This window comes from Musca vetustissima, unplaced genomic scaffold (genome assembly GCF_032173495.1).
Source record: "Musca vetustissima isolate MV318-11 ecotype Yass unplaced genomic scaffold, APGP_CSIRO_Mvet_v1 utg112367, whole genome shotgun sequence".
NCBI lineage: Eukaryota > Metazoa > Arthropoda > Insecta > Diptera > Muscidae > Musca > Musca vetustissima.
In genome coordinates, this window is record NW_026876534.1 from 16,355 (window position 1) to 80,162 (window position 63,808).

The 63,808-nt window shown below is 35.1% G+C and overlaps 5 protein-coding genes across 5 annotated transcripts; 1 reads left to right on the top strand and 4 right to left on the bottom strand.

Annotated features, from left to right (window-relative positions):
• The first annotated feature begins 10,846 nt into the window (after positions 1-10,846).
• Positions 10,847-24,239, top strand: LOC133321099 (uncharacterized). Its single transcript, XM_061530198.1, has 6 exons — positions 10,847-11,010; positions 12,072-12,563; positions 12,619-12,740; positions 12,800-13,082; positions 19,626-20,344; positions 23,832-24,239. The coding sequence occupies exons 1-6, from the start codon at positions 10,893-10,895 to the stop codon at positions 24,237-24,239; spliced, it is 2,142 nt and encodes a 713-aa protein (XP_061386182.1). The 5' UTR covers positions 10,847-10,892.
• A 6,958-nt stretch (positions 24,240-31,197) lies between these two features.
• On the bottom strand, positions 31,198-33,309 carry LOC133321100 (ubiquitin-conjugating enzyme E2-24 kDa). The gene is made up of 4 exons (XM_061530199.1): positions 32,972-33,309; positions 32,537-32,932; positions 32,378-32,462; positions 31,198-31,329 (listed from the first exon to the last, which is right to left on the bottom strand). Exons 1-4 carry the CDS (start codon positions 33,246-33,248, stop codon positions 31,317-31,319), a joined length of 771 nt encoding a protein of 256 aa, XP_061386183.1. The 5' UTR covers positions 33,249-33,309; the 3' UTR covers positions 31,198-31,316.
• An 11,206-nt stretch (positions 33,310-44,515) lies between these two features.
• On the bottom strand, positions 44,516-45,664 carry LOC133321101 (splicing factor C9orf78). Its single transcript, XM_061530200.1, has 3 exons — positions 45,453-45,664; positions 44,771-45,393; positions 44,516-44,710 (listed from the first exon to the last, which is right to left on the bottom strand). The coding sequence occupies exons 1-3, from the start codon at positions 45,662-45,664 to the stop codon at positions 44,544-44,546; spliced, it is 1,002 nt and encodes a 333-aa protein (XP_061386184.1). The 3' UTR covers positions 44,516-44,543.
• A 1,648-nt stretch (positions 45,665-47,312) lies between these two features.
• On the bottom strand, positions 47,313-49,847 carry LOC133321103 (ribosome biogenesis protein WDR12 homolog). The gene is made up of 5 exons (XM_061530202.1): positions 49,689-49,847; positions 48,942-49,623; positions 47,734-47,980; positions 47,535-47,667; positions 47,313-47,469 (listed from the first exon to the last, which is right to left on the bottom strand). The coding sequence occupies exons 1-5, from the start codon at positions 49,745-49,747 to the stop codon at positions 47,313-47,315; spliced, it is 1,278 nt and encodes a 425-aa protein (XP_061386186.1). The 5' UTR covers positions 49,748-49,847.
• A 7,977-nt stretch (positions 49,848-57,824) lies between these two features.
• LOC133321104 (uncharacterized) lies at positions 57,825-58,121 on the bottom strand. Its single transcript, XM_061530203.1, has one exon. The coding sequence runs from the start codon at positions 58,119-58,121 to the stop codon at positions 57,825-57,827; it is 297 nt and encodes a 98-aa protein (XP_061386187.1).
• Between the last annotated feature and the right edge of the window lie 5,687 nt (positions 58,122-63,808).

The following is a 63,808-nucleotide window of genomic DNA, read 5'->3' on the forward strand; positions in this document are numbered from 1 at the left end:
CGCCTATTTATAGGCCTTGAAAAAATATTCTTTAAAAATCCACGCCTATTTATAGGCCTTGAAAAAATATTCTTTAAAAATCCACGCCTATTTATAGGCCTTGAAAAAATATTCTTTAAAAATCCACGCCTATTTATAGGCCTTGAAAAAATATTCTTTAAAAATCCACGCCTATTTATAGGCCTTTAACAAATATTCTTTAAAAATCCACGCCTATTTATAGGCCTTGAAAAAATATTCTTTAAAAATCCGCGCCTCTTTTTTGGGACCTTGAAAAAATATTCTCTAAAAATCCACGCTTTTGGTGGGACCTTGAAAAAATACTCTTTAAAAATGCACGCCTTTGGTGGGACCTTGAAAAAATATTCTTTAAAAATCCACGCCTTTGGTAGGAACTTTTATCCTTCCATTTAATCCCCCAAATTCCTCATCCTTTTTTTGGAATTTACAAAAAGCCAATTTAATTTTTTGTGAAAGAAAATGAAAAGCTTTTCACGTTTCCCATGTATGGGGAAAAGTTATTAAAGCACGTGCAGATTGTCGTATTAAATAATTTAAGAGGTAACGTCTTTTAAGGGCACATTCAACCTTTTGAAACCTAGCAAATGGAAGAAATAGCAAATGTTACATAAAAAACCTAAAATACCACACACTCACCCTTCAATTGCCATACAACCACCACCCATACCTCCTAGAATAAAAAAAAACAATCCCCAACAGTTTGTTAGCTGACTTTGGACCCATTACAACACTTCGAATACTTCAAGAAAACATCTAAAGATGGTAGCTGCTAAGTGTTGATGCGAACAGCAACAACAAATAACAGCACTGTGACGACGACAACAACACCAACAAGTGAGCTATAAAAAGGACAAAGAAGCAAAGGATATGGCTGCATATCCTGATACTTAAATTTCTTTTTTGAAATAGAAATTCAAGTCGCCTTGGGGGCAAAGAAAGTTCACAAAAAAGGGAGTTCAGAAGGCAAAACAAAAAACTTTAATTTGTCTTTAAGGATTTACTGCTAACCGGGAGATACTGCATTGTTTAGTCCTTAACGTATCTATCTATAAAAATTGAGCAATGAAAAACAAAAATATATACATAGCTATTTTTTGAGATATGTACATAGAAAACGGAGAACTTAGCGCCCCGAGGGACACAACGTTGTCTGACACATCATTATTCAAGGATAGCTGAGTTCGTTTTTCAAGTGCAAGGGAGCCTGTTTGTTGTTTTGGAAAAAACGACAACAATAACAGCATCTCTGTCTCGTAATAATTGGTGTAGAGAAAATAGGGTTGCCAATATATTTTCAGGTTTGGATTTATAAAGAAAAAATTTGCAAGGGCTATCTGAAGGCGTAGATATCTAAAGAAATATTTTTTCAAGGGCTATCCGCAGGCGTAGATTTCTTAAGAATATTTTTTCAAGGACTATCCGCAGGCGTAGATTTCTTAAGAATATTTTTTCAAGGCGTAGATTTTTTAGAAATATTTTTTCAAGGCCTATCCGAAGGCGTAGATTTTTTAGAAATATTTTTCAAGGCCTATCCGAAGGCGTAGAATTTTTATGTTAGGCCTTTGAAAAAATATTTTTAAAAAATCCACGCCTTGGTTAGTCCTTTTGAAAAAATATTTTTAAAAAATCCACGCCTTGGTTAGTCCTTTTGAAAAAATATTTTTAAAAAATCCACGCCTTGGTTAGTCCTTTTGAAAAAATATTTTAAACAATCCACGCCTTGGTTAGTTCTTTTGAAAAAATATTTTAAACAATCCACGCCTTGGTTAGTTCTTTTGAAAAAATATTTTAAACAATCCACGCCTTGGTTAGTCCTTTTGAAAAAATATTTTAAAAAATCCACGCCTTGGTTAGTCCTTTTGAAAAAATATTTTAAACAATCCACGCCTTGGTTAGTCCTTTTGAAAAAATATTTTAAACAATCCACGCCTTGGTTAGTCCTTTTGAAAAAATATTTTAAACAATCCACGCCTTGGTTAGTCCTTTTGAAAAAATATTTTAAAACATCCACGCCTTGGTTAGTCCTTTTGAAAAAATATTTTAAAAATCCACTCCTTGGTTAGGCTTTAAAAAAAAATTAAAAATCCACGCCTTGATTAGGCCTTTGAAAATATTTTTAAAAAATCCACAACTCTGTGGGATTTAAAAAAGTTTTAAAACTCTTTCAAAATTTGGTAACAATGGTTATTACAACATTACATCCATCTTATACACACAGAATTTTTACCGCATACATACACACATATTTTGTGCATATACCACATCACAATATGTATCTATGTGCTGTGGTATATACATAGAAATTCTATTTACATATACACAGTCATACGATAATATTTTTGAATACATACAAACAACAACCTTTAACATTGAACACTTGAAGTTTTTCAACAACAACAAAGGACATCAACAATAGCAGTCGTTGTTGCCTTAACACAGCATCATTAATGCCAACAACAACAACAGCAGCACTGCTGACAACCCCTCTCAAACTTGCTCTCTTACCAAGCTACCCTCCCCAACCGGTGAACACATACACACAAACATCGAAATAAACTTGACTTTCTCTGCGTGTGTAAATATTCACGAGATTTTTTTAACCTGCACATGCCATCGACAAGGACCAACACCCTACAGTGATGAAGTATTTTTTATACCATTCGATGTGGGAAGGATGGGGGCCATGGGGATGTTCTCGTATTCCACTTGATAATCATGTCTCGTGCAAAATTTACATATTTAACGAAAAGGAGATGGCTTTGAGAGTAAATATGTACATGTGTATTTGTGTGTGCATATTTACACTAACTTTTGCATGTAAGGTGGGGTGGGGGGAGACCCGGTTTTGCCGCATGCCAACTTGCATGCAACCACCCGGCTCCCCTTGGGTTTTATGTGTTTATTTTAGTTTCAGTTTTCTTCATGACAGATAGACACTAAGACTGTAAATGAGTGGAACAAGTATTGCATGATTGCCAAAGTTAGTTCATTTCTGTTTTACAACTTCTTTGGTTCGGCATTCTTGTCTTTGTTGCTAATGTTGCTTGTGACACGGGACAGCAAGGAGATTCAATTCCCAAGAGTAAAATTGCAGTGATGAAAAGCTATGACATGACTTCTTTCAATACCAGGTCGATTTTTTCAACCATGGATAATTTATGTTTTCAAGGGTCTAACCAATAATATTTTTTCAAGGGTCCTACCAAAGGCGTGGATTTTTAAAGAATATTTTTTTAAGGGTCCTACCAAAGGCGTGGATTTTTAAAGAATATTTTTCAAGGGCCTAACCAAGACGTGGATTTTTAAAGAAAATTTTTTCAAGGGTCCTACCAAAGGCGTGGATTTTTAAAGAATATTTTTTCAAGGGTCCTACCAAAGGCGTGGATTTTTAAAGAATATTTTTTCAAGGGTCCTACCAAAGGCGTGGATTTTTAAAGAATATTTTTTCAAGGGTCCTACCAAAGGCGTGGATTTTTAAAGAATATTTTTTCAAGGGTCCTACCAAAGGCGTGGATTTTTTAAAGAATATTTTTTCAAGGGTCCTACCAAAGGCGTGGATTTTTTAAATAATATTTTTTCAAGGGTCCTACCAAAGGCGTGGATTTTTAAAGAATATTTTTTCAAGGGTCCTACCAAAGGCGTGGATTTTTAAAGAATATTTTTTCAAGGGTCCTACCAAAGGCGTGGATTTTTAAAGAATATTTTTCAAGGGTCCTACCAAAGGCGTGGATTTTTAAAGAATATTTTTTAAGGTCCTACCAAAAGCGTGGATTTTTAAAGAATATTTTTTAAGGATCCTAAGGCGTGGATTTTTTAAAGAATATTTTTTCAAGGGTCCTACCAAAGGCGTGGATTTTTAAAGAATATTTTTTCAAGGGTCCTACCAAAGGCGTGGATTTTTAAAGAATATTTTTTCAAGGGTCCTACCAAAGGCGTGGATTTTTAAAGAATATTTTTTCAAGGGTCCTACCAAAGGCGTGGATTTTTAAAGAATATTTTTTCAAGGGTCCTACCAAAGGCGTGGATTTTTAAAGAATATTTTTTCAAGGGTCCTACCAAAGGCGTGGATTTTTAAAGAATATTTTTTCAAGGGTCCTACCAAAGGCGTGGATTTTTAAAGAATATTTTTTCAAGGGTCCTACCAAAGGCGTGGATTTTTAAAGAATATTTTTTCAAGGGTCCTACCAAAGGCGTGGATTTTTAAAGAATATTTTTTCTAATTAGCATAAAATCAGGTTCATATGACTTCCTAGAAATTCATGTTCTATCCTAGCATTTTGTTTTTATCGCTCATTGTTTATGCTGTCGGATACTTTGTCATTTTTATGGCATTGCCATCGTAGTTGGCGTCGTTTGTGTTTTACCAATGTTTTACAAATTGTTTTGGTACTTTTGAAAGTGCACCCTGCACACAGAGGCACACACACACACTTCTACATTTCCTAAACGCCTTCTCACATAAATTTTGTGCTAATGCCACTAAGGTCTCTTTAAAAGTTTAAAATATGCACGAGTTAAATTTTTGTGCAATATCCTTTGAGAAAGCGAATGCAACACGAGCATGAGATGCGTGCTACGTATTTAAATGTTAGAGTCTATACAAATATGTGTGCATGTATCAATGCAATTGTATGCAATTTAAATACTAAAAGGGGAGGTATATTATCCTCTTTGTTGCGAACAATTTTTACTCATTTAAGCTGCTCTCCCTCTCGCGGTTTAAGTTTGAAGAGGTAACTAAATGAACACAGAAACTAATGATGGAAATTTAGTGCTTCCGTTATTTGTCTCCTTCATGGTTGATAGTCGTGAGTGGGGTTGTACAGAGCGGGGGTTTAAAACGTGTGCATCTTGTGGACTTGTTTATGGCTGTCACGAGCATCAGATGTAGAGGAAACTGTTCATTAACATTTTGTCTGAAATTTGTTGGATTTCGCCATTGTTGGGACCTGCGTACTTGAACTTAATCTATATGGGAGAAAGGGAAAGGTCGTAGTAGAATAGCGTTAGTGTTGTAGAGAATTTAGAGAGTGTTTATTTGTGCTGTAAGTTCAATGGTCCTTTATGAACATACTGTTATTTACAGAGACGGTGGGGATTATGTTATGGAGGTTAATGTCGGGAGCAATTCTTTATTGTGATGTCGGAGGCTGTGTGTTACAAATGCAATAATCTAAAGCAGATGAAGTATTTTCAGCGGATAAAGTGTTCGTAACCCGATGATGATAATAAACTATTAAAAACGTGGTTATGATATGGGGACATTCCTAAAATTTGTTTTCGATTGCAAAAAAATTGTAATGATATTTTTCAAAGTCCTAACAATCCTGGATTTTTTAAGAATATTTCTAATTACGTAATAAAGAAGCTTTGTTTGAAAAGGTGGAAGGTTCCCAAAAGACGCGAATTTTTTAAGAATAGTTTTTCAAGGTCTACAATGTACCCAAACCCAATCGGATTTTTTAACAATATTTTTACAAGGTCCGTGGGTATTTTTTAAAAATGTTTAGGTCTCTAAGAAGTCATAGAATTTTTAACCCCTTGACGTATCAGTTAGCGCAAAGGAATTCGTGTCCAACTGTTCACACACAATTTGCACAAAACAAACGAGTTTCGATGTTTACAAAACGAAAGAAATGTGAATGCGTGTAATCAAACTATTTATTTTTGATGTTGTTATATGTTATTATTATTAGAATCGAAAAAATAATAAAAATTAAATTTTTGTTATTTGAATTTTTGTGATCATTTGAAAAGTGATTTTAAGTGATTATACTCTTTCGAGTCGAGCTTGATGATCTAAATTTTGCAATGAAAAGGAAAGCCAGGAGAAGAACCTACGTACCCACCATTATGCGACGCGTTTCGCCGTTGGTTAAGCGGCTCATCAGGCATATTGGGCTATGTGGCTTTACAAAGCCCAACGGCGAAACGCGTCGCATAATGGTGGGTACGTAGGTTCTTCTCCTGGCTTTCCTTTCCATTGCAAAATTTAGATCATCAAGCTCGACTCGAAAGAGTATAATCACTTAAAAAAAAAAAATTAAAAAATTTAAATGTCCAATTTAATTTTTCTAAATAAAAAAACTGACCACGAGTCTGACTCGTGTTAATCATGTTTGGCACAAAAATTGTACCTCGAGTCAGACTCGTGGAAATACGTCAAGGGGTTAAGATGCAAGAAAAATCTCAAAAATTTTTAAAAAATAGTTTTCAACATTCCATACTTTGCGTGAATTTGTTGATTTTTTTTTAATTTTTTACGTCCTCATGGGCGTGGATTTCTTAAGCATATTTTTCAAGGCCCAATATTAGACATGATTTTTTTTTATCCTACACAACTATGTTGTCAGGGTATTATAGCTTTGTGTAGCCCCAAGAGTTTGTAATGTCGCAAAATATTGGTCCTAGACCCACCGATCGTCATATTTCGACTAGCTGAGTCGATGTAGACATGTGTGTTTGTAAACAAGATACAGGCCACAGTTATATACCAATCTTCACGAAGTTTTGCATGTAGGATGGGTTCGGCCTAATGAAGACATCTATTGTTTTTGGTAAATATCGGATAATATTAAGGATATAAAATGGGCCAAATACTTAATGTTTATAGTTTTTTCTGGTCGCTCCAGAGGCCGCAATTATGGCCCAAACATCTCGACTTTTTACATGGAGAAGGGGATTGGGACAACGCCTATAATTTTCGGTGATGATCAGATAATAATATTGGGATGAATTGGATCGAAAACATAATTTTTTGTTGTTTTTTTCTAGCCACAGTTGAAAGCCGAACATCACAACACAACCCACGATGAAGGGAATATAGACAAGTAATTAGAAGTACTGTACTGAATATTAGTAATATTTGTTGATCTGTAGTGGATCAAGAGAGTGCAAATATGTGTAGGGTATCATATGGTCGGTCCCGTCCGACTCCGCTCATTGGTTTAAAAATGTGTTTTCAATAACCTACATAAGGAGTGGATTTTTGAAAAATATTTTTTTTTTTTCGATGAACTCATGGTGCGAATTTTTCTTAAATAATATTTTTTCAAGGACCTACATAAGGCATAGTTTTTTTAATATTTTTTTCTACAAGTCTTGCAGAATCGTGGGGTAGATCTGACGTGCAAATTGCAATTTGGACATTTTGGACTTCAATAAATATAAATGCTCAGTATTATATATGAAGAAAAAATTCAGTTGTAGAGGCTGATCTTCTACAAAAAATCTTCTTCTCTTATATAGAAAATCCTTCAGATCTTCTAAGGAAATTATTGCTGGTCTTCTATAAAAAGGGCATATTATTTTTCTCCCAAAATATAACCTAACCCTATTGATTTCTGCACGAAAGAATTCAAGACCTAAATAAGAAGTCTATGCATAATAAAATATGATAACTTCTGCTTTTCTATAAGTAGAACATCTGGTACCCTATAAACCCCCTTTGGTGTTCTCTAATACGTCCTGGTCTTCAATTCGACAAATTTATTTTATAGTTGAACAAATGGGCTTCTAATTGAAGATGAAAAGGAATGCATTCTGATCCCTATAACAAGACATTTTCATATTCAATATACATAACTTCTGATCTTCTATAGAGAAAAATTTGTCTTATTGTCTTCTATAAGAAGATCTTCTGATCTTTTATAAGTGGCATTTTTTCTTCTGTAAAAAAACCTTTTCATCATCAATAAAAAGTATTTTTGGTTCTATAAAGGAAGACCTTCTGTCATTCTATAACAAAAGGTCCTCATCCTATATAAGAACACAGAGGATCCTCTATCCTCTATAAAATGACGTTCTGATCTTCAATAAAAAGATCTTCTGGTATTATACATGAGTAGTACTTTATTATCTTTTATAAGAAGAACTTATTTTCATCAATAAAAAATACCTTCAGGTCGTGATAAAATTGACCATCTGTTCATATTCTATAGGAAGACCTTCAGGTCTTCAAGTGGAAAATATTTTGGTCTACTCTTGGAAGACTTCTGGCCTTCCATAATAACATCTTCTGATCTTTAGTAGGAAGAATTTCTGTTCAGTGACACGAAAAACTTCTGGTGACCAATAGGAAGACCTTTTGTTCATCAATAATGAAACCTTCTGTTCGTATATGAAAAATTTTGGACCCTATAAAGGAGAACTTTATGGATTTCTATAAAAAACGTATTATTCTATAAAAATAGTGTCAAGACCCATTAGAAGATTTCCCTATAGAAGCTCTGAGCAGACCTTTTAGTCAGATATATATATATATATATATATAAATACTGGTTTTCTATAAAACGACATTTCGATGAAAGACTTTTGATTTTCTATAGAGGATTTTCTTCTTGTGTTCAACAAAAATACCCATAGATTATAAACCTATAGGTCTTCCATAGAAATGTCTTCTGCTCTTCCGTAAGGACTACTTCGTTTAAAAATCCACTCATCTTTGATTACTTGTATGGTTTTAATCACAAAATAATATCCAAAAAATAAAACGTGAAAAACTACTAAAATTTTTTTTCACATTTATATTTTACAAATCAACGCTTTGTATACGTGATAAATAAGTTAAGATTAAACAATGCAGGCACTTAGTTTTGTTTTAAAAAATCATTTTTCATATGTTACTTCTTGTTTCCTATCTGAATATATCAGTTTTTTCCAATTAGACCTCTCCAATTTATCACAGAATTTTTTGGATAATTTTTGTATTTATTTTGATTGAACAAAAGACCGTTAATAAAAATATTGACCATTCACAATAGCAAACACCTTGCAACCCTGTTTATTCACAATACAACTCTAAACGAAAAAACAACCCCCTTTAGTATGTTGTTTAAATTGGGGGTGGTTGTGGGGTTGAAATATTGATAACCATATCAGGTGGTGTGTTTTATTCCCTTTGTTTTTCTCCCTTTTTCCTTTATCTCTCATAATTACTCTCTCCAACTGTCAATGGCACCTTTTTATCGGCAATGTTTTTATTGTAGTTCCTTTTTTGCACTGCATGTCATCCTCAGCTCAGTTCTGTTTATCAACCAACTGTAGGGTGGTGCAAAACAAACGCTCTCTCATCACGTTTCCTTTTTTCCAATTTGACAATTATCCACTATTTTCCTAACGTGACAGAACAGTAAGAAAAAACTTGCAAAAAAAGGAGAAGCAGCACCAGCAAGACATTGAAAAATAAAACAAGTAATGAAAAGCAAACAACCATATTTAGAAAAAGAAAATATTTAATGTCCTCGAAGTGAAGTGGAAAATAAAAAAGAGCAAATATTTGAAGATATAAGAAAAAAGTGTAAACATAAGCTATGGGCAATTTTTGAAATGGAAATGTGAAAAAGGGGTTTTCCAGAGAAAATTGCATATTACCGTTGTGAAAGTGAAAACATATACACATGAAAATAAAATACATTTTTTATTGAGAAATAAAATTTCCTTAAAAATAAAAAAAAACAGTTAATAAGCATTATTGAAATAATTCAAAATCAAAAGAGACCAAAGTGCGAAATCAATAATTTTCGAAAATATTGTTATTATTTTGTAAGGACTTGGGTAGTCCTCTTTTGTGTCTATATGTATGTATTATAGTGTGTATGTGTGTGTGTGTATGTTCCTCAATTTGCTTTGTGTGTTCGTAAAGATTGCGTATTCGTGCGTTTAATTGCCTGGTGTTCCAACCATGCTGCTGTTGTATGTGTGTGTCCGTGTGCCTGTGTCCTCACAACATTTTGTCATAACAATTATTCATTCGCATAGGGGGGCATGGGTAAAAGAAGATTGCTAACAAATTGGACGATTAGGACATTCTGTAGTTGATTGATTAAAAATTGTATTGCCAATTTGTACCCATTCAAGAATTTGTAGCTACAAGAGACAAACACGTACAGATCTCCAGAATAATTAGAAGCTTTAGAATATCTTCTAGCTTCGTAGACCTTGAAAAATATTCTTTCAAAGTCCACGTCCCTTTATAAGCCTTGAAAAATATTCTCTTTATAGACCATACAAAAATTTTCTTTAAAAATCCACGCCTCTTTATGGCTGTTTGGATTCTTGAAAAAATTTTCTTTAAAAATCCACGCCTCTTTATAGACTCAAAAAAAAAATATTATCTTCTTGGACCCTACAAAAATCTTAAAAACATATTCATTAAAAATCCACGCCTTTTCTTGGGCCTTTATAGACCCTACAAAAATTTTCTTTAAAAATGCCTCTTTATAGACCCTACAAAAATTTTCTTTAAAAATCCACGGGTCTTTATAGACCCTACAAAAATTTTCTTTAAAAATGCACTCTTCTCTTTATAGACCCTACAAAAATTTTCTTTTAAAAATCCACGCCTCTTTATAGACCCTACAAAAATTTTCTTTAAAAATCCACGCCTCTTTATAGACCCTACAAAAATTTTCTTTAAAAATCCACGCCTCTTTATAGACCCTACAAAAATTTTCTTTAAAAATCCACGCCTCTTTATAGACCCTACAAAAATTTTAGACCCTACAAAAATTTTCTTTAAAAATCCACGCCTCTTTATAGACCCTACAAAATTTTCTTTAAAAATCCACGCCTCTTTATAGACCCTACAAAATTTTCTTTAAAAATCCACGCCTCTTTATAGACCCTACAAAAAATTTCTTTAAAAATCCACGCCTCTTCAGAGGCCTTGAAAAAATATTCTTTTAAAATCCTCACACATATTAATAAAATATTTCTTCTTATGCATTTTCAGGTCACCAATGTCCAACTACGCTTAAAATTCCAAAATATACCAACACATTATTCAAATAAAAATTAAGAATAAATAATTACGCTATACCAAAATGATTAAATCACCAACAACAACTCTAACAATTGTGTTCCTAATTCTTATGAAAAATGTTCAACATTGGAGCACATATGCCACCAAGGAGGTGGCCAATCTCGATACCTTGTATGATGATAAAATGCATCATTTAGCCAAAAGGATGGATCTGCAGGTGTGCCTGGGTAAGTTACAAAATATATTTTTATCGAAATGTTGGAGAAATGAGAGACAGAGCTGATGGCTGTCCCTATAGACCAACTTATGGCTGTTTCTATAGATCAGCTGATGACTATATTTGTAGGCGAGCTGATGGCTGTCTTTACATCAGCTGATGGCTGTCTGTATACATCAGCTGATGGCTGTCTCTATACATCAGCTGATGGCTCTCTCTATACATCAGCTGATGACTGTCTCTATACATTAGCTGATGGCTGTCTCTATACATCAGCTGATGACTGTCTCTATACATCAGCTGATGGCTATCTCTATACATCAGCTGATGGCTGTCTCTATACATCAGCTGATGACTGTCTCTATACATCAGCTGATGGCTATCTCTATACATCAGCTGATGGCTGTCTCTATAGATCAGCTAATGGCTGATGACGGTCTCTAGAGTCAAGCTGAAGGCTGCCTTTATAGAACTGCTAAGGCCTATCTATATAGATCAGCTGACGGCTGTCTCTATAGATCAGCTGACGGCTGTCTTTTTAGACCAGCTGATGGCTGTCTTTATTGACTAGCTGATGACTCTCTCTATAGTAGAGCTAGAGCTAGACCTGCTTAGGCTGTCTTTATAGACCAACTGATTGCTTTTTATAGACTAGCTGATGGCTGTCTTTATAGTCGAGCTGAAAGCTGTCTCGGTAGTTGGGCTAATGCTTGTCTCTATAGACCAGCTGTTAGCTGTATGTATGGACCAGCTGATGGCGTTTTCTATTGAACAGCTTATGACGTTTTCTATTGAACAGCAGATGGCTGTCACATCTGAAGGCTGTTTTTATAGACCAGCGGAAGGTTGTCTATATAAACCAGCTGATGATTGTCTCTATAGTCGAGTTAAAGGCTGTCTTATAGACCAGCTAATGGCTGCCTTTGTAGACTAGATGATGGCTGACTCTATAGTCGAGCAAAAGACTGTCTTTCTATAGACGAACTAAAAAATACTTGATAATATTTTTATTGACCTCTATGCCCCTTCAGGAGTGATCCCTACTTATTAAAATTTATCTTTTTTATCCAGGTCAATTTGATGTTCACAAAAACACCATCATACGTACGGGTGAATCTCAAGCAATTGGAGGCAAGTACCTTCAAGGCCTTGAACTGGACACTATGGAAGAATGTCAACGTTTGTGCTGTGAGACGGAATCTTGTGATGTCTATATTTTTGAAAGTAAAAAGGATGGCTACTGTTACCTTTTCGAATGTGGCACGCCGGAGAATTTCCATTGTAAATTTACACGACATGCCAATTATACAAGTGCGGTCTTAACACCTGTTATACGATCAAATATCGAAGTGACTACACCACATCCCATTGTGGCACATAAAACATCCTCGGCTATATCGCAGCAAGAATGGGAATTGTCAAATCTAAAAATTAAACCCGAAGTAAGGGAGAAGGCAGTGGAAATGGGTGTGCCAACAATGGGCGCCATTAACACGGGTCTAACAGCAAATACAAATTCAAAGAAATCTATGGGCTTATCGGAGATGGAAACGAATACAAAGGGTGAGTTATTTGACAAAGAATTAAATAAATTATTAATTGCCTTCTCTTTTTCCAGTTAACTCTTCAGTCCAGTGTGGCCGTTTCCAATTCGCCTGCCACTCGGGAGAATGCATTGCTGTGTATAATGCCTGTGATGGTATACCTCAATGTGAGGATGGTAGTGATGAGGGTCCTGAGGTAGTTTTCGATTTATTTTGAAGATTTTATTTTTCTAATTTATATTCTTTTGTTTATAGTGCTCTGGAGCTAACAACAACAATTTGTCCCCTAATACAAAGTCTTCAGCGGACTCATCAAATTCAAATAAAGCCTCACCTCAAATGACCCAATATCAGTCTCAGGCTTTTATGCAACAATCAGCCCAACAACAATTACAAAATATGCAACAACTTCAACCATCAACACATCAAAGTCAAAATTCCGGAATTTTACCCTCGATTCCTGTGGTCAATAATCGCGAGGATCCCACTGTTTGGGAAACGAGGAAAATTGTTTCGGGAACTCCACTCAATGCGAATGGTGAGTTGTTTCCAACGAGGGAGAAGGAAGTTTAAAAAAGAAGAGTGAAGTCATTTGAGACTTGTCAAGGGAGTCCTAATAGAGTAACTAGACGGGGTGGACGAGCTGAAGGATATTTTATAGACCCGCTGAAGGCTGTCTTTATTGACCATCTGAAAACTATAAAGGCAACCTTCAGCTGGTATATAAAAGCTGAAGATTGCCTTTTAGTCTATCTGATGGGAGTTTTTATAGAGGAGTTGAAGACTGTCTTTATAGATGGCTGTACTGACAGTCCACCTGAAGTCTGTCTTTAAAATCCACCTGAAGTCTGCTTTTAAAAACCAGCTGAAGGCTGTTTTTATAGAGCATCTGAATGTTGTCTACATAGAACTGATCGTTTTTTTTTTTATAGTCCAGCTGGACTTTGTTTTCATAGATCATCTGAAGGCTGACCAGCTGAAGTCTGTCTTTACAGACCTGAAGGGGAAGGCCTTTACAGTCGATCTGAATGGATTTTTTATAGAAGTCTGTCTTCATACAACAGCTGACGGCTACCTTTATAGATTAACTGAAGGCTGTATATACAGATCAGCTGAAGCAGTTGACCCTGTCTTGATAGACCAACTGAATCCTACATTTTTAGACCAGACTGTATTTATAGAGAGAGATTATAGACTAGTTGAATGCTGTCTTTAAAGACCAGCTGAGGCCTGTCTTTATAGATGAACTGAAGGAAGCTTTTATAGAATAGCTAAAGTCTGTCTTTATATACCAGCTGAGGATTGTATTCAGAGATCAACTGGCTGAAGGGAGTTTTTATAGATGAGCTGAAGTCTGTCTTTATAGACCAGTTAAAGTCTGCCTTTATAGTCCAGTTAAAGCCTGTATTTATAGTCGATCTGAAGGGATTTTTTATAGAAGCGAAGGCTGTCTTCATAGAACAGCTGACGGCTACCTTTATAGATTAACTGAAGGCTGTATATAAAGATCAGCTGGATACTGAATTTTTTGACCAGCTGAAAGTTGTCTTAATGGGCATCTGAAGCCTGCCTTTATAGACCAGATGAAACTTGTATTTACAAAGCAGTTGACGCTGTCTTAATAGACCATCTGAATCCTATATTTATAGACCAGACTGTATTTATAGACTTGAAGGAGTTTTTTTTTATAAAAAAAACTGAAGGTTATCTTTGTAGACCAGCTGAAGCCTGTCTTTATATACCTGAATCCTATCTTTGTAGACCAACTGAAGACTGTTTTTTTTTTTTTGACCAGCTAAGGCTGTCGTCATAGACCACCTGAGGCCTATCTTCATAGACCAGCTGAGGCCTGTCTTTATAGACTACTTAAATGGAGTTTTTATAGACGACCTGAAGTCTGTGTTTTTAGTCCACCTGAAGTCTGTCTTTATAGACCAGCAGAAGTCTGTCTTCACAGACCAGCTGAGGCTTGTCTTTATAGACGAGCTGATGGGAGTTTTTAGAGAAGATCTGAAGTCCGTTGTTAAAGGCCAGCTGAGGATTTTCTTCATAGACCAATTGAAGGGAGTATTCATAAAGCTGAAATTTTTTTATAGGCCAGCAGGAGTTTGTCTTTATAGACCAGCTAAAGTCTGTCTTTATAGACGTGCTGATAGGAGTTTTTATACAAGAGCTTAAATCTGCCTTTATAAACCAGCTGAGGATTGTCTTTGAAGACCAGCTGAGGCATGTCTTTGTAGACCAGCTGAAGGGAATTTTTATAGAAGAACTGAAATCTCTCTTCATAGACAAGCTGAAACCTGTCTTAATAGACCACCTGAAGCCAGTCTTTATAATACGACTGAAAACTGTATTTATTGCCTTGCTGAGGCCTGCTTTATAGCAGCTGGTGTTGAGGACCAACTGAAGCCTATCTTTATGAAACAGCTGAATCCCGCCTTTATAAACCAGCTATTGCCTATCTTAATAGACCAGCTGACGTCTGTTTTATAGTCCGACAGAACATTGTCTTTATAGACCAGCGGAAGGCCGTTCTTATAGTCAAGTTGAAATCTGTCTTTATAGGCCAGCTCAAGCCCGTCTTTATAGAGCAGGAGAAACCAGTATTTATATTCCAGCTAAAGACTGTCATTATAACAGCTGCTATTTAGAGACCAGTTTTTAGGACTAGCTGAACCCTATATTTATGGAACAACTGAATCCCGTTTTTATAGACCAGCTGAAGCCTGTCTTACAGACCAGCGGAATGCTGTCATTAGGTTCGTTCGTTTACTTTCCCAGTAATATTTACTCAGTAAGAATTTGCAGAGAGTAAATACGAATTTTTCCTTCTCAAGAGAGAAAACTGCAAAAAGTAAACGAACAACATCCAGTAAAAAGATTGTTTCGACACAGCAGATTAAAACAACAAACAAATTGGCGCAAACTAAAAAACAGCATTTTTATTAGAAAAATGGATAACAAGCGGAAAATTGATGTTGTTTGTTTCCCACAAACATTTAAAAGGGTTGTGTGATATGGGGGTGGACATAACCGATGGTGTTCAAGACATGTTAGGGATGCACACTTTTTTGTTTGGATTTGGAATCTAAAAAATCGTTCGCCAATTACTCTTGTATTACCTTATTTTTAAATACTTGCGTTTTCTTCATCCATTTTGGTATTTAATGATACAAAATCAAAATAAAATTCACAAAACAATCAATTTTCTTGAGAACAATTTTTGTTTGTTTACAAAACATAACAAAACAGCTGATGGTAGAAGAAAATTCTTACTGAGTAAATTTTCCTTGTAAGAATTTGCAAATACTCAGTAACACAACTGTCAAATCTGCTCTCTCAATTCACTCTCTTTTACTGGACTTTTGGGTAAACGAACAACATTTTGTAATAATTTGTACAAATTCGTACAAATTATTGAGTAAACGAACGAACCTATTGTAACAGAGTGTGTATAAAACAGCTGACGACTGCCGTTATCGACCAGCCGAAGTGAGTCTTCATAAACGAACTGAAGAGTGTCGTTTATAGTTGAGATGGAGAGATACCTTATAGGCAAAATGGAGGGAGTTTCAAGAGCCGATCTAAAGGGAATTATCCTGTGAAGATTTTTTTCCTTTTGAATAAAAATTTTGCAACAAATTTATTCATAGTAAAAAAATTGAAAATATCTTCCCACAACATGCCGTTTGCGATAATTATATCGCGTTACAAAACCAAAGCTTACCACCAGCAATTTAGTGTAACCAGTATTCATTCATATTTATTATAAGAAAACTAAATTCTTAAACGCAAAGGTAGGGCGTACATAAATTATCAAACTGTAGGAAGTGGTTTTCAAGTTAATATGAAGTAACCACATTAACTTGAAAACAATGGACAAGATTGTAAATTGTTTTGAAACCTCCCCCCGTTCAACGACTGTGTGGGAAATGAGGTAGAACCATTGGAATTATGCTAATGATGACATATCATGCACATTGTATTATGGAGTTATTAACAAATTATACCATCACTTCCAATTAAACTTTTAGTTGACGGTTTTTAAAGTGCTTATTATTGGTCATTAACAACAATGTAGAGGGAATTTAGAAAAAAAAAAATAAATAAGAAATGTTCACGGGTAATACAGAACACATTGCGAAGTTAAATTATCATAGCCTTTATATAAGTGGAGGAGGAATCCCTGTATTATCGTCCATTTTGTAAATGTAGGACAGTTTAAAGAGGCTCTTGAGAAATATTCCCAAAAAATCCACTACTATTTGTTAGATACTTGAAAAATATTGTTTGAAGCCCAACGCCTTTTTGTTAGGCCCATGAAAAAATATTCTTCACAAATTGAAGTCTTCGGTGGACCCTTGGAAAAATATTCTATACTTTAAACTAATCTTTCCTAGGCTTTTGGAAAAAATATTCTTTAAAAAGCTATGCCTCTTTGTTGGATTCTTGAAAAAAATAGTCTTTAAAAATCTACGACCCTTTTTTAAGCCCTTGAAAAATTATTTTAAAAATTTCAAACACATAATTGATCCTCACTGGACTTCGTTTAACAATAATTTGGACAATTTATCGGACTTCTAGATAACTCAAAATGTGTTCATACCCATTCAAATTCATTTTTAATGACCGCCACAATTATTTCCTCTAGATTAAGGTTATCTAAAAGACCGTTACAATTTCAAAATTTATTTAAATCAGATTCGCTCAAAGAATACGAACATATTTAATTGTCATGAAATGGTGTCACTTTGCCGAAGATGATGTTCAGATAAAAGCCGAACAAAACAACAACATTGCTTCAATGAAACTAGTTTCAGAATTCCACGGTGTGGAAAATGTAAATGTTAGGCTCAGACAAAAAACAAGACTAAAGAGAAATTAAAGAAAAGAAAAACAAAAGAATGGTAATTAGTGAAAACTTTTTTTCTGTTTTTGTGTAAAGAAAAATTATCATGAAAAATGAAAACATTAAAGGGAAAACGTTTTGTCTGTTATTGTTCGTATACTAAGTGATCTAGTGAAAGATTACAAAATACACATACAAATGTACACAGACATAGACCATTTGGGTGATTGCAATACGGAAAAGTCATTAAGTTGGGTTGGCTAGAATAAAAAAACAGAAGTCTAGTTTTGTAGACTCAAAGGTGATTAGAGGGGAATGTCGGATATTTTATGGCCGGAAGTATTCATATCGACATTTTTTAAAAATATTCAGGCCTTAAAAAATATCTTTTAAAAATACACGCCTTAATGGGACCCTACAAAAAATATTCTTTAAAAATCCGCGCCTTTTTTGGACCCTTGAACAAATATTCCTTAAAAAATCCGCGCTTTATTAGACCCTTGAACAAATATTCCTTAAAAAATCCGCGCTTTATTAGGCCTTGGGAAAAATATTCTTTAAAAATCCACGCCTCTTTATAGGCCTTGGGAAAAATATTCTTTAAAAATCCACGCATCTTTATAGGCCTTGGGAAAAATATTCTTTAAAAATCCACGCCTCTTTATAGGCCTTGGGAAAAATATTGCTTAAAAATCCACGCCTCTTTATAGGCCTTGGGAAAAATATTCTTTAAAAATCCACGCCTCTTCATAGGCCTTGGGAAAAATAATCTTTAAAAATCCATGCCTCTTCATAGGCCTTGGGAAAAATATTCTTTAAAAATCCACGCCTCTTCATAGACCTTGGGAAAATATTCTTTAAAAATCCACGCCTCTTCATAGGCCTTGGGAAAAATATTCTTTAAAAATCCACGCCTCTTCATAGGCCTTGGGAAAAATATTCTTTAAAAATCCACGACTCTTCATAGGCCTTGGGACAAATATTCTTTAAAAATCCACTCTTCTTCATAGGCCTTGGGACAAATATTCTTTAAGAATTCACGCCTCTTCAAAGGCCTTGGGACAAAATATTCTTAAAAATCCACTCTTCTTCATAGCCCTTGGGACAAATATTCTTTAAAAATCCACGCCTCTTTATTGGCCTTGGGAAAAATATTCTTTAAAAATCCACGCCTCTTTATAGGCCTTGGGAAAAATATTCTTTAAAAATCCACGCCTCTTCATAGGCCTTGGGAAAAATATTCTTTAAAAATCCACTTCTTTTTTAGGCCCTTGGGAAAAATATTCTTTAAAAATCCACGCCTCATCATAGGCCTTAGGAATTTTTTTTTTTTTGAAAATCCACGCCTCTTCATAGGCCTTGGGAAAAATATTCTTTAAAAATCCACGCCTCTTCATAGGCCTTGGGAGAAATATTCTTTAAAAATCCACGTCTCTTCATAAGCCTTGGGAAAAATATTCTTTGAAAATTCACGCCTCTCCATAGGCCTTGGGAAAAATATTCTTTAAAAATCCACGCCTCTTCATAGGCCTTGGGAAAAATATTCTTTAAAAATCCACGCCTCTTCATAGGCCTTGGGAAAAATATTCTTTAAAAATCCACGCCTCTTCATAGGCCTTGGGAAAAATATTCTTTAAAAATCCACGCCTCTTCATGGGCCTTGGGAAAAATATTCTTTAAAAATCCACGCCTCTTCATTGGCCTTGGGAAAAATATTCTTTAAAAATCCACGCCTCTTCATAGGCCTTGGGACAAATATTCTTTAAGAATTCACGCCTCTTCATAGGCCTTGGGACAAAATATTCTTAAAAATCCACGCCTCTTCATAGGCCTTGGGAAAAATATTCTTTAAAAATCCACGCCTCTTCATAGGCCTTGGGAAAAATATTGTTAAAAAATCCACGCCTCTTCGTAGGCCTTGGGAAAAATATTCTTTAAAAATCCACGCCTCTTCATAGGCCTTGGGAAAAATATTGTTAAAAAATCCACGCCTATTCATAGGCCTTGGGAAAAATATTCTTTAAAAATCCACGCCTCTTCATAGGCCTTGGGAAAAATATTCTTTAAAAATCCACGCCTCTTAATAGGAAAAAATATTCTTTAAAAATTCACGCCTCTTCATAGGCCTTGGGAAAAAATATCTTTAAATATTTAAATATTTTTATTATTTTTTGGGGCCCTGAAACCTTAACTGCTAAATTTTACTCACAATTCCCATCTTTTCTCTTCTAGGCAATGTCGATCTGCAAAATATGAATCCCATATCCCCCGGCAGTGGTGTTGCATCAGCTGATGGCTTTACAGCCTACATCAATAATCGTCAATCTGCGACACATGGCATGTATGCTCCAGCAACCTCAACCTCAGATGGTGTCATACCAATTGCCAACACTAATAGTATTGGTGGCAACAGTGGGGGTTCTACCTTAGAACAAAGTGGTCTTTATGTACCACATATGACCGCTGGTGTTGGTGGTGGTCAAGATGCTAATGGTTTATATGTTCAACAGCAGCAGCAACAACAACAACAGCACATTATGTTACCACCTCCACCACCCCCTCCGCCGGCACCATTAAATTCTAATTGGCAACAGCAGGCTATTCTAAATCAACAGAAACAACAGGGATTAGCAATGGCGCAACAACAACAACAAATTCCACTGCCTCAGGGTTCAGCATATGGCATACAAAATGATGGATCGGTTCAACAACAGTCGCAACAACCACAACCTGTTGCCAGTATTATGATGCAGCAAACAAATCAACAACAGCAAAACCAACAACAATCTGCCCAATTATCGGTGCCTTCTTTATCCCAACAACAACAAGCGCTAAGTGAAACAAAATCATCTGCGGGCACCTCAAGCCATTCCACACAGAATGTAGTCAAATCGGATGATTCCGATGAATATGATGACTCAGAGGAGAAATCGACGGAACCACCAAAGAAGGTAAGCGATATTAAAGATGTGGATAAATAAATAAGAAAGGGAAACAAAAAAGGTTCTTAAAAATCAACTTCTCTTCAAAAAGCATGAACAAAATTAAGCCTATTTATAGATCTGGAAAAAATATTCTTTAAAACTCCAAGCCTCTTTATAGGCCTGGGAAAAATATTCTTTTAAACTCCAAACCTCTTTATTGGCATGGAAAAAATATTCTTTAAAACTCCAAGCCTCTTTATAGGCCTGGAAAAAATATTCTTAAAAACTCTGAGCCTCTTCTAAGTCTGGAAAAAAATATTCTTTAAAAATCCACGCTTTCTCTTCCTTACTTACTTAGCTGCTTGTTACAGAATGCTTGTTCCATAAGCCGAGTTTAAAAAAGATTTCCAAGCGCGTCGGTCTTGTGCGCATCTCCTCCAGTTTGAAAGACCACGTTCCAAGATGTTGTTTTCTACTTGGTCTTTCCATCTAAGTCGTGGCCGTCCCCTTCTACGAGAACCATCAGTAGGCTCGCTTTTATATGCCTTTTGAGCTGGGTCATTCTCATTCATTCGCACAACATGGCCTAGCCATTGTAGTCGCTGCAGCTCAATACGACTGACTATGTCGATGTCCGCGTATAAATTGTAAAACTCGTGGTTCATTCGACGCCGATATTCACCGTCGACGCAGATCGGCCCGTAGATCTTTCGGAGAATTTTTCTTTGAAACACCCCAAAAGCAGTCTCATCTGCTTGCGCAAGTACCCATGCTTCAGATCCATATAACAGCACGGGTAGTATCAGAGTCTTGTAAAGTGTGAGTTTGGTCTGGCGGGAGGTGGCCTTGTTTCTAAACTGCTTACTTAGACCATAGTAGCATCTGTTGGCCATCACAATCCTTCTCCGAATTTCAAAACTGATGTCATTCGTTTTATTTATGGCGGTACCATGGTATATAAAATCGTTCACTACCTCGAAGCTGTAGTTCTCAAGTTCCACAGTTGGTCCGAGTCTACTGGACGTCTTGCGCGTTAATACCACAAGCTTGGTATTTTCGTCGTTTACTGCTAGACCCACTTTGTCAGACTCCTTTTCAATTTGTTCAAAGGTGGATGTTACCGCTCGGCTTCAGACCTGGCAAATCCACCATAGCACTTTATATGCGATGGGAAAGAGACTTATTCCTCTATAGTTGACACATATCGTCTTGTCTCCTTTATTGTGCACAGGACACAGGATGCTGAGGTTCCAATCATTGGGCATGCATTCCTCTAGCCAAAATTTACTAATCAGCTGGAGCATGCTCCTGACCAGCATCTGACCAGTCTTGAATAGTTCGGCTGGTAACCCATCGGCTCCTGCAGCTTTATTGTTCTTGAGCCGATTAATTGCTTTTATGACTTCATCTTGGCTAGTTGGTATACACTCTATACCATCATCTGGGATATCTTCTTCAACGCCGATATTTGTTACCAGAAGCTTTTCGAAATGCTCCTTCCAGATCCACGCTGTCTGTATCTGTCACCAGGTTTCCTTCTTCATATCTACAGGAGGATGTGCCTGCGCCAAAACCTTCGGTTTGGTGTTTTACCCGTTGGTAGAATTTTCGGACTTCATTCTGTCTCCTGTACATCTCGATTTGCTCACGCTCACGTTTTTCTTGTTCTTTCTATTTTCTGAACTCCTTTTCTCCCGATAATTCTCCATCACATTACGTGTTGCTACTGTCTGCAGGGTTGCCCTATACGCTGCGTTTTTCACATCAGTAGCATTACGACACTCCTGGTCGTACCATGGTTTTCTTGATGGTGGTTTTTGGTACCCAAGTGTTGCTTTTGCTGCAGTTTGTAGGGAGTGGGCAATTCTCTGCCACTGCGCTTCTATAATATTATCGGGACAAGAAGTGCTTTCATCAAGCAGGTGGGTAAGTTGAGCGGAGTAGGCCTCGGCTACCTGTTGTGTTTGCAGCTTTTCGACGTCGAGTTTCCTTATTACATTAGATGATCCGAATAGATATTCGCTCCTCGGATCGATCGGGCGTCTAAAACACTGGATGAATGCCTTCCGTCTATCACAACATGGTTTCTCGTCGAGATGCTTGAATCTGGTGCTACTAACTACCATGTTTTTTGCTGCCGCGAAGTCAATGAACCTCATGCCGTTGTCTGATGTTTCTTCATGAAGGCTGAATTTTCCGACGGTGGGGCCAACGATATTTTCCCTTCCGATTTTTGCATTAAAATTTCCTAGCAGAATTTTAATGGCATGGCCAGTGCAGCGATCATATGTTGCTCATTTTTGTCTTCGGTCGGAGCATGGCCTGGGTTTGGTTTTCTTTTTCTTTGCTTTTTCATAGTAGGAGGGGTTTACCGAGCGTGAGCAACTAACCCGACGCCTCAACCCATTTTTATAGTTCTTATGGGTGAACTCACGGCACGGGTGATGAAAATAGCTACCCCAGGTGACACCACAGGGAGGTCAGTGTCCACAATTGAGATTAAGAGGGACCAAGATAAGCCTGTGCTTCGCCATGTTAAGGCCAATCAAAGCTGTTGCTTGGTATCTATCATCCCCTACGTCGCCTTTTCTAGGCCTTGAAACAAATATTCTTTAAAAATCCACGCCTACTCTAGGCCTTGAAAAAATATTCTTTAAAAAATCCACGCCTACTCTAGGCCTTGAAAAAATATTCTTTAAAAAACCCAAGCCTACTCTAGGCCTTGAAAAAATATTCTTTAAAAAATCCACGCCTACTCTGGGCCTTGAAAAAATATTCTTTAAAAATATTCTTTAAAAAATCCACGCCTACTCTAGGCCTTAAAAAATATTCTTTAAAAAATCCACGCCTACTCTAGGCCTTGAAAAAATATTCTTTAAAAATATTCTTTAAAAAAATCCACGCCTACTCTAGGCCTTGAAAAATATTCTTTAAAAAATCCACGCCTACTCTAGGCCTTGAAAAAATATTCTTTAAAAAATCCACGCCTACTCTAGGCCTTGAAAAAATATTCTTTAAAAAATCCACGCCTCTTTGTAGGCCTAGAAAAAATATTCTTTAAAAAATTCACGCCTCTTTGTAGGCCTGGAAAAATATTTTTTAAAAAATCCACGCCTCTTGTAGGTCTGGAAAAAATATTCTTTAAAAAATCCACGCCTCTTAGTAGGCCAGGAAGAAATATTCTTTAAAAATCCACGCCTCTTAGTAGGCTTGGAAAAAATATTCTTTAAAAATCCACGCCTCTTAGTAGGCCTTGAAGAAAATTTTCATTAAAAACCACGCCTCTTTTGAAGGCCTTAGAAAATTTTTCTTCCCTTATTCTTCAGGAATCTTTGTTGGCCTGGGAAAATTCTTTTAAAATAGACGGCTCTTCTAAGCCTGGAAAAATATTCTTTTAATATCCACGCCTTTTTTGGGATGTTAAAAATTATTTTTATAAAATTGTTGGTGGAAGCTTAAATTATATTTTTTTTTATAAAAATCCACCCCCAAAATATTTTTCTAAAAATTTCAGCACAAACACAAGAAGGGCAAAAGTAAAGCCAAAGATTTGGATACAATTCCCGCACCCAATGAAGAACCCTCTCCCACAGCTGGACAACAATCACAACAACAACATGGAACCGCAGCCAAGGCAACAACGAATTCAGTGAAAGCAGTAAAAACAGCCGTCTCGCCCGTTCACGAACAATACGAAATAATTCATCAGAATATGGCTCTGGAGTTTCGGGATCATGATGGACAATCGGAAAGGCCGGGTGGTGCAGTTTTATCCCTAACCTTAGGTTTGCTAATTACGGCAGCACTGGCCATTCTCATCGGCTGTCGTATGCGTACGGTGGGACGAAGGGCCCGACGTTTGGGCGGTAAAACGCCATATTCCCATGAAGCCGATTTCTTAGTCAATGGCATGTATTTGTAAAAGGGTCCACGGACCCATAATTCTTGGATTTTTTATTTTGTTTTCGTTCTTTTTTTTATAATGGCTTCAGCAAACCAAAACCAACCAAACAATTAAACAATAATTTAAATTATATAATCGGAAGTAATTTGAAAGAAAAAAAATAATGTAACCTAAAAAAGAGATACTATATTCTAAACTAATTTTAAATGTGCAGATTCTGGGATGATGAAATCTATATCTTTTCTGTGTTTCTATGTGAGTGGTCTTAGCACCCATGAAATAAAAGAAAAATAAAATAATTATTCTATAATCTGAAACAAAAAAATAATAATTATTATAAGATTTTGATTTTAATTCTAGTCATGGTGACCGTCGAAAGTTATACCAACAAAAAAGAAACAACAATTAAAAAGTAAAACCCCCCAAAAATAATTAAATTAAATAAAATATTGTGTAATCATTTTAGTGATTAGTTTTTAAACGTCAATATAACAACTTATACATACATACAAACCTACATAAATATTTTTTGTAAATTATAACAAATTATATATGAAATATAATTAATTTGTGTTGACAATTTGCAATTGTGTTTTATTAATAAAAAAAAGAAAAAGAACTTCCTTGTTAGGCCTTGAAAAAAAATCTTTAAAAATCCACACCTCTTTATAAGCCTTGAAAAAAATAATCTTTAAAAATCCACGCCTCTTTATAGGCCTTGAAAAAAATAATCTTTAAAAATCCACGCCTCTTTATAGGCCTTGAAAAAAATAATCTTTAAAAATCCACGCCTCTTTATAGGCCTTGAAAAAAATAATCTTTAAAAATCCACGCCTCTTTATAGGCCTTGAAAAAAATAATCTTTAAAAATCCACGCCTCTTTATAGGCCTTGAAAAAAATAATCTTTAAAAATCCACGCCTCTTTATAGGCCTTGAAAAAAATAATCTTTAAAAATCCACGCCTCTTTATAGGCCTTGAAAAAAATAATCTTTAAAAATCCACGCCTCTTTATAGGCCTTGAAAAAAATAATCTTTAAAAATCCACGCCTTGAAAAAAATAATCTTTAAAAATCCACGCCTTGAAAAAAATAATCTTTAAAAATCCACGCCTTGAAAAAAATAATCTTTAAAAATCCACGCCTCTTTATAGGCCTTGAAAAAAATAATCTTTAAAAATCCACGCCTCTTTATAGGCCTTGAAAAAAATAATCTTTAAAAATCCACGCCTCTTTATAGGCCTTGAAAAAAATAATCTTTAAAAATCCACGCCTCTTTATAGGCCTTGAAAAAAATAATCTTTAAAAATCCACGCCTCTTTATAGGCCTTGAAAAAAATAATCTTTAAAAATCCACGCCTCTTTGTTAGGCCCTTGAAAAATATTCTTTAAAAATCCACGCCTCTTTGTTAGGCCCTTGAAAAATATTCTTTAAAAATATTCTTTAAAAATCCACGCCTCTTTGTTAGGCCCTTGAAAAATATTCTTTAAAAATCCACGCCTCTTTGTTAGGCCCTTGAAAAATATTCTTTAAAAATCCACGCCTCTTTGTTAGGTCCTTGAAAAATATTCTTTAAAAATCCACGCCTCTTTGTTAGGTCCTTGAAAAATATTCTTTAAAAATCCACGCCTCTTTGTTAGGCCCTTGAAAAATATTCTTTAAAAATCCACGCCTCTTTGTTAGGCCCTTGAAAAATATTCTTTAAAAATCCACGCCTCTTTGTTAGGCCCTTGAAAAATATTCTTTAAAAATCCACGCCTCTTTGTTAGGCCCTTGAAAAATAAAAATCCACGCCTCTTTGTTAGGTCCTTGAAAAATATTCTTTAAATCCACGCCTCTTTGTTAGGCCCTTGAAAAATATTCTTTAAAAATCCACGCCTCTTTGTTAGGCCCTTGAAAAATATTTTTTAAAAATCCACGCCTCTTTGTTAGGTCCTTGAAAAATATTCTTTAAAAATCCACGCCTCTTTGTTAGGCCCTTGAAAAAAATCATCTTTAAAAATCCACGCCTCTTTATAGGCCTTGTGAAAAATATTTTTTAAAAATCCACGCCTCTTTGTTAGGCCCTTGAAAAAAATCATCTTTAAAAATCCACGCCTCTTTATAGGCCTTGTGAAAAATATTTTTTAAAAATCCACGCCTCTTTGTTAGGCCCTTGAAAAATATTCTTTAAAAATCCACGCCTCTTTGTTAGGCCCTTGAAAAATATTCTTTAAAAATCCACGCCTCTTTGTTAGGCCCTTGAAAAATATTCTTTAAAAATCCACGCCTCTTTGTTAGGCCCTTGAAAAATATTCTTTAAAAATCCACGCCTCTTTGTTAGGCCCTTGAAAAATATTCTTTAAAAATCCACGCCTCTTTGTTAGGCCCTTGAAAAATATTCTTTAAAAATCCACGCCTCTTTGTTAGGCCCTTGAAAAATATTCTTTAAAAATCCACGCCTCTTTGTTAGGCCCTTGAAAAATATTCTTTAAAAATCCACGCCTCTTTGTTAGGCCCTTGAAAAATATTCTTTAAAAATCCACGCCTCTTTGTTAGGCCCTTGAAAAATATTCTTTAAAAATCCACGCTTTTTTATAGGCCTTGAAAAAATATGTCTTTAAAAATGTACGCCTCTTTATGGACCCTACAAAAATATTCTTTAAAAATTCACGCCTCTTTATGGGGGCTTTTTTAGACTCTTGAAAAATATTCTTAAAAGTATATTAAAATAAAAACAATTTTGTTACATATATTTTTTACATCTTTTTTATTTAAATTTTTAAAAATGTTATCAATTTTATTTGTTTGGGAAATTTTTTGTTTCATTTTCTTTAGATTTTATATATGTGTGTGTGTTGTTCTGTATGTTGTTATTTTTATATTTTATTTTAATTATTTTTTATATCTAACCACAAAAGAAGAGAGAAATTAAAGCGAGCAAGATGATTTCCTTATAAAGCAAATTAATAATAAAAATATACAACTACTTAAGTTTATATAAAAAGAAAATTAAAAATAATTATTAAATAAAAAAACACATGTCAGTTAGTCTTCGAAGATTTGCATACAAATATGAAATAGGTGTAAAAGGAAGATAATGGGAAAAAATAGAGATGCACATTTTTTAAATAATTATAATATTTGTTGGGAAGATAGAAATTAGTGTTTTATTTATTTTGTAACTTAAGATTTCTTTTGGAATCTAAACATCGCGTTTTTAATTGTGTTGCCATTCTTTTTGTTTTGTTTATTTTTTTACAATTAAAAATGTTCAATTGGTTGTGGTAGTTTATTGGGGTACATACACATATATTATTTATCAGCTGGGATTTTGGAAACAACCGAAAAGTGCATTACAACAAATAGTTTATATGCCTATAATAAACCGAGATTTATTAATAATGGCCAGATTAATTAGTGTATTAGAAACAAAAATGTAACAAAATTCCTTTACAACCAAAAAATTCATGCTGAAAAAGCTTAAAATCTTAAAATACCGAAAAAAGTCAATTCAGACGTTTATTAAAATCCAAGTTTTCTAGGTATTGCCCAGGCATTCATTAGTGATTGTATTTATCTCGTATATCTACTGCATTACCAGGGAGCCTCTCAAAAAAACCACCGAAGGAAAGAGAAACTTCTGATCTTAGCAGAACGAAAAAAACATTACTTCAAAATCGATCGCCAGTTATATCTTTCTAGTTAACTAGCAAATGGCGGTGAAATTAATATAAGCGCTGACTCTACAAGCAAAATAGGTTTGGCTCAGTCATACATCCAACTTTCAAAAGACCTAAAGTCAAACAAAAAAATATCGGAAAGCAAATGAAATACAATATTTTATAAGAAATGCAATCTGATCTTAAAAAGTCTGATCTATGCTCACCTAGCTACAAGTAACTTTCTTATCAATAAAATTTTAATTCTCACAAAGACAACACCTGTCAAAACACCTGGTATAACTTACAAAATTTTCAAAAAAAAAATCAGTTGACCAATTGAGATTGATAAAAATGTCAGTCATAGAAAGGGGGATATAGAAGAGAAATTAACTATTGTAAATCGGGGTTTATACAAGCATCAGCCGCTGCTCTCTACGATTCTCTTTTGAACTTCTCCCCCCTTGTCACTTTTTATACCTCTCACTTCTAAGAAATGAGCAGAGTTTCTTACAAAAGTTTCATGTATAAAACCGGACTAATGGGTATGCTTTTAAAAATTCCCAAATATAATCTCCGATTAGAAATTGTGCTGTTTTTTATTCTCACAACTCGCACAAGGACGACTACTGTCGAAACTTTCACTTGAATTTCAGATCAGTAAAAAGTACAAAAGCCTAGGAGACCAATGAACTATTATAATCAGTATGCTGACAAATGCCCAAATACAATCTACTATTCTGAATTCTATATGAGTAAGAAAATAGGTTGGTAGGTTGGTAGGTTGGTAACTACATGTTGTAGATTTCACATCAGTAAAATTCCCATAACATGTAAAAACAACTCTATTCGAAATTTCCACCTACGCAACGACGAAGGTAAATCATAATTCAATTGGAAAAATATGATGACTTCGGCATAGTCAAAGCCATCAAAGCGGTCAATGAAAGGGTCTGAATACTTCATTTTATCAAAACAGGCATACTTATTCTTTGGCCCGATCCCCTTTTCCTTGTGAAAATTCGCGATGTTTGGGCAATCTTGGAACTAGAAAATAACACAAAAAGATGTTTTTGGTCCATTTCATTCCATAAATATTAACCCATCTTTACAATAGGGGTCTTCATTGGGCAGAACGCATCCTACATGCAAAATTTCGTGAAGATTTGTCCATAATTGTGGCCTGCATCGTGTTTACAAATTATAATGGACAGGCGGACGGACACACATGTCTAGATCGACTCATCTGGTCCAGATATGACGATCGGTATACTTAAAGGTGGGTCCAGGACCAATATTTTGTGGCGTTACAAACTCTTGGGGCTGCACAAAGCTATAATTCCCTGACAACATAGTTGTGTAGGTTAGGTCTAAGGACTTGAGCGACCCTCAAAAAATCCAAAAAGACACAATATACTTAAAATAAATTAAATACGATACGAGATATGACGATCATTAAAAGTGCAAGTACAAACTAACATAGCGATGTGCTTACAATATCCTCAAAATCTTCCAGAGCTGTTGCAATACGTCAAATGAAATTCCCTCACGACCTACAGCAGAGAAAAGGATGAGATCCTCCTTCCAAAACCGTATCCAAAGTTATAAAGGGGAATCAACTGTAGGACAAATATAAGACGATCATTAAAGTTGAAAATACGAGCTGGCATAAAGATGTGCTCACAATATCCTCAAATGCTTAAATGCTGTTGGACTAACAACGACTGATCTTCTCATGGCCTAACGCAGTGAAAATAATGACATCCTTAGAGAAGCTGTAAAGATGTTTTCGGAACAGCTCAGATGGTTTTCACTCTCCTCGAACCCAGAATGCCGAATCACAACATTTTTCACAGATTGAAAAATGCTGCTAAACTTTCAAAATATAGAAATTTGGTCCATATAAAAACATTGGAACTATATTGATAAAAATTTGGATTTTTCCGTGTCTTTTCGCCTGTTGAGGCAGTATCGATAGTATTTGAGTATCTGACGACCCATCACCAGTAGCATTTGTTTCGCCAGTTCCAAAAGCGGAAGATGGTACTATTCCTTGTAATGTATTTCCAACCATTGCGAACACATTATTAGGCAGTATCTAATAAGGAAAAGGAAAGGCCCACTTATAGAATATAAAAAGGTCATCTTTTGGAAGATCAAAAAGTGTTCTTATGGAAGAACACAAATTCTTCTTATTAAAGGGGTCGATAAAATGGTCACAAGACCATCTCAATGACGAACCAAAGATCGCAAAATTTGACACATTGAAGGAGATCTGGCCAGCAAGTAATATCTTATGTACAGAAAAATTACGATTGTGTTAAACCACCATTACGTTTGTACATTGGCAGAAACCCTAAGACTGGCCGCGAGAAATCTAGTAGCAATGCTGATAATTTCACGTCGCCAATCGAATTTTTTAATCTCACAAGTGTAATAGATTACATCTAATGGAGTTGATTAGTGAAAATAATGGAAAATCTGAATTGCAAATGTCCAACGCTTCAGAGTAACATCTATCGGCTATTTGAATTTGATTCCATCATCACCGCTGTATCAAGAGTCTTACGGGCCAAAGCTGGCGTACCACCCATAAACTTCTTCGTTCCTGTAGTATATATTTGCAAGTGGAATGGTTCTTGACTTATTCCGACCGTTGGACAGATTTATTGTAATTCTTAGCTGCACAGGAAACTATTTTATTCGGAAATTATGGAAATCATAATGGAAAATTGATATATTTTATTCGCTGTTTAAAAATCCGTAAAACAAAATTCTTGTATGTTACATAAAAAAGTAATCCCGCTGTGAGAGTTGTAGACATTTTTTGTTTTTTCTTCGAAAATACATATATATCTGCTGAAGTTATTTCTTTTTTTTTTCATTTAGGATAAGTTTTATTTCCTCCTCTTGTTTTTTATTTGTGTTTCTTTGTTTTAAATTAATAATAATTTTTGTTTATTTGTTTTTTCTTATAGGTTTTTTTATTATTATTTTAATAATTTGTTATGTTAGGTTTTTCTTTGTTTTTTTTTTACTTTTAAATTATATATAGGTTTTTCTTTCTTTCTTGTAGCAATTATTTGCATACATTTAATTTTTAAATTAATTTTGTTTTTTTTATTTGCAAATACAATAATTCGTTTTCTTACTCATTCAGATTGTTGTGTGTTTGTAGGTTTTTAGGTATAGATTTATGGTTGCTGTTTTCGGCTGTTCTTGCTTGCTTCCATTTAATTATCATTTATATTATTGTTGTAGTAGTACTTATTTAGAGAGGGCAATTATTTGTTGAATTTTTTGTTTTTGTTTCATTTTCTTTTGTGTGTGTTTGTATTTTTTATGATTTATGCATATTTATAAAGTTTAATAAATTTATGTTTGTTATAATATTTGAGGTTCTCCTTACGACTACAACATACGTTGGTTGATTTATTGAATGATGATTGAGGAAATCATGTTGCATATCTGAAAAGAAAAAAAGGAACAGGATGGATTAGTTTTAGACTGATAATGAAAGAGGTATCCTTAGGGAACCGCAAAAAATCTAAACAAAGAAGACAAATTAGACTTGTCATGGAAAAGCTAATAGTACTCATAGAAGACAATAATAGTATTTCTATAGATTATCATCAAAAGACCTGCCTATGGAAAACCAAAAAGACTTATTATCGAAGACCAGCAAATTTTTTCGGTAAAGAACCAAAAGTTGTTCCTAAAGCAGAAAAGAAATCTACTTAAAGATGACCAAAAATTGTCTTCATTTATATGTCCTCTTACAGAAGGCCAAACGTCCTCATATGGAAGACCAAAGAAAAGAAAATTCCTCTTTTAGAACATCAACCGATCCTCTTATAGAATACCAATAGGTCCTCTCATAGAAGACCAATAAATCTTCTTATTGAATGGCTAAAGCTACTCTTACAGAAGTTACCAAATGTTCCTCTTATAGAGACCAAAAGTCCTCTTATAGAAAACCAAAATTCCTCTTATAAAAGTCCAAAAGTTCCTCATAAAATAGCAATAGGTCCTCTTTTAGATGGCCATATTCACTTATAGAAGACCAAAAAGTTCTCTTAAAGATTAAAAGGTCCTCTTATAGAACAAAGAGTCCTCTGATTGAAGAACGAAACATCCTCTTATTGAAGGCCAAATAATCCTTTTATAGAAAACCAGGTTATCTTATAGAAAACAAATAGATGCTCTTTCAGAATACCAAAACTTTTTGGAGACCAAAAGATCTACCAGAAGGTCCTATTATAGAACACCAAAAGGACTTTTTATAGAAAACCAAAAAGTATGTTTAAAGAAGATCAACAGATCATCATATGAAGACCAAAGGGTTTTCTTATAGGAGACAAAAAAATCCTGTTGTAGAAGACCAAAAGATCCCTTTATGAAAGGGTACTCTTGTGTACGACCAAAAAGTCCTATTACTAAGGGTACTCTAATGAAATACCAAATGATCTTCTTTTAAAAGACCAAAAATTCATCTTCTATATAATTACAATATTACCTCTTTGTCCACAGTCTAGCGATTCTATCATGCTCCTCTCGATTTTGTAAATATTGAGTGGCGATACTGCCAACCAGTGGATCGGCTAGAAAACAAACAAAAGAAAACAACAAATTACTAAAAAGATAAAAACAAAAAAAAAATTCCATCCAAACTCACCAGGATTACAATCAGTCAGCAGGGAACAAATTGACAGCAATACCTTCGATATGGTCAATGCTGGTGACCAATTATCCTTTAATATATCTAAACATATAACACCCTGACTATTGATGTTACAGTGATAGATACGTGTACGGAACGTAACTTTAGGCGGTTTGAAGGGATATTCGGGCGAAAAGTGTATATCCAAAAAGAATACACCACCTTCGTAAACGGAACCGGGTGGACCCAAAATTGTCGATACCCATTCGTATAGATTATCACCCTTCGGGCCGGCACTACAATTTGGAGGTGGATCCAGTGTAATTTCGGCAAGTTCTTTTTGTATACGCTTGGCCGATGTACCCAATGCTTTTGAAATTTTCGGATTAGGTTTGGGATCTTTGCGTGTCTCTTCACTTGTTGTGGCAGCGGCAGTATTTGCCGATGAACCACCACCGCCAGCTGCATTTGCACCAGTTCCAGAAGCGGCAGCTGGTGCGGATCCTGTATTACCATTACGGCCGCGGGCGGCAGCAGCCGCTGTTGTATTTGTGGTCGTATTATTGGTAGCAGACATATTATTGGCAGTGCCTGTTGAAGGTGTCGACGACGACGAAGACGAAGATGAATTGGCAACAAGACCGACGGCCGGGGCTGCCGATGATGAAGTTGAGCCGGTGCTATTGGATGTCGCTGTACCACCACTTGTCGTTGTCGATGATGACATAGTGGTCTGTTGTCTTACACAGGGACGAAAATTCGGTGGATCACGTTTAGAACTGTGATTATAGGTTTGCTGTAATGGAAAACATATTTATTATTAATTAGATATTACTTTTTTGTTAGAAAATTTATAAAGAAGAAAGAAGAACTCAACATACAACATAATAAAGAGTGGTTTACCAACAACACAAACGAGGAGATAGCAAACGACGTTCAGTGGATGTTGTCGTTGGGACCAAAGTTCGCTCTGCCGACAACACACACATCATTCCCTCTACTCAATGTTATTGCTGAGAGTGAAGACTGCATACAAACACTGGACAACAAAGAAGCAAGAAAATGCAAGAATAAAATTAGTATCACTCATTGACGATCACTTACAGCGGAGAAAACTAAGTATAAGAGATAAATTTATAATTGAAACAGTGGGACAAACAAGAACATTTTTGAAAAATAATAAGGACGTACTAATATTAAACGCAGACAAAGGGGGAAAAACAGTAGCCATGTATAAAAATGATTATGAAATGAAAATGAAGGATATAATTCAAGACATGTGTACATATCGCAGACTAAAAAGAGATCCAACGACCACCCTGCAAAACAAAAACAACAAATTAGTGGAAAAATTATATAACTTGAACATCATAAATATCACCGAAAAGAACAAATTAATGACAAATACCTCACTCGCTCCACGGATTTATGGTCTACCAAAGATTCACAAAGACGGAATACCACTACGACCGATATGCTCATCCATAAATTCACCTACCCACGGACTGTCCAAATACATTGTAGATATTTTAAAACATTTGACGAAGGACTCAGCTTACAATATCAAGGATGCAATAGAATTTAAATCCAAAATCAAAGAGGTGAACATTGAAGATGACGAAATATTAATATCATTTGACGTAGTGTCGTTGTTCCCCAGCGTTCCAATAAACTTAGCACTAAAGACGATCGCCGAAAAATGGAACACATTGAAAGACTATACCAGAATGCCAAAAGATTTATTTATAGAAATACTGACTCTTTGTATTAAAGACTCCAGATATTTTATATTTCAAGACAAGGTGTACGAACAACGGAAAGGACTTCCAATGGGTTCACCAGCGTCACCGATTATAGCTGACGTAATAATGGAGGAATTATTGGACGCTTCTATAGAAAAGATGACGATGAAACCAAGGATATTAACAAAATACGTGGACGATATATTTTGTATAGTGAAAAAAACGGAAGTCGAAAATACACTAAGGGTATTGAATTCATTCGACAAAAACATACAATTTACACATGAAATAGAGGAAAATGACAAGCTGCCATATCTAGATGCAATGATAATCAGACAAGACAAGGAACTTAAATTAGATTGGTACCAAAAACCAACAGCATCTGGACGACTTATAAACTTTTATTCCAATCATCCACGAAGAGTGAAGATAAATACGGCAACAAATTTTATACATAGAGTTTTCAATATAAGTGACGAACAATTCCACCAAAACAATGAAATCAAAATACGACGCATATTAAAAAAGAATGATTTTCCACGAAAAATAATCGACGAACTATTAAAGCATGCAAAACAGATTAAAAACTTGAGAATTGGAGAAGAGAATGAAAAAGTGTATAAATCTTTAACTTACATCCCAGGATTTTCGGAGAGATTTTGCAGATCTAATGTGTACAATAAGGACAAATTCCAGATAGCTTTAAAGACCATCAACACTGTTAATAATATGTTCAGTAAAACAAAGACAAAGACAAAAAAAGAGGATAAGTGCAATGTAGTTTATAGGATAGCATGTAACGGTGACGAAGGTGATGTATGCCAAAAGGTATACATTGGCACGACAAAAACAAAATTAAAAACTAGACTTTCCGGACATAAATCTGATCAAAAATCTGACAAACCATTAGAGCAAAAGACGGCGCTAGCAGCACACTGCACTTTGACTGGTCACAAACCAAATTTCAAAGATATTGACATTGTAGCACAGGAAAATAATTACAAGAGACGATTTACATTAGAAATGTTACACATCATAAATGTACCGACCGAAAAAAGAATTAATTATAAAACTGACACAGACCACTGTGCACATATCTATAGGAACTTAGTACATAAGCACAGACGAAAAAAGAAAACTTAGTTTGACTGTGACGTTAAAGTAATGTAGACGCTTTTCCTCTACATTAATATAAATGTAAGATTCGTGAATTTGTCGTTTATCAATTTGTAACTAATTGTATTCTTTGTAACAGATCCCTGAAGATGATTGTCGATGACAATCGAAATATTGGAGAAATAAATAAAAAACAAAGTTAAACAAAAACAAACGTTTTTCATTGACCTTCAGCCGAACGATCATCAAACAGAATTAAAAATTTCCAGGTCAACTATAAACAACAACAGCAAAATTTATAAATTTAAAATAAAAATGTTTTTTGGTATAGGAATAGAGTATGTAACAATATATTTTGATGGAAGATAAAATAGTTTTCTCGCTATAGAATACCAAAAGATCATCTCAAAAAAATTAGAAATATATTTACATATAAGAACCGAAGAATAATAGGTCAAAGATTAAGAAAATATATGGAGAATTCAAGAATACCAAGAGAATTTTAAAATAAAAACATGGAAGTCTTCTCATACAAAACCAAAAAATCTCCTTCTTGAAGAAAAAAGGTCCACCATAGAGATGACCCAAAGGTCTTCTTAGAGAAGTTCAAATAACTTCGGGTAGAAAAAAAGAGGACTTTTTATAGAAGAGAAGAATAATAAGATTCTCCAAAAAAGTCATGTCATATTCTAACAAAAGGCAAATAGGTCTTGTTACAAAATATGTCTTCTTAGAGAAGATAAAGATGCAGTTTTAGGGAAGAAAAGACATCTCCTTAGAAAAGATAAAATACTGCCGGCGAAGTTTTCTTTAGAAGCCTAGAGGGTCTTCTAATGAAAACACAAAGACAACTTGTTCGACAAAACTAAAAGGTCTTTATAACGTCTTCTAAGACCTTCAAAAACTTATCATATATACGAGGAGAAGAGAGCTGACAGCAAAACAATAGTTTTTTCTTAGAGAAGACCCCTGAATCCTTTTATGGAAGAACGTTTCTTAAAAATACAAAGAAGTGTTTTACGCAAGCATGGCATTCCTATATGGCGATCTAATTATAAAAAACTTATATATATATTCTTAGAGCTGGCCAAGAGATCTCTATGCAAATCCAAGAGGTCTTATAAATCGAAGAAGTCTCCCTATATACATTTAAGAAAACCACTAAGTCTTCTGTTTCCTGAAAAATTGTTTATTAGAGCAAAAACTGATAGACTATTCATTGACTTCTATTTGGCTTTGAATAGAAGACAAAAATATTTTAAATTTAAATATCTGAAATTTAAAATTTCAGAATGGAAATGCATAAGAAAAAAATGAACGATTTGATATCCATGCCCAGATGGCCCTAGCAAAAAATATATTTAAAGAAATACCTGATCAGAGAGTCTTAGAAAACAAATTCTTAAAAAAAACACCATCAGTTTCCTTAAAATTCTTTAAGAAATCTTTGCTCAGATGGACAAGAAGATTATTCTTTATAAAATTTATATTTATCTGGTCCTTTAGAAAAAAATCTTTAAAATGCTCGCTTTTTCTGTTCCTATAAAATTATACGGTTCTAGAAAAAATGAATCCAAGCTCGCTTATCGTGTACCTATAAAAAAGTTGGTTCTAAAAAATATTCCTTAAACCAATATTCCAGCGGAGCAGTATAGTCGAACGGGGCCCCCTACACAACTACCACGAAAATCTTGCTTTCGGTGGTTCTATATTCTGAGCCTGGGCAATATATTATGTACACCCTTTGGCCGATTAGAGGTCAACAGCTCCACTTTCTAACCCTCGGAATATTGACCGATCATCATCTAAACATAAGTTCTAAGTATTTCGTCGGATCCCTTCACCGTGTAAAATATGTGATGTTCTGCACCTGCACCATTATTAAATGGCCTCTAGAGCGACTACAAAATCTGACAAAAATAACGTTTACGGTTCATTCCAACCCAAAAAAAAAAAATCATCTCAACATCAACGAAATTTATAGGCGTCGTCCTTGATCATAACCGGAACTTAATGTAAAACTTCGAAGGGATAAGCGAAACATTTCCGATGTCTAGTGGGGTAATAGTAATACTAAACAATATCATAAAACATAGACACCATTAAAAATATTGACAACAATATAATTGATATCAATTTAAAGACCAACCACTACTCTGGGATAAAATATCAACTTCTCGGGTCGATGTCCTTCAGCAGTAAATATATACGCCTCAGAATACAAATTTTGGCATTTTTTATACAAAAGTGTTGGTCCATTTGACCCGCTAAATATTGATCGACCGTTTATTCTTTGGCCTGGTAACCTTCTCCATGAAGAATGTTCTGGTCATAATTGTGGCCTCAAGGGCGACCAGAAAAGCATACATTTTATCCCCTAAATATTAACCGATCATTACCAAAAACAATAGGTGTCTTCTTTGGCCAGGACCCATCCTACATGACGAAGACACGGGGACCGGTCGCATATTGTTTTAAAAGTATTACCATAGATAGTCCTTAAGATCCCGATCACAACGATATATATATTTTTTTAATATCTTTTTAAAATCCGTGGTTTATATCTCAGGTCGTATGAACTTCACCCGCATATCTGGAGGTTTGGTCGTCTGCATGAAAAAAATTCATGTAATCAGGGTCACGACCGGTCCCGAGCTTAAATAAAATAGTATACACTGTAAAAGGTCCAAATGGAAATTTTGTGGAGGTTACTCATTGTCCAACCATCATGTACCTTCATTCATTGGCGACCTTCCTCCCAAATTATACCCTTGAAAATAATTGTCTGTAAAAGGCATCCAAGATACATTAATAATGTCGTAACAGAGAAAAGAAAAATACACCGATATTGCCTACCTTTAGGCGCATTGCTATTTTCCAAGAAATACAAAAACCTCTCAAAAGAACTTCGACAATACAACAACACAACATCAATGAATCGGATATGAAACAGAAATAACAATAACACCAGAATTTCCGATGCGGAGTCATCAACTCCGCCACACCACTTGGCGCTGATTTTCAATATGAAAAAAAGAAAACCTAAAATTCTCACACATTTTATTGCATCTAGAGAAGAGTCGTCAGCCATAAACAACAAAAGGTTAATTAACAAATGATGAAATCCCTTAACAGAGCAACAAACAGCCTGAACACGGGTTTTTTTCTTCTTCTTTAGCGGCCATTTTGGGTATTAAAAAAAAACACAAAAAAACAGAAACTGCAAAAACATACATTCGAGCCAGCCAGCAAACACACCGACGTACGAAACAACACACCAGAGTAGAAGAGTAGAGTAGTAGGCAAAAGACCCGAACCGAACAGAGGCAGAAAATCAAAAAACATCATCAGACAACAACTAGCAGTAGCAGCCAGGCAGGCAACAACAACAAAAACAACAGCACACTAAACAATCTCATCAAACAAAAACACAGTCGGCAAAAGTAGGCAGTTAAAAAAAAAAAATTACAGACAGACGGACAAACTAAAACCGAAGATGTGGAAAAGTTACAGCCATCAGTGTACGAAATAGGAAGAGAAGGCCACAGCAAAACACACAGAAATCAAAGAAAAACTCTTTACGGAAAAATTGCACCATTTTCCAAATGCAAAGCAGGCGGCAGGCAGCAGAGTGGCGATGGATGGCATTGAAGAAAATATGCCAATGCATTCGATGCAAGGAATGGTCGCTTGGTCGGTCGGTCATACCATTCCAATAAACTCTGCCGCCGCTATCAATGTCGTTGTAGTGAGCCATCGATCCATCCATCCACCAACAACAACATCGCCATCACCATTAATTTTTCACATGAAGTTCTTTCTTTGTGCTGGCGTTGTTTGTGGTGGCCTGCTTGGCCTAGAGCTCGTTGCTTGCCTGCCTGTGCTTGCTTTTATTTGCTCACTACTCACATTTCGGCAAAAATTTCAGTATAACAAAATTGATATTTTTCTAGAATTACTCAGGCACTTGAAACGCTCTCGGGTTTTCACTTTCTTTACACAATTTAAAGATTTTCCGCAATTATTTTTTCTTTTCTTGACAATCAATGACAAGGAAGGAAAATTCCTCCTTGGGGAAAAGTCAGTTTTCTATTATATTTTCTTTTTCGTTCTGCTGCCGCTGCTGCCGTCACCAACATCAACGCTGCCGTCCGTCTTACCGCTACGCTTTTCTTCGTTTCGTTCTGTGTCTCTTCTTATATTTTACTCGGTATTTTTTTTTTACTTGATTCTTTGTTCTTTTTTTGGATTTAATTTTTAATTATTTTGCTTACTTTTTTATGAAACTTTTTACGTTTCTTTATCACAAATTGATTTGCTGTTCACTTATTTGTTAATTTATTGTATTTTCGTCGTTTTGTATCAAGTAAATTTTTGTTTCCCAATTTCTTCCCTTTCAAGAACGCTTTGATTTTTTTCGCAAAACACTAGGTAGGGATACTTAGGTCGATTAATCACTAATTGCTTTATCGGCTTTTTGGTGTTTGATAGACACGGGGAATAATCGATAATATTTGTTGTTGGTTTCCCATTGCGATTGTAATCAGAAATAAACCGGTGTTTACACAAGACAAAGTGGATGAGAACACAACCTTTACTTCGGATGAGGCTTTGTTTACATTGGAGTATCCATTTTACGTGTATATTTGTATAATCATGGTACAATTATACGAGGTATGGTAGCTTTTGTCAGAAAGGAGAAAATACCTTATGGGCAATATATCATATTTTTAACATTTTACCAAAAACGCGAAATGAATGGACTGTCAGATTTTTTTAAAAAAGAGTTGGGGATATGTTTTTGCATGTTTGGCCTGTTCATGTACTGCAAGAATCTGCTAGTTTTTAATATTTTTTCCGATATCATAAAGGAAAAATTGTTATCGTAGTAAATACTAGGAGATTCTTGCAGTACGGGAACAGACCACTTGATTCATTCCCGAATCATACATTTCTTCTTATCGATTTTCGAATATATTTTGTCATAGACAACTGTAAACTACTTCGTTACTTACTTAGCTGGCTGGTTACAGAACGGTTGCTCCATAAGCCGAGCTTAAACAAGATTTCCAGGCGCGTCGGTCTTGTGCGCATCTCCTCCAATTTGAAAGACCGCGTTCCAAGATATTGTTTTCTACTTGGTCTTTCCATCTGTTTCGAGGCCTTCCCCTTCTACGGGAACCATCCGTAGGCTCGCTTTTATATGCCTTTTGAGCTGGGGCATTCTCTTTCATTCGTACAACATGGCCTAGCCATCGTAGTCGCTGCAGCTCAATACGACTGACTATGTCGATGTCCGCGTATAAATTGTAAAGCTCGTGGTTCATTCATTTGGGTCTTGTAACAGTGAGTTTGGTCTGGCGGGAGGTGGCCTTGTTTTTAAACTGCTTACTTAGACCAAAGTAGCATCTGTCACAATCCTTCTCCGAATTTCCTCAAAGCTGCAGTTCTCAAGTTCCACAGTTGGTCCGAGTCTACTGGACATCTTGCGCGTTGATACCATCAGCTTGGTCTTCTCGCTGTTTACTGTCAGACCCACTTTGACACACTTCTTCTCAACATGACTTTAAACAGACCTGGCAAATCCACCATTCACCAGATTTTCAATCTGCGTCGTTTCCAGGATTTGGCGCAGAGTGAAAATCTGGTCAATGGTGGATTTGCCAGGTCTGAAGCCGCATTGGTATGGTCCAATAATGTCATTGACCATTGGCTTCAGTCGTTTACACAGCACACTGAATAATTCCTCTACCATATCGTATTGTCTCCTTTTTCTGCACTGGACACAGGATGCTCAGGTTCCAATCATTGGGCATGCATTCCTCTAGCCAAATTGTAATAATCAGCTGGTACATGCTCCTGACCAGCATCTGGCCACCAGTCTTGAATAGTTTGGCTGGTAACACAGCGGCTCCTGCTGCTTTATTGCTCCTCAGCCGATTAATTGCTATTCTGACATCATCTTGGCTAGGTGGTATACACTCAGTACCGCCACGATTTGATACCAGAAGCTTTTCAAGATGCTCCTTCCAGATCCTCAACACGCTGTCTGTATCTGTCAAATGCACATCTTTCTTACCGATAGAAAACGATGAAGGTCTAATGATCCCGACGGATCATTGGGTTTTCCGCACCCCAGTTTTGACAACTTTGCCACCAAAATGCAAATCGACCTCATCAATCGAGAGGATTTTTCGATTAAATCATTTCAATGCACAAAAATTCTAAGGTAAATGCCCTTTAATATCATCAAATATAATCCAGTGGATTATATTTGATGTATACGCTATGGAACTGACATTCGAGATCGAGGGGATTTCGTAAATCTAAATGTATTTCAATATTCCTAGTTGTTATAATAAATAATAAAACTGCACATCAGTTTTATTCTTCGTGTCACTAACTTTTCTCATCAACTTGAATTTTTCCAATAATTTCCATATTGCAAAGGCCAAATATTCTGCCAAAATCTCGGAAAACCCCTTTAAAACCGAAAATTATTGAGAAATAAAATATTTTACACTTTGAATATATGTTTGTGTAAACGTAGTCATATAACTATGATTATTTGACAACCGTTATAAACCATGCGTAACACACATGTACGATACGTCACAATACTATCACCACTAATTACGACATAGTTGTGAAAGGGTGAGAGAGAGAGAGAAAGCGAAGAGTGATGAGCTTTTTGCCAGTTTCGCGGTTATTTTCATGAAATGTTCTAAAATAATAGTATTCTTTCATTTTCTTATTAGAAATTGCTATAAATAATTAGATATTTCGAAAAATCGTTAAAAATAAGTGTTGTTTAATGTCCGGTTAATAAAATACATGAAAATTCGAAGAAAAACATGGTGAGATTCTATATAATTCGATTTGTGATACGTTTAACCGTGATGGGTGCAAAGAAAAACAAATTGTTTTCTTAGTATTTTATGTGAAAATTGTATGGAATATTACAGCAACAAAGTGGTTGTGGGAAATAACATATCATCAAATATAAGGTGTTAAAATCTGAATTAAATTATCAAAATATTTCGTTGTGTCGTTATACTTTGTTAAACATAACCTCAACAATTTCGAGACAATTTCCGACAAGCAACATCTTGCATTGTTCAGTGTTTATATACCCCCCAAAAAAACAAGTCATTTGCCATTAAGGAGATAAGGATATATTCTGTAAGTTAGTATTAGCAAAAAAAGGGTTGCCAATTTCTTTATGGGATTTCTTTGCAGTTTTTTGCCTTTGTTACTAATAAAATTTTATAGTTTGTGTGTTAGCCCGGAAACCCATAACTGACCACAAAATTAACATTTGGGGATTTGGCAAAAAATAAAGATTTCTTATAGGTTAAGTTAAGGTAAAAGAAAAAAATCGAAGTTTTCTTTTATTTGATTTGAAAATTGCATTTTTATGTGAAAATTGTATGGAATATTACAGCAACAAAGTGGTTGTGGGAAATAACATATCATCAAATATAAGGTGTTAAAATCTGAATTAAATTATCAAAATATTTCGTTGTGTCGTTATACTTTGTTAAACATAACCTCAACAATTTCGAGACAATTTCCGACAAGCAACATCTTGCATTGTTCAATGTTTATAAATGAACAATTTTATTTGCGAAGTGATAAGTAAGCTATCAATCTATGAATATTTGACGAAAAGTCGTTGTCTAGTTAGAATTTATTAAAAAACTCCTTTGTTTATAATATTTGATTGTAATTTGAAGATCAATATATAGTAGGACATATTTGAATTTCATTGTGAACATTCATTTTATACATTTAAATCTTACCGATACTTTTGTAATGAGATGTTACGGAATTCGACTTAAGTCAAATTTAAAACCCGGTAGCGGAATCGTCCTGAATTTGTTATTATAAATAGTCCAAGTTTCGAAGATGTGTCACGAGGAGATATTGTATTGTAGTGTCACTAAAATTCTGAATAGAATTGTATTTAGTCTGCAGGCAGGTCAAGTTCACAGCCCCCATAGAAGAGACCCCACACAATTTCCAGTATTTTGGGCGTTTCAGCGCATTTTTATCCGAATGTTTCATCAATATAGCCCCACTTTTTCGGGTAGCCCCATTTAACTGTACCCCAAATTTTAGGTATTACAGGGGTTTTGAGGGCATTTCGCCGCAATATGGTACTTTGGTTCTTATTCGGTGCCAAATATCTCCACGAAAAATTATCAATGTGGCCCATTTTCTCGTGTAGGCTCCATATAAAGGTGGGTTTGGGCACGTTTTTCAAGTACAGTGTTGTAATTTGGTATATTTGATTCTCATTTTGAATGAAATCTCTCCACTAAAATTTGTAAATTCGGTCCATATTTTGGGGTAGACCCCATATAACGGCAGCCTACAAATATCCAGATCTTGAGGATTTTGGACAAGTTTTTACAATCCAACTGTCTTTAATTTTATGAGTTCTAATTGGGTACTAAATACTTAAAAATTGATATTGGTTAAATTTTTTGGATCCCTTGGTATCGGTACCACCAAATATTCAGATCTTGATGATATTGGACAACTTTTTCATCCAACTGACTGTAATTTGTTATGTTGAGTTTTTATTGGGTACCAAATCTCTTCACAAAAAATGTTTAATATAGGTCCACTTTTTCGGATACCCCCCGTATAAAGGTACCCCAAAAATTTCCATATTTCGGGGAGTTTGACAGCGTTTTTCTACCGCTGCAATTTTGTGCTATGAGTTCTTTTTCGGTGCCAAATCTTTCCACTAAAAATAGTCAATATGGGTCCACTTTTCGGAGTAACTCCCATATAAAGGTACTCTTGAAATTTCGGTATTTCGAGGAGTTTGGTGAAGTTTTTCAAACGAAATGTTTGTAATCTGTTATTTCAGATTCCCATTTGGCTCGCAATCTCTCATCTAAAATTCATTCATATCGGTCCACTTTTTGGGGTAGCCTCCACATAACGGTACATTTTTCAACCAAATTTGCTTCAATATCTAACTTTGGGTTTTTATTCGGTTCCAAAACTCTCCACCAAAAATTATCAGTATGAGCCCACTTTATCGGGTATCCCTAAATAACGGTAGATTTCCCCTTGGGCCATGAAAAAATGCCAACACCCTTCGATAAGTAAACAAATACCATTTTGTTATATATAAATGCAGGCTATATTTAATAACGTTTAAATTGTTTCTTAAATTTATCATAATGATAATCGTCTGTGGCACGTTTGACACCATTCGCACCCACTTGATTGTTGGGATTTACATGGCCCTCTTCGGCTGCTTTTCTTTGATGGAAACGGCGCTTTTGGGCATCATTGTTTTCCTCGATGTTAACTAAAAATTAAATAAAAGTATAGAATAAATCCCAATATATGTAACTTTCAAATAACTTACATCGATTATGCTGCATAAAATTCACAGCCATATTGGTGGGCACAAACTGTGATGGGCCATCCTTTTTGTTCTTTTGATCCTGCAGCAACTTTTGTTTTGCCTCCTCGGTGGCTTCGATATTTTTAATTTTTGCCTCAATACCCAAATCCACTTCGGGAATACCATTTAACATTTGATTTGATAACATTTCTTCGGAACGATGTGATGATGATTGACGCAAATGATCAGGCAGGGCATAGAGAGCAGCCTCTTCGGGGGTTAGATATTTTTGTGCATCTGTTGCTTGATCATTTTCTGCTGTCTGTGCCTGTGCGAGGCCTTTACGTTTTTGCAACTCTTGTTCAATGTATTTCATCATCTCCTCGTCTTCATCGCGTTTATTTGTTTCGGCCGAGAATTTTGTACCAATACCAACATCATAGGCATCCTCTTCGGCTTCTTTGTGGCTGCTCGATTTTAATGCGTGCATATTTACCAGACCACCTGTCTTTACGTTGAAGGGATCTTTGATTGTGATCTCCTCCTCGGGTGCCAGTTTTTTGCCCAAAGCCAATCCTATTACACTGACTCCATGTGGTCGCTCGCGGAGCTTTTGTCGCTCCTTGATGTCGGCCAAAGGCACTCTGGTGGGAGATGGGGAGACATTAAGGATGGATAAATAAACAAATGCTGATTTACTTACGGTTCCTCCTCCGCTTCATCGTCGGAATTTCGTCGCTGCCTTAGATTTTTACGTGGTTTCTTTTTGAAAACTATTTTCTCTTCTTTTATTTCGTTTTCCAGCATTTTCTGAGCAATTTGTGTTGTGTACTGTTTTGTTTGTAAACAACAAGTAATTTCAAGTATTTGTACAGCTGTCCCATGGGGTATGTTCAGTGTTGAATGTGATGCCATATTAATTGTAGAAGGTAACAAGTGTTGCCAATACATATAATGTCACTGATCTGTTACATTGACACTGTAAATAAGAGTGAAAGAGAGGAAAAATGGCGTTTCATTTAGTTTCGCGGTATTTTTGCTAAATTCTTGTTGGATTGTAATATATGTCGTATTATTTTGGAAAATAATAATAAAATGGAGTGTGTTTTTAGTAATTTCTATGTTAAAAGTAAATATGTGTGTGTTGTGTATAAAATAAAAGAGATAAATAGCCGATAACATTCGTTTTTCCGTGTGTAAAGTGTTTCAAGGCTATTGCTTGGAGTGACTTGTAAAAAATCGAATTTTAGTGGAAATTTTGAACATTTTTGGAGGCATTACGACAAAAAAGAATACTTTTATTAGTAGGTAAGTCGTGTGATATATAAAACAATAGCAAATATAATAAATATTTTTAACACATAGCCTCCTCGAAAACCTAACCTCAAAAATGTAAACCAATAGTTGGAAGGATGTTACTTTCGCAATAATCGTTAAAAACAATTCATCCAATTAGAAATTACCCATATCGGTTCACGTTTAGGTATGAATGATTTCGAATCGTAGGCCCCTCTGTTGTGGAAACTGACATCAAGGCCTTAAGGTATGGATTAAAAAAAAAATTATCGAGGCTTAGAAGGCCATAAGTCGTGGATTTTTAAAATAATTTTTATTGAGGCTTAGAAGTCCTTAAGGCGTGGATTTTTAAAAGAATTTTTATTGAGGCTTAGAAGGCCATAAGGCGTGGATTTTTAAAAGAATTTTTATTGAGGCTTAGAAGGCCATAAGGCGTGGATTTTTAAAAGAATTTTTATTGAGGCTTAGAAGGCCATAAGGCGTGGATTTTTAAAAGAATTTTTATTGAGGCTTAGAAGGCCATAAGGCGTGGATTTTTAAAAGAATTTTTATTGAGGTTTAGAAGGCCTTAAGCCCTGAATTTTTATTGAGGCTTAGAAGGCCTTAAGCCCTGAATTTTTATTGAGGCTTAGAAGGCCATAAGGCGTGAATTTTTAAAAAGAATTTTTATTGAGGCTTAGAAGGCCTTAAGGCGTGAATTTTTAAAAGAATTTTTATTGAGGCTTAGAAGGCCTTAAGGCGTGACTTTTTAAAAGAATTTTTATTGAGGCTTAGAAGGCCATAAGGCGTGGATTTTTAAAAGAATTTTTATTGAGGCTTAGAAGGCCATAAGGCGTGAATTTTTAAAAAGAATTTTTATTGAGGCTTAGAAGGCCTTAAGGCGTGAATTTTTAAAAAGAATTTTTATTGAGGCTTAGAAGGCCTTAAGGCGTGAATGTTTAAAAAGAATTTTTATTGAGGCTTAGAAGGCCTTAAGGCGTTAAATATCAAATATTAATCCTCGTATATAAAATATTAAAAATATAATTTATTTTGGATTACGTCCATTTATTTTATTTTTTCTCTTTCTCTGTATATTTTTGTATTCATAAAAAAACAATTATTTCTCAAAAAAAAAGTCCTGTCCTTTGTCAAGTCCTTTGAAGTAAGTGTGTGGCTGTTTTCTATATTTTCCTGGAAAATACTATTTAGAATTGGTTATTGTGTAGTATTTGTACATTGGTTAGATCAGCGAGGGTGTTATTATCCGGCGAATCGTAAGTTAAATTTATTCCATTTTACTATCCGCATTTACCGCCTTACGTGATTTATAGACACGTACGGTATTATCGGAACCACCAGATACAATATATTTAGGATTTGACCAGTCAATATCCAAGACCTTATCGCCGTGGCCAATTAAATCGTAAAGAGGTGCCTTAGGACTAAAAAAGAAAGATATAAAGAATTATTAAAGTGAAATGGAAAAAGAAGTGATTCCAGAACTCACCTACGACAATCCCACAATTTATTTTGATTATCATATGACCCTGACACAAACAAATATTCCTCTGTTGTTGACCACATAATTGTTTCAACCCATTGCTGATGACCCAAATAGGTGTTGCGTACCACAGAACCATCTGAAAAAAGGATTTATTTTTTTTTTTCAAAATTATTTCTCTTCAATAAAATTTTTTTAAACTTACGATTTGTCCTTGGATCATAAAGTCTTATATTCTTATCGGCCGAAGCAGTGACAATAAGATGATTCAGATTGGAATAACTAGCATCGAAAATTGACTTATTTGTGGAAATTTCAGTTTTAATACCCTCCATATTTAAATCCCACACCTTCATTGTGTGATCCCAACTGCTGGTCAATAGGGTATCCTTGTCCATCCATTGTACAGCTGAAATGCATTCACGGTGACCTTGTAATGTCATTATGGGGGTCTGTAAATAAAAAAATTGATTATATGAAACATGGGATTATCTTAAATTTTTTTGAAAAATAGTTTTAAGCATATAAACCTAAACAAGCTTGGATTTAAAAAAAAAAAAAAAAAATTTGCAAGGACCCTTGTATCGGTCTGTTTTTTAAGGTTTTAAAAGAATATATTTTCGGGGACACGGAAAAGATATAATCCACGCCTTGATTAAAAAAAATGTTCGAGGCGCCGATGTTTTTAAAGAATACTTTCTCGAGGACCCAAACAGTTGTTGAGTTTGTAAAGATTTTTTTCTCGAGTATTTTTAAAGACTTTTCTCGTGGACACAAAAAAACGTGGATTTTTTAAGTATTTTTGTTCGAGTACCCATACAGGCATGGATTTTTTAAAGACTCGAGGATCGAAACAGTTGTGATTTTTAAGAAATGTTTTCTAAAGACAAAAAATGCCTCTATTTTTTAAAGAATATTTTCTGAGGACCCAAAAAGGTCTCTATTTTTTAAAAAAATATTTTCTCGAGTATCCAAACAGGCGTGAATTTTTTAAAGAATATTCTCTCGAGGACCCAAAGATTCCACTATTTTTTAAAGGGTATTTTCACGAGGACTCAAAGAGGTCTCTATTTTTTATAGTATATAAATTTTTTAAGAATATTTTTTACAACGCCGTTTTTTTAAGAATATATTCTCGCGGACCTAAAGAAAAATATTTGTCCCAAAAAAAAAAATATTGTTTTTTGGGACAAAAACGGACCTGCATTTTGTTTACGAATATTTTTAGGGACCCAAACGGACCCGAATTTTGTTAAAGAATATTTTTGAGGGACCAAATGATCCTGCCTTTAAGTTGTTTGTTAGAACGTTTTCTCCTCCAGTTTATTTTACTGGCACTTTGCGACTAAAGCCTTCAAAAAGTAATTCGATATCAAAATTTTCGCCTTAAAATATTTGCACTTATAAACTCACCCTTGTTGATCCCGTTTCAAGTTTGGCCTTCTTCGACGAACCTTCAGCAGCTTCATTAATATCCGTCGACCATATTTTCAACATTGTATCCCATGAACCGGTGGCAAATTTATCTTTCGTAGGGCTAACATCAACACAATCGATGCCACGTTCATGACCCTTACACACCGATACACATTCGACGGAATTTGTTTCGACCATCCATTCCCACAGCATTGCTGTTTGATCCTGAGAACATGATATGAATTTACCTCGCTCTTCATCCAATGATACCCATGATACTGCTTTAATTGGCATAGAGTGACCGGGTATGGTGAGGACATGTTTTCCCTTAATTGTCCAAATGTTAATGGTATTATCATAACAACCAGTTAGCACCCATTTGCCACATGTTTTCACAGCTGATACCCAATCATCGTGTAGCAGACAATCTTGTGGCTCCGGCGCTGGGAATCTTTCAACATATTCAATTTCAATGGCATCTTCAAAGGAAATGGCCTTCTCACGCAAATGATCACACAGTCTCCCTCTCAGATATTCATCGAAGACCAAAAAATCAAATTCAACCGTTCGATGGCTACCATCTGTTGATGTTTGTTCCAGCAACGTATTGACAAAGGTATTCAATTCGGTGGTGGCCACCGTGGCATCAATGGAATATGGAACATCGGGTACACCATATCTGTGGAAAGAAAAAAGTTATAACTACTCCCAAGATACAATTATTGCTCCAGCCTTTTGACTTACTGTTCCTGTTTTGTTTTCAAATGCACTTGAACTTGTCCCTCGCCGTTCTCAGCTTCCATTGCTGTTGTTTTTTTGTTTCTTAATTTATTTACACTTATTCGATAATTTCTCTATAGATTCCAAGTTGGTTTTGTGTTTTCCAACCAGTAGATCACGTTCCAATTTTTCAATTTAAAGGTTTTATTTAATATTTGTGCACTTTTCCAGAATTCCTACTAACAAACACGCCTGCCCAATGTTTTCTTAATTCCCACATGTCATGAAATATGGCGTTGCCATACTCACATAGCGGCTTAGAGCGATAGAGAAGATGCCAGAGTTAGAGAGAGTAGATGTTTAGTTAGTGAATGTAGTGACGTAGAGTACATGTGTTGTCATTTAAGTCATTGACACCGGTTTAACTTTAATGAATAATATATTTCTCCTGGACCTACCCTATCAAAATTGTTAACATTTATGGAGAAAGCGGTTTGATGAAAACTTTACAAATCGTTATATTTTTACGAACCATATTTCAAAAGGGAAAAATATTTTATCAGCAATTTCCTCTTAGTATCCCATAAAGGGTCAAAACTTTGAAAATCTTTAAATTTCCTGAAGCGAAAATTCGATTTGAACAAAAATGTTCACGTCATAGCATTCTTATCACAATAAGATGATAGTCCTGTAAGAGATTTCAATACTTTTTTTGATTTCGATCTTTGGATAACAGACCCTTATCATACACCTGAAGATATAGGGTTCCATTTTTCGTATTACTTACGACAACTAGGGAGGAATTAGTCTTCTTCCCATCGCATATAAAGTGTTAGCGAACGTGCTGTGTGAACTACTAAGTTTGACGAATTGCATCCCGCAACACATCATTCTGAAATAACGTACCCCACCGAACAATTTCCCTGTATACGATCTGATATATGCATTTAAAATCGACAAATATACCATATCTGGCATTAAACTTGCTCAGCCTACCTCATCCTCGGGAGGATAGAATCGTAAAACCCGAACTGATGCAGGAATTTACATTCACTCCCTAATCTTTTCCAAGCACTTCACCAAATTACTTTCGAATCCTGGAAGATAATATGACAGGATGATTGTCACATTTAACGACGTAACTGTGACAGACCCGAAGAGGTGTGCGTGTTACAGGAAATTCATTGAACACTCCGAGAGTGGCGGGGCGAAAAGCAGACATCCAAGGCGGAATATGGTAATGGTAATGCATAAGCAGCTGAATGATCCCGGAGTTGACTATTTAACATCTGCATTAGCGGTACTTCTCCCATCACTGAAAAACAGTTCTCCAGTTGCCCAACATCAGGGTGGATTACGTAAAATGTACAGCACTACACGCCACTTCCACACACATTAGCAGAGGACTTAACCATAACAGTCTATGCAACCGAACAGTTATGGTGGCACTTGACCTATCGTAGGCCATCCATTCGGTCAACCGACAAATCTCAGGACGTTATTGAAACGTTCGATAATCAACTATATGTGTGGACGCCAGTCATATGTCGAATTCATAACAAGAAGTCCAAACACCGAGTGAAATAGAGAGTTCCTCAAGGATGGGTCACATCTCTGGAATTGTTTAACCTCTGCCTTTCAGAATTTTCACAACCACTAGACGGCGTAAAGATCGTAATGTATGCGGATGATTGTAGGATCATGGCGTTGGATCCCTTTTTTGATGACATTTGTGAGAGGTTAAACTTCTACATAGCTGAACTTGTAAATTTCTTCCATTTGAGATATATGAAAATATCCGCCAACGAAATCAACAGACACACTGTTCACCATATGGAAGGTTCAAATGCAGCTCCCGCTGAACATAATGGTCGATGTAGAACTGATTCTGGCCACAAACTACCCTAAGATACTGGGTGTAACGTTCGATATCGTTTTCAATTCATCTGCACAAGCCACTGCTTTATGTGATAAGTTGAGAAGTAGGAACAAGGTCCTTATTGACCTCGTAAAAATACCGGTCAGTGTGGTTTGCGAATGTAAGTAAAACACAGCGGAAGAATATTCGAGTCAAGCCACTGCTTTATGTGAGAAGCTGAGAAGTAAGAACAAGGTCCTCAAGCCGGCAGCACTTGGATCGCTGACAAGAAAAACCTTATTGGCCTTGTATACAAAAGTAGGACGGTTAGTGGTCCGCATCAGCGTGGTTTGCGAATGTAAGTGATGTGCAGTGGAAGAATACAAAAGGGTATCACCTCATGACTACAGAGGACCATCATCATGAAAGTGCGAAGATCTTACCCGTCCATCGACAGAACCATACACTGTCAATACAGTAGTTGCTTGAGTGTTATCGTCGGGAACGCCCCTGTTATAGCTTTATGGACAGAACTCCCCCACCCGGACACGTCAAGAGAGATCTTTATGCTCTAGAGATAGGTCCAAAGATATAAGCGTCAAGCACCATCGTCTATCAAGCAGGTCTGAATGACATTCAAACAGACGCAGTCGCTCAGGCAGTAGAGCAATATAGCGTGAATACCTTTATCGGAGACCACCCCCATCCATCCCAGCAGAGGAGAAACAGCTGCCCCGACAAACACGAGTAGCCTAAACTGAACTAAGATGGTGGATGGTGCATCCGCCTCAATTCTTGTTGAGCAATGATTGACTTGATTGAATTGTTTGGCTCGATACCTAAAACACATCCTGCATGTGAACTAGGACCACACATTGGTTCAGCTAAGCCGACTCACCTATCACCAAATTCCCTATGGACGTAATCTTTTCAGTCATACACTTCATACCAGATAATTTTCTACTTCTAATTCGGCAAATACTGTTCATAACTTCTAACCGCTCCATACCTGGAGGCTCTCCAAAAGTTGAGGTCAAAAGGTAAGAAGTTATAAATAAAGCGCAATTCCATCGAACCACCAACAGCGAACAATAACCGCTTCCGTGGCTTGTCTTTTATTTCTGTGGCTGATACACCACATCTGGGATGAGACTAGGAGTCTGAAACATAGTCTCAATTGTCTTGCGATTTCATTCATTTTTGCACTTAAATAGGTCTATCGATCCGGTTTTGGTTTGAATTTCGATTTCGATAATTTTCGAACGCTTTTAGATCATAATAGACTTTCTTAAAGCCAAAGGTCATAAGTATCTATAATCCCAAAGCATCCGCCACCCTCGAACTTCAAAAACTAAATTAAAACACTCTCCTTCCCAAGAAAATCCCCCAAACTACAATGACACTTGAAGACATTCAAAACTAATAACTCCTATTTTGGTTCGTCGTGTTGGTGCCACTCAAAAAGTTATCTTCTAGTTAACCTTCTTCGTAACACTTGGACAAAAGTTGTTGTCCATTGAGCAGAAAAAAGATAAAAACAAAGCCTGCTGAATGGTCATTCAGACAGATAGCTGGAAGGGGCAAATGAAACGTACGACAGCAAAAAACAAAATTAAATTAAATGAATCTCCCCACTTGATGGCGATGATGATGGCCACTTAACCTCCAACCAGATAATGAAGAAGTAGTTGAAGTGGTTTCAGAGATACAACATTGAATTCGACAACCGAAAGCAAAAAAAAAAAAAAACTGTAACTGGAAATTTTGTTGTTAGCAAAAGTAATTCGGAAATGTCTACATACTCAGGAGGTTGTAGTTTTTAATGTGCATTTTGAAGATGATGGTGGTGATGCTACTGCCTGCCGTCACATTCAGTTGTTGTATTGGTTAATAATTTTTAATTGAAATTGTTGGTCTTACAAAATTTACGTAATTTTACCTGGCTATGTGAGCGCCTATGTCGATCGTCAGTCCAACGAAAATGCTCATTCATTCTCCACCAAAAAAGGAGGTTAACTGACCATCACAACGTCAATTGAAGTGACCACCGGATCACAACATTCACAAACATTTTGTGTAGATCGTGAGAGAGTGAGTGGGGTTTTGAGGAGCCAATTGCTGGAAATTTTTGACTCAAGAGACTAATTTTTCAGAGTGTTTTTTAGAAGTTGGCAGAGTTTAGCTCAACATTTATTATCTTGGGCCATTAAAATTTAGATCTCTTTTTATAATTCTTTTAAACTGACCTTTTATTTAATGGCTATTTGAAATGTTTATAGCTTCTTCTTTTTAAAACATTGTTTTAATATTAATAGTCATTAACATAATTATAATAATTAATAATTAAAATTAGTACTATATACTAGTACATTTTAAAAAAATATTCTTTAAAAAATCCACGCCTTGTATGGATGCTTGAAAAAATATTCTTTAAAAAATCGACGCCTTGTATGGATGCTTGAAAAAATATTCTTTAAAAAATCGACGCCTTGAAAAATATTCTTTAAAAAATCGACGCCTTGAAAAAATATTCTTTAAAAAATCGACGCCTTGAAAAAATATTATTTAAAAAATCAACGCCTTGTTGATGGGTCTTGAAAAAATATTCTTTAAAAAATCGACGCCTTGAAAAAATATTCTTTAAAAAATCGACGCCTTGAAAAAATATTCTTTAAAAAATCAACGCCTTAAAAAAATATCCTTTAAAAAATCGACGCCTTGAAAAAATATTCTTTAAAAAATCGACGCCTTGAAAAAATATTCTTTAAAAAATCGACGCCTTGAAAAAATATTCTTTAAAAAATCCACGCCTTGAAAAAATATTCTTTAAAAAATCCACGCCTGTTTGGGATGCTTAAAAAAATATTCCTTAAAAAATCCACGCCTGTTTGGGATGCTTGAAAAAATATTCCTTAAAAAATCCACGCCTGTTTGGGATGCTTGAAAAAATATTCTTTAAAAAATCCACGCCTGTTTGGGATGCTTGAAAAAATATTCTTAAAAAAATCCAAGCCTGTTTGGGATGCTTGAAAAAATATTCTTTAACAAATCCTACTCAAAACCATGGAACGTACAATCGACACCATGATAAAGAGCAGTATACCCAATGATACACTGAAATACAAACAACATGCGTAGTTAAAAGGGAGATCAGTGGAAACCTCTTTACCTGAGGTAGTACACCTTCGTATAACTTAGCGGTATGCATTGACATTGAAGGAGCCTTCAACAATGTCAGCACTAATACGCTTATCCAATCCCTAGATACCTTCCAAGTTGACCGGGCAATCATAGACTGGGTTAACTCTATGCTAAGGAATAGATGAATAAGCTGTAGCATACATGATATAACAATCAGAGACAAAGTAGGTCAGGGAACACCACAGGGAGAGATTTTGTCACCGCTCCTGTAGGTAACCACCATATACGCAATCTTAAGGAACTTAACCGACGAAGGATTTGAACCAGTCTGTTATGCAGATGACGTTATAATACTTCTTAGGGGAAAGAATCCAAACTTAACAAACTTAAATGGAAAATACAGAAAAGGGCTGACAAGGCCCAAAGATGCTGGTGTTTCTTCAGAAGAGCCGTAGGCCCTAAATGGGATTTCAATCTATAAGAACGCTATTAGAACAAATATAACATACGCTTCTGTTGTCTGGTGGACAGCAATGGATAGAAAATGTAACGTAAAAACGTTGCAGAAAGTTCAAAGAACGTGTTGCCTAGGATCAATGCGTACAACACCAACTAGGGCCTTGGAGACAATATTATATATGCATCCAATAGATATCCAAATAAAATATGAAGCGGCAGTTGCAGCTTTAAGACTTAAAGCAATGGACGAGTGGATAGACACCGGACCCAACACACACCGCACAAAAACATATTACAGGCAACTACTGAGTCAACCTTCAATACCTTTGACTCAGACCGCATACCTGAAACGAGAGTATAATACCGGGTACCGAAATTTCTCCTCGCCTTACATATCACAGCATGATTCTACAGGCGGAGGTTCAAGCTATACCAAGGACAAAATGCAATAAATATTATTACGGACAGCAAGCAAGCTATAAAGGCAATATCTTCCAAAACAGTTAAATCCAAAACTGTACTGGAATGTATAAATACCATTAATGATTTCTCACAACAAGGACCTGTACGAATTATATGGGTACCGGGTCACCAAGGAATCATAGGCAAGGAGATAGCAAATCAATTAGACAGGAGTGCCACTACACTACCCACAATAGATGTGAATACCCTTTAGCGAAACACGCCAAGAAATAAGGGAATGGACGAATGAGAGCCACAAAACCCCTTGGGATAATAAGGGGACAGGAAAAATCACCAAAATTTTATGGGGCGACCCAAGGGAAGACAAAACTAAGCAAATCCTAAGGCTAAACAAAAGAGAAATAAGCCGACTGACGGGTATTCTGACGGGACACCTCGGCCTGAAGGCAAGATTGGATGCGAAGGTAGTAGCATTTGCAGAGCGTGTGGGGAATACAGTGAAACGCTGAAACATTTACTGTGCCATAGCCCAGCAAATGACACTCTTCACAGACTAAGCGATCTGCCTCAAATGGGGGGTGTGAATGGAAAAAATATAGTTTTTAAAAAATCCACGCCTATTTGGGATGCTTAAAAAAAATTGTTTAAAAAATCCACGGCTGTTGTTATGGGTCCTTGGAAAAATATTCTTATATTTATATATATATAAAATATTGTTTAGAAAATCCACGCCTGTTTGGGATGCTTGAAAAAATATTGTTTAAAAAATCCACGCCTATTTGGGATGCTTGAAAAAATATTGTTTAAAAAATCCACGCCTATTTGGGATGCTTAAAAAAAATATTGTTTAAAAAAATCCACGGCTGTTGTTATGGGTCCTTGGAAAAATATTCTTTAAAAAATCCACGGCTAGTTCGGATGCTTGAAAAAAATATTTTTAAAAAATGTTCGCTAAAAAAATATTAAGTTCATTACCTACCCTATATCCATGTCAGTCCGTCAGCTGACATGCGCATCGAACTGTTTCGAACATTTTTTGTGACTATCGGAGGCCAAATATTGCTTTGCAAAAAAAATTATTACATAATTTAAAAATGTACGTGCCGCTACCACGACCGCCACATAAGTTCGCATGACATATAAAGGAAGATGTAATACCACCAGTAGGTTGTTTCCCTTCCCTTAGCTCCCCCCCTACGAAACTTATAACCGGTTGCTTCTTCGTGTGAAGCTTACTAACTGATTGTCTGCATATGGTAATTGTTTAATTGCGTTCCGTCCAAAAAAAAAAAAAAGTGAATAGACGGACAGACAAACGCCGCTTAGCCAGGCCACTTAATATGCATTAGAGGTAACGCTCTAACAAAGTAACCAAACCGAACGGAACGAATCAAAGCAAAACATTTCACCTCACCTCAAATGATGATGGACGGGACATGTCCAATTGCAACAGTTAGTGGCGATGATGATGATGACGATGATAATCGTTATGATTGCCAAATAGGAAGCAAATGGACAATTGGGGTTAACAAAAAAAGACAACAACAACAGACACTATTTACAAAAGTAAATGGTAAGGCATGAAACGGGAAATGATCAATGATCGCTTTGATTGTGGCCTGGCAGGCAGGCAGCTGCTTGAATAGAAGAAGAAGACAAAAAGTGAGAGTTTCACGATCAGGTTTTTGTTTTTTGTGACCCCTTGGGGCAGGATTCGATGGTGAAATGTTGGGCACATTTGTTAGACGCTGAAAGGAAAGTTTTTTAAATAAAAAAATATTTTATAAAAAATTATATTTAATATAAAAATATTTTTTTAAATAAAAATTAATTTTTTAAATGTTTTTATATATTTTTTTTTTTAATAATTATTTTTTTTTGAAAAACATTTTTTTTAAAATTTTTTTTAATAAAAAAAATTTTTTGAAAAAAAAATAAATATATTTTTTTTGGAAATATTTTTTTGTAATAAAAAATATTTTTTTTAATAAAAATTATTTTTTTTAATAAAAAATATTTTTTTTAAAAAAAATATTTTTTTTTTAATTATTATTTTTTTAATTAAAAGGCCTGCTTTTTTTTAATTTTTTTAAATTAATCTAAAATTTTTTTATTAACAAATTTCTTTTAACACAAAAAATACATTAACAATTTTTGTTTAATTCAACATGAGAGGAATCTGTGATATCCGCTTAAATAACAAATAAATGGTGAAATGAGGAAAGGATAGACGAATGGAAGAAGGAAAAAAGGTGAAAGCTGAAAATTGGTGGTTTCACTTAGTTACGACCAATTTGATCGACTTGAGATTGCAAGTTGTTGATGACCTCCGAGGGTACTTGGTCACCCAAAATTTCGAAGAGGTTGATACGTTGATTGCCGGGAATCTGTTCATAGGCACCCAATTCAATACCTTCTTGCACGTTTTGGATTTGGGCATCCTTGGGAATGAGGAAAGTCTGTTGGGCCTGGCGGATGGCTTCGTTGGTGTAGGCGGCACCTTCACGTTGTTGTGGCATAGCGGCAACGAAGGCCACCAGGGCGACGAGGGAGAAACACACCAAGAAAGATTTCATTTTGTTTGTCTGCGTTTTGATTACTAAAAAAAATATCACAAAACAAAAAAAAATATTTTTTTAATATTTTTTTTTTTCAAATTCACTTTTATTTTCTTTGCTCGATTCAACACAAATCCAATTTCCGTTGATCGCTTGCCACGATCTTACCTTAAGCACGTCGAATACGTTAATAATATCCAAAGTGTGTGTTGAGCCAGGGTTTATAAACTTGGCTAACAACAAATTTGAGTGGTTTTTGTTAACGTTATTTTGCTGCTCAGTTATGGTAATGAGAGAGGGCTCTCTATGAGTAACTCTCTCTCTCTCTCTCCCGCTCTGCAGTAATACATTACTCTTAATATTATTTAAGCATTTTGCAAAATTGTCCATTATTTTCAAAAATTTTTTATGAATCTCCCAACTCATCTTCAATTCAAAACACGTTAGTTACGTTTTTGACGTCGTCTTCTTTCACTTCGGCCAGAGACCAAAATAACCACAATGAAAGTGTATCTTGATTAATTACGAATTGAAAAAAAAATAATAATTTGTTTGGGAAATAGGGGTGATAGATGCAAACCACGACCATGGATCAGTGACATGACACTAGGTGTCTCCCACTTAAAAAATAGTCATTAGGCAGACTTTCTTATCCATGAGACTTTTTTAAATATTTTTCCACTTCCCAAGACAAACGCAGTCCTACAAAATAGGCGTAGTTTTTTTAAAGAACATTTTTTCTACGTCCTACAAAATAGGCGGGGATTTTTTAAAGAATATTTTTTCCTACGTCCTACAAAATAGGCGTGGATTTTTTTAAACAATATTTTTTCCTACGTCCTACAAAATAGGCGTGGATTTTTTAAACAATATTTTTTCCTACGTCCTACAAAATAGGCGTGGATTTTTTAAACAATATTTTTTCCTACGTCCTACAAAATAGGCGTGGATTTTTTAAACAATTTTTTTTCCTACGTCCTACAAAATAGGCGTGGATTTTTTAAACAATATTTTTTCCTACGTCCTACAAAATAGGCGTGGATTTTTTAAACAATATTTTTTCCTACGTCCTACAAAATAGGCGTGGATTTTTTAAACAATATTTTTTTACGTTACAAAATAGGCGTGGATTTTTTAAACAATATTTTTTCCTACGTCCTACAAAATAGGCGTGGGTCCTACAAAATAGGCGTGGATTTTTTAAACAATATTTTTTCCTACGTCCTACAAAATAGGCGTGGATTTTTTAAACAATATTTTTTCGTGGATTTTTTAAACAATACGTCCTACAAAATAGGCGTGGATTTTTTAAACAATATTTTGGAATGTCCTACAAAATAGGCGTGGATTTTTTAAACAATATTTTTTCATACGTCCTACAAAATAGGCGTGGATTTTTTAAACAATATTTTTTCATACGTCCTACAAAATAGGCGTGGATTTTTTAAACAATATTTTTTCCTACGCCTACAAAATAGGCGTGGATTTTTTAAAGAATATTTTTTCAAGGCCTACAAAATAGGCGTGGATTTTTTAAAGAATATTTTTTCAAGGCCTACAAAATAGGCGTGGATTTTTTAAAGAATATTTTTTCAAGGCCTACAAAATAGGCGTGGATTTTTTAAAGAATATTTTTTCAAGGCCTACAAAATAGGCGTGGATTTTTTAAAGAATATTTTTTCAAGGCCTACAAAATAGGCGTGGATTTTTTAAAGAATATTTTTTCAAGGCCTACAAAATAGGCGTGGATTTTTTAAAGAATATTTTTTCAAGGCCTACAAAATAGGCGTGGATTTTTTAAAGAATATTTTTTCTAAGGACTACAAAATAGGCGTGGATTTTTTATAGATTATTTTTTGAAGGGGAACAAAATAGGCGTGGATTTTTTAAACAATATTTTTTCACGGCCTACAAAATAGGCGTGGATTTTTTAAAGAATATTTTTTCACGTCCTACAAAATAGGCGTGGATTTTTTAAACAATATTTTTTCAAGGCCTACAAAATAGGCGTGGATTTTTTAAACAATATTTTTTCCTACGTCCTACAAAATAGGCGTGGATTTTTTAAACAATATTTTTTCTAAGGCCTACAAAATATGCGTGGATTTTTTAAAGAATATTTTTTCCTAGTACAAAAAAGGCGTGGGTTTTTTAAAAATATTTTTTCCTACGGCCTACAAAATAGGCGTGGATTTTTTAAACAAAATAGGCGTGGATTTTTTAAACAATATTTTTTCTACGTCCTACAAAATAGGCGTGGATTTTTTAAACAATATTTTTTCCTACGTCCTACAAAATAGGCGTGGATTTTTTAAACAATATTTTTTCCTACGTCCTACAAAATAGGCGTGGATTTTTTAAACAATATTTTTTCCTACGTCCTACAAAATAGGCGTGGATTTTTTAAACAATATTTTTTCCTACGTCCTACAAAATAGGCGTGGATTTTTTAAACAATATTTTTTCCTACGTCCTACAAAATAGGCGTGGATTTTTTAAACAATATTTTTTCCTACGTCCTACAAAATAGGCGTGGATTTTTTAAACAATATTTTTTCCTACGTCCTACAAAATAGGCGTGGATTTTTTAAACAATATTTTTTCCTACGTCCTACAAAATAGGCGTGGATTTTTTAAACAATATTTTTTCCTACGTCCTACAAAATAGGCGTGGATTTTTTAAACAATATTTTTTCCTACGTCCTACAAAATAGGCGTGGATTTTTTAAACAATATTTTTTCCTACGTCCTACAAAATAGGCGTGGATTTTTTAAACAATATTTTTTCCTACGTCCTACAAAATAGGCGTGGATTTTTTAAACAATATTTTTTCCTACGTCCTACAAAATAGGCGTGGATTTTTTAAACAATATTTTTTCCTACGTCCTACAAAATAGGCGTGGATTTTTTAAAGAATATTTTTTCAAGGAACAAAATAGGCGTGGATTTTTTAAACAATATTTTTTCCTACGTCCTACAAAATAGGCGTGGATTTTTTAAACAATATTTTTTCCTACGTCCTACAAAATAGGCGTGGATTTTTTAAACAATATTTTTTCCTACGTCCTACAAAATAGGCGTGGATTTTTTAAACAATATTTTTTCCTACGTCCTACAAAATAGGCGTGGATTTTTTAAACAATATTTTTTCCTACGTCCTACAAAATAGGCGTGGATTTTTTAAACAATATTTTTTCCTACGTCCTACAAAATAGGCGTGGATTTTTTAAACAATATTTTTTAGGACCTACAAAATTGGAGTGGATTTTTTAAAGAATATTTTTTAGGACCTACAAAATTGGAGTGGATTTATTAAAGAATATTTTTTAGGACCTACACAAGGCGTGGATTTATTAAAGAATATTTTTTAGGACCTACACAAGGCGTGGATTTATTAAAGAATATTTTTTAGGACCTACACAAGGCGTGGATTTATTAAAGAATATTTTTCCCATTTAATATTTCACCGCATTTTTTGTTTTGTTTTATCGTGCTATGTGTCTTGAGGCTTGGCTGCCGTTGTAATTAAGATTGTGTGATGAGCGGTAGGGTATAATTAAACGGATGCCTTGGGTTAATGTGTGGCACAACGATGACGATTGATATTTAATTGCTGGTTGATTTGCTTCCCAAAAAACTAATATGAAGATAGGGTTTTTAGCAGTAAAGTACACTGAGAGAAATTTAAACTATGAAAAAAGTCTTACAATAGAAGAAGAGGCATTTACACAACATTCTGCTCGAAGGACCAAATATGAAATAATACGAAAAAAATAAATTTGTTCACTTTGAAAAACATGTTACTGTATATGATGAGCTATTTGCAATGTATTCTGTTGGAAGGACCAAATGTAAAAGAAAGAAGAAAACTGCACCACACATTCACAACCATACAACTGTTCGGATCTTGTCTATATCTTAATTATGGATGTCACTGCTCCCCCAGTAAACATGAAGGACATTTACATCACATTTCAGAATCAGTGTATTTTTCCAGAAAGTACCAAAGTACCTATCCGATGGATTCAGTGGTATTTGTATGCAAAATGGACTGAAATGGGATAATACTTACATTTAAGTATTTTCTCCGTTCTGGGCCTTGAATAGCGCGTGGGGAGCAGGATGATCTAATGGGGAACACAGCAATAGTCTTGCAATGGTTCCGGGGTACTTCTTTTATAATCGTTCATGCACATTTCAGCTTCCTTTAATTTTTTCTCAATGTATTCTTTTGAACGACGAATGTATTCAGTTGGCCTTACATTTTTCTTAAAGTTAAGAATTACCCCATAAGAAAACCCCCATAATATTTGTCCAAAGTGGGGCATATTGGAAGTATTTGTTAATGGCTAGACCAACAAAGGATTCGCAAAATAGTTCGTTATCTAGTCCTTTTTTGTTGCCGTCGACTGATATTTCATCAAATATTAACATAACGTCTTTATAAAAAGGATTATTTTTATACGCCACATTGTCAGATATATATTTTTCATTGGAATTTTCCATTAAATCTAATTGGTATTTTCGTATCCAAATGTACTGAGGATACAGTTGAAATATGCAATGTATATGTTACATTTAATTATTTTCTCCGTTCTGGGCCTTAAATAGCGCGATATCTATTCTTCCTTAGATATCTAGGACTATTAATTGTTTTCGTAAGGAATTCAGCATATTTTATGTGTCTGTAGTTGAAGGCCTTGACGCTTTTAGACAGAGTGATTTTGAGCAAACTGAGATCACCATTTCGCACCGAATCATGGTGAAGTTAGCCGAGTCAATGTTTCAGCAGTTCGATACCTTGACAACTTGATTGACTTTGTCGGACAAACTATTAATTCTTTGGGAAGTGTTCGCATGGACGGAAATCAAAAACATTTTCCTCATCGCAAAGCGATCCGCAGTGCTGATATCTGACAGTCGAGCATCAGATGAATTGGGAAGTTCTCTGAACAGTCAATTGGGGGAAGTCTTTAATATGTTTCTTTTGTTTCTCCCATGGTTCTTCCTTCTAAAAATTAGGCCGATAGGACTCAGAATTTAGAGGTTTTTCCGAAGACAAGTTTATCAGTTGTATTTTCTACTGAATACGCTAACCATAGAGTGGACATAGAAAATGAGAGGTTTGTTTTTATGATTTTTTAATAATTCATAATTTTTATGGTTTACTTAAATTAAGCATTATCTTTTATAATAGATATGTTTTAAGAATAAAGCAGTGGGAATTATAGTTCGATCCATCCCATTATATATCCTAATATGATAATATTAATAACCATCCGACCTTCGCTTACAATGTTGATGGAGTCGACGCATCTTACATTCGCTGACATTTTCGGTCGATTCCGGACCCATATGACGGTCTAGGCCATCGTGTATGGAGAAGATTATATATATCCATGAAAATCAAGCTTAAAATACTCGAAGTATTTATAAAGTCGTTTCTGCTATACTGCAGTGAAACCTGGCTTGTGTCAAATACTATCACGCAAAAGCTACAGGTATTCATAAACAGATGCCTCAGAATGATATGCAGAATATTCTGGCCCAACACTATAAGTAACGTAGACCTTTGGAACATAACGAACCAGGAACCCATACAAAAACAGATTGACCGTAGGAAAAGGAGATGGATTGGTCACACCTTAAGAACAAATGTCCATAGCATTACCATACTAGCGTTTGAATGGAATCCCCAAGGATC

What these genes read in the sequence shown, in the direction of transcription:
- LOC133321099 (XM_061530198.1), top strand. Translation starts at nt 10,893, where the DNA reads ATGAAAAATGTTCAACATTGGAGCACATATGCCACCAAGGAGGTGGCC. An exon ending in GATGGAAACGAATACAAAGG is followed by an intron (nt 12,564 to 12,618) that starts GTGAGTTATTTG and finishes CTCTTTTTCCAG; the next exon opens with TTAACTCTTCAGTCCAGTGT. An exon ending in AACTCCACTCAATGCGAATG is followed by an intron (nt 13,083 to 19,625) that starts GTGAGTTGTTTC and finishes TTTCTCTTCTAG; the next exon opens with GCAATGTCGATCTGCAAAAT.
- LOC133321100 (XM_061530199.1), bottom strand. Translation starts at nt 33,248, where the DNA reads ATGTCATCATCGACAACGACAAGTGGTGGTACAGCGACATCCAATAGC. An exon ending in AAATGCAGCTGGCGGTGGTG is followed by an intron (nt 32,933 to 32,971) that starts GTTCATCGGCAA and finishes CAACAAGTGAAG; the next exon opens with AGACACGCAAAGATCCCAAA. An exon ending in GCTGACTGATTGTAATCCTG is followed by an intron (nt 32,463 to 32,536) that starts GTGAGTTTGGAT and finishes TTTGTTTTCTAG; the next exon opens with CCGATCCACTGGTTGGCAGT.
- LOC133321101 (XM_061530200.1), bottom strand. Translation starts at nt 45,664, where the DNA reads ATGGCATCACATTCAACACTGAACATACCCCATGGGACAGCTGTACAA. An exon ending in GATGAAGCGGAGGAGGAACC is followed by an intron (nt 45,394 to 45,452) that starts GTAAGTAAATCA and finishes ATCTCCCACCAG; the next exon opens with AGTGCCTTTGGCCGACATCA. An exon ending in TTTTATGCAGCATAATCGAT is followed by an intron (nt 44,711 to 44,770) that starts GTAAGTTATTTG and finishes TTTAATTTTTAG; the next exon opens with TTAACATCGAGGAAAACAAT.
- LOC133321103 (XM_061530202.1), bottom strand. Translation starts at nt 49,747, where the DNA reads ATGGAAGCTGAGAACGGCGAGGGACAAGTTCAAGTGCATTTGAAAACA. An exon ending in TTGAAAACAAAACAGGAACA is followed by an intron (nt 49,624 to 49,688) that starts GTAAGTCAAAAG and finishes TTCTTTCCACAG; the next exon opens with ATATGGTGTACCCGATGTTC. An exon ending in TTGAAACGGGATCAACAAGG is followed by an intron (nt 47,981 to 48,941) that starts GTGAGTTTATAA and finishes TTTTATTTACAG; the next exon opens with ACCCCCATAATGACATTACA.
- LOC133321104 (XM_061530203.1), bottom strand. Translation starts at nt 58,121, where the DNA reads ATGAAATCTTTCTTGGTGTGTTTCTCCCTCGTCGCCCTGGTGGCCTTC.